The sequence below is a fragment of the Dromiciops gliroides genome, chromosome 2 (assembly GCF_019393635.1).
Source record: "Dromiciops gliroides isolate mDroGli1 chromosome 2, mDroGli1.pri, whole genome shotgun sequence".
NCBI classification, from domain to species: domain Eukaryota; kingdom Metazoa; phylum Chordata; class Mammalia; order Microbiotheria; family Microbiotheriidae; genus Dromiciops; species Dromiciops gliroides.
This window is the reverse complement of record NC_057862.1, coordinates 523,733,163-523,805,251: the sequence shown is the minus strand read 5'-3', so window position 1 is coordinate 523,805,251 and position 72,089 is coordinate 523,733,163.

Below are 72,089 nucleotides of genomic sequence, written 5' to 3'. Positions count from 1 at the left end.
CCCCTCTCTCTTTATTCCCTTCCCCTCTTATTTTCCTCAAGGGTTAGATAGATTACTCCACCCAATTGAGTGTGTATGTTATTCCCTCCTTGAGCCAATTCTGATGAGTGTTAGGCTCATTTACTGCCCAGATTAAATAGATTACTCCACCCAATTGTGTGTGTGTGTGTGTGTGTGTGTATATATATGTGTGTGTGTGTGTTAATCCCTCCTTTAGCCCACTCTGAGGAGATTAAGGTCTTTGAGCATATTCTGATGAGTGTAAAGTTCATTTACAGCCCTGCTCATCCCTCATCTCTTCCCCCACTCCATAAGCCCTTTCCTGTTTCTTTCATGTGGGATTTCACCCCATGCTACCTCTGCCCTTCTTCCTCCCCCAGTACATTCCTCTCACCCCTCAATTTTACCCTAAAGATGTCATCATGGGGCAGCTAAGTGACACAGTGGACAAAATATCCACCCTGGACCCAGGAAGACCCCAGCCAAAACCTGGCCTGAGACATAAGACACTCATCAAATGCACAACCCCAGGTATGTCACCCAACTCCAATTTTTTAATGGTTCTCTAGGGTCTTGTATTTGAAAGTCAAATTTTCCATTCAGTTCAGGTCTTTTCATCACAAATACCTGAAAGTCCTGTTTTTCATTGAAGTCCCATTTTTCCCTCTGAAAGATTATACTCAGGTATATGAATACAATGGAATACTATTGTGCTATAAGAAACGATGAGCAGGAGGAGTTCAGAGAAACCTGGAGCGTCTTGCATGGGCTGATGATGAGTGAGATGAGCAGAACTAGAAGAATATTGTACACAGTAACATCAACATTGAGTGTTGATCTACTGTGATGGACTATATTCTTCTCACCAATGCAATGGCACAAAAGAGTTCCAGGGAACTCGTGATGGAAGAGGATCTCCAAATCCAGGGAAAAAAAAAAACAACTGCGGAGTATAGATGCTAAATGAACCATACTATTTCTTTTGCTTTTGATGCTGTTGTTTTTTTTCTATTTTGAGGTTTTCCATCATTGCTCTGATTTTTTTTCTCTTATAACATGACTAATGCAGAAATAGGATTAATGTTATTATGTGTGTGTGTGTGTGTGTGTGTGTGTGTGTGTGTGTGTGTATAACCTATATCAGATTGCCTGCTGTCTAGGAGAGGGGGGAGGGAGGGGAGAGAGGGAGAAAAATCTGAAATTGTAAAGCTTGTATAAACAAAGGTTGAGAACTATCTTTACATGTAATGGAAAAAAAATAAAATACTTTATTAATTAAAAAAAAGATTATACTCAGTTTTGTTGGATACATAATTCTTGGTTATAATCCCAATTCCTTTGCCCTCTGGAATATCATATTCCATGCCCTCCAATCCTTTAATTTAGAAGCTGCTAGGTCTTGTGATATCCTGACTGGTGCTCCACAGTATTTGAATTCTTTCTTTTTTGCCCCTTGCAATATTTTCTTCTTGACCTGGGAGCTCTGGAATTTGGTTATAATATTCCTTGGAGTTTTCCTTTTGGGATCTCTTTCAGGAGGTGATTGGTGGATTCTTTCAATTTCTTTTTTACCTTCTGCTTCTAGAATATCAGGGCAATTTCCCCTGACAATTTCTTGGAAGATGATGCCTAAGCTCTTTCTTGGTCAAGGTTTTCAGGTAAACCAATTATTTTCAAATTATCTCTCCTGGATCTATTTTACAGGTCAGCAGTTTTTTTTCCAAGAAGATATTTCACATTGCTCTCTATTTTTATATTCATTTGGATTTGCTTTATTGTGTCTTGGTTTCTCATAAAGTCATTAGCTTCCATTTTTTTCTATTCTAATTCTTAGGCAATTATTTTCATCAGAGAGATTTTGTATCTCCTTTTCCATTTGGCTTTTCAAGCTGTTGACTTTTTTCTCATGTTTCCCCTGAATCACCCTCATTTCTCATTCCATTTTTTCCTCTGACTCTCTAACTTTATCTCCAAAGTCCTTTTTGAGAACCTCTATGGCCTGAGACCAATTTGTATTTTTCTTGGGAGCTTTAGATATAGGGGCCCTGATGTTGACATCTTCCTTTGAAGTTGCACCTCAATCTTCCTTGTCACTAAAGGAATTTTCTATGGTACTCACCTTTCTCTGTCTGCTCATCTTGCCTTCCTTTAAAAAAAAAAGTTAATTAATTAATTTATTTTAGTTTTCAACATTTGCTTAGATAAGATTTCCAATTTCAAATTTTTCTCCCTCCCTACCCTTCCTCTCCCCTCCCCTAGACAGCAGGTAATCTGATATAGGTTATATATGTATATGTATATATATGTATGTGTATATATGTATATGTGTGTGTATATGTATATATGTATGTACATGTATATATATGTAATATTAAACATAATTGTGCATTAGTCATGTTATAAGACAAGAATCAGAACAAAAAGGAAAAACCTCAAAAAAACCCCAACAGCCCCCAAACCAAAAGAAAAAGTATGCTCCAATCAGCATCCATATTCTACAGTTTTGTTTTGTTTTTCTGGATTTGGAGAGCCTTTTCCATCACGAGTCCTTTGGAACTTTCTTGTACTCTTGGATTGGAGAGAAGAATCTAGTCTATCACAGTTGATCCACAGATAATGTTGATGATACTGTGTACAATGTTCTTCTGATTCTGCTCATCTCACTCATCATCATTTCATGTAAGTCCTTCCAGGTTTCTCTGAACTCCTCCTGTTCATCGTTTCTTAAAACACAATAGAACTCCATTACATTCATATACTACAACTTGTTCAGCCATTCCCCAATTGATGGGTATCCCCTCAATTTCCAATTCCTTGCCACCACAAAAAGAGCAGCTATAAATATTTTTGTACATGTGGGTCCTTTCCCCCTTTTATGATCTCCTTGGGAAAAAGACCCAAAAGTGGTATTGCTGGGTCAAAGGGTATGCACAACTTTATATCCCTTTGCATCTTGCCTTTCTTTTACTTGACTTTTAGCTCCTTAAAGTGGGGCACTGTTTGCAGGCTGCACTATCCCAAGCCTCAGGAGGTGCCAGGTGATATGATTTAAGGAGGATCAGGTTCTTCCCTTGCCTGGCCTGTTCCCTGGTCCGTAGATGACTCCAGACCAACTTGCTAATCAACCAGATTTGTGTATTGTGGTTGTCAGCTCCAAGTATACTGTCTCTCTCCTCCACCTAGACCCCTGCTACTCAAGCCTACCTCCTGGTTCCCAGCAGGGGTGAAAAACCCAAGTTCTGCCTCAGCATCAGCAGAGATCCCTGTAAGGGGTCAGCCCTCTCATCAGACTGTGAGCTTAGTTCTGGACAACACTGGCACTGTAGCTGATTCAGAGTCTCTGTGGGGTCTCTTTCTCTGGTGAGGCCTTCCTGGGACTGGATCTGTGTCAGGGTGACTGTCAGGTTGGACTCCACTTCTGTCTCAGCACAGCAGCTCCCTCCTTCTGACCTTCCAAGCCATTCTTGGCTGGAAAATGATCTCCACTTGTATCCAATTTAAATATTTTTCTTTTGAGACTTTGCTTATTAGCTATTTTGATATTATTATCTTTCTTTGGCCTTTGAGATTACTTTTCCTGAGGAGATGTTTCTCTAAAACTTTCAGTAATCATCTTCATCTTTTTCCTCCACCTTGCTCATTCTGTGCTACTCTTTTCCTTTAAAAAATATATGTGTGTGTCTATATATATATATAGACACACACACATACACATATATACATATATATTTCAAGTTTATTCTAAAATGAAGCACACATAAATAATTTTCATATCAATAAATATATATGGAAGTTTCTCAGCATGGATTAGAATGTAAAGGATGCAACTTTTATCATTGAAAGGAATACCCACATTGGTGACATTACAGATACATTTAAAGTTTTAGAGTATGAGTCAATTAAACAAGTAATCAACAAGTTTTTATTCAGTGCCAGCATCTGACTATGCTAGGTTATAGAGATACAAAGGCAAAAATTAAATGGTTACTTTGGTACTTTGTGGAATCTCCTTATCTACTTATAACCTGCTGTGCATCATTTGAGTACCTTTTATAGTTTTTGCATGGCCATCTTGGCATCTCTCCTGGCATAGATATTCTCCCCCTACCTTCCTGTTCCATTATGCATTTCTGAACCAGAGCACCACAAAAATGCACCCAGTTCATGAAAGAAGCAATCCACTTAGCTCTTCAGCTCTTGCACTGAGTCTAGGCTGTTTTGATTGATGAGTCGACTCAACTGGCCCACCATACGTAGCTGGCCACAAAGTACTTAACTAGGTTATGCTTCATATTGTGTCCAGTTTACCATCCCAGACATATTAACATTGCAAATACCCCCCACACCCAGACTTTTCATTGCTCACTCTGGGCTCAATAATCAAATCAATTCTACCACTCTTTAATTATTCTCAGAAAAGGAAATTGACTGTTCTATGAATCAATTTACCATCACTGTGACTCCTCAGATACTTCTTACTCCAGCCAACCCTCCCATGTATATGTTATCTTTCCCTATTAAAATATAAGCTCCTTATAGGCAAAGATTATGTTCTCTAATCCTTGGTCCAACTCCTTATTTCAGGTTTATCTATCTTATAAACTGGGGTGGGAGTGGTGCCCTATTGCTATTGTTTGTCCTTAGTTCTCGAAGAGGACCGTGACATTGGGAGTTGATGTCATGACTTTCAGTGAATTGGATTTAAGTGAAGGAGGGCTGTTCAAAGTCACCAGGCTCACTACTTTCTCCAGAGCCATCTGGATCTATTAGCAAGTTATATACTGGAGATGGCCCTGGGAGTGGAGCCTTGGAACTATGGGGGGAAAGATCCCCTTTCACCACTCACTTCTCCAGAAAGGGAGAGTCCATTGGGTTTTCCAGGGAAGGGTCGGTTTCAAGGATGTGTTGAGGATCCTTCAAGCACGATGTACTTGCTTCTCTTGTACTAGTTGACATCCTGACCATTCAACACATTAAGCATGAGAGGCAGTGGGGAAGCTATGGCTATGTCTACTGTCAGAGGAGACAAATGAATCTAAAACAGTGTCTTTGGAACTGCAATCATCTTCATAGGCTGCAATCAGGTTTTATCGAAGCTAGATTAGTGAGGAACGTTCAGCCTACATACAAACTGCTATAATAAATATTTATGTCTCTTTAACTAAATAGTAAGTGGGAAAAGGATGGTACAGAAGCTCAATTTTTCAGCCAAGTAGATTTTTTTCTGGACAGCCTAATGTTATTTAAAAGGGTGCCTGGCATTTAGAATAATTACACTTATTACCTGGAAGGGATCTTAGAGGCCATCTAGTTCAGAGTTTTCAGAACAGTAGTGGTTCAGGTTAAATTTTTGCCAGTCTGCAAAATATTTCCTGCCACAGTTAAGTTACCTAAAATCTAATCAGCAAGCATTTATTACACATAAGGCACTAAGGTAAGCATGTAACCAGGAAAAAAAGACAAAATTGAAATTTGTCCCACCTTCGATGATCTTAGTTTTCTAAAGATACAATGTAGGCAATATAGTTTGGTAATCTTTCAGCAACTTCTTCTCTCACATCCTCAAGTGTACCTCTTCCACCCACATTCAATTGATGCTTATGAAAGAACATGAGGTAGTTCTGGGGAAGCTTGGTGTTGTCCTTATATAAAAAGACTTTGATTATTTTGTAAACTATGGCCACTGATTTTTGGCATGAAACAGAAATCTCCTTCCAATCAAATGTTATTATCTCTATTTTATAATTGAATAAACCTAATCCCTATTTAAACCACACCTGTGCTTTCAGCACCGAGGCTCAGTGATGGAAAAAAATGCTCATTTGCCCACACTTTGACAGCATTAGATGGTAGCTGTTGGAGGGTTAATGTAGCATAGTTCTAAGAAGTTATATTTCTCACCAGCGCAGGTGGTTTGGAAAAGAATGGTGATGAATGCTCCCTTTTATTATAGAGTCCCTCCTTTGTGTGCTTTTGTTCTACAATGAATGGATGTCATCTTGAGGAATTTCAGAATGGAACGTCCCCCTCACCCATATTGGGCAGAAAGCCCAAGAATATCTGCCCATGTAGGGGTCCAGATGAAATACTCAAGGACTCTGATTAATGCTATAATGTCAGAATTTAATGGAGCATTAGAGATAATCTAATTCAGCCCCATCATTTTACAAATGAGGAAACTGATGATGAAGGGATTGGAAGGCACCTAGGTGGTATGTATATAGAGCCTTGAGCCTTAAGTCAGGAAGAACTGAATTCAAATCTAGTCTCAGACACTTACTGGTTATTTGACCCTGATCAAGTTACTCAACCTTTGTTTGCCTCAGTTTGCTATGGAGTTAATAACAGCACCTACCTTGAAGGGTTGTCGTAAGGATCAAATGAGATGGTATTTGAAAAATTGCTTAGCACAGTGCCTGGCACATTGTAGGTACTATGGAAATGTTCCCTTCCTCTCTGGAAATCATGGCACATGAAATTAATTGAAGAAACTGGGGATGTTTAGCTTGGGGAAGAGAAGGTTGGAGAACAGAAGAGGAGAATATAATAGCTCACTTGATTTTTTGACAGTCAGTCGTGAAAAGAATAATTGGATTGTGTCTGCTTGGCTCCAGAGGTCACAATTAGTAAAAACGAGTAGAAGTCACAGAGCAGAAGATTTCAGTTTGATATCAGGAAAAGATATAGTCTGCATAAACCAAAAAAGCTCTTGGGGAGTCCTCAATAATTTTCAAGAGCAGAAGGGAGTCCAGAGACAAAAAAAGTTTGAAAATTACTGATCTAGTCCAACATCCTCATTTTACTAATGAGGAAACACAAGACCCCAAAAGTTACATGACTTATTTAGCTTACATAGGTATTATATAAGTGCTTGGATATAAACCCAGGTACTCTGACTTTAAACCCAGTGCTCTTTTTGCTCTCATATGCCAACTGTTTCTCTGAAGACAATCTCCCTTAAGTCTGTTATTTGGAATAAATGTCCTTAATTCCTTTGGTTGTTTCTATTATAATAAATTCAACTCCTCTTACCATTCTGGTAGAAACTGGAAAAAGCCTCATCTAACATGTAGACATAGATGCCCGCCCATTTGTTCCTTCCACTCTTCTCAGAGTAGACTCTGCAAAAAGAAAAACTAACCAGACACTTTTCCTTATTTCAAGGATTAAAATTCTATTTCTGATACATACATATATATATATAATATTTATGGTAGAAATATATTATATTGTTATATTTCTGATAGAAAAGTTTGAGAGGAATGGGATGATTCTTAAAATGGAGATTCCCATGTTCTGGAGACTGGATGACTATTTTTAGGTATTATTAGATACAAATTGAAATACATAACATCTACAGTGCCTTCCAGCTCAAAAAGTCTTGGTAATCTAGAACCCAAGATGAATTTTATAGAAATAAACATAAAGTCTTATATGGGTTTAATAAAATCAGCTTTATAAGTAGCAGATGAAGGAAGTATGCTTGGTCAGAAATTAGTCTGAAAAAGATATGGGGGTTTTAGTGGAATACATGCTAAATATCAGTCAATAGTGAGATATCACATCCCGAAAGTTAATAGTGAAAGACATAGTGTCCAGAAGTAGGGAAATGATAGTTCTACTGTACTCTGTCATAGTTAGACCACATCTGGCAAATTGTGTCTAGTTCTGGGGACTACATCTTAGGAGAGACCTTGATATGCTAAAGAGTGTTCAGAGTAGGGTAACCAGGATGGTAAATGATCTTAGTGCTTTGCTATGTGAGGATTATTCGAAGGAACTGGAGGTGTTTAGAGTGAAGAAGAGATTTAGAAAGAATATGATAACCGTCTTCAAGTATTTAAAGGTCTGGCTGTCACATGGATGGAATGATGGCACCTTATGGGAGAACCAGCAACAATAAATGGGTAGAAGTTGCAAAGAGGTAGATTTAGGATTAATGTAATCAATAAATTAATCAATAAGTTATTAAATGCTTCCTATGTGCACTATTCTAAGCTCTGAGGATTCAAATGTAAAAATGAAATAGTCCCTTCACTCTAATATTGTATCAGGAAAAGAAAACTTGTTAACAATTAGAGACATCCAAAAGTAGAATAGGTTGTCTCCAGATGTAGTAGGTTCTCCCTCCCAGAAGATATAGAAGGGATTAATTTTGGGAAAAAATATCATTTTTTGCCTTTATATCATCTACATTTTAATACATCACTTTGGCTCCCAGTCCCAGAGAGCCTTACCATATAACAAGGAATAAAGGAGAGAAAATATAATTCAGTAAAACTAACTGACACATTCCCCAAGTCAAACATTATAATTAATATTCCATATCCTCAATCTTATACCTCTGCAAAGAAGAGAGGGAGATACATCTTCACATTTCTTTTTTTGTGGAGTCAAGTTCAATTAGAATTTTACAGCACTTTTTTTGTGTGCTGGACAATGAGGGTTAAGTGACTTGCCCAGGGTCACACAGCTAGTAAGTGTCAAGTGTCTGAGGCCAGATTTGAATTCAGGTCCTCCTGAATCCAGGGCTAGTGCTTTATCCACTGCACCACCTATCTGTACCCACAGCACTCATTTTGATAGTTAATAATAACTAACATTTACATAGCACTTACAATGTACCAGACACTGTGCTAAGCACTTTACAATTATTATTACTTTTATCTCCACCACAAACCTGGGAGGCAGGCATTATTATTATACCCATTTCACAGATGAAGAAACTGAGGCAAACAGAGGTTAAATGACTTGACTAGGGTCACACAGCTAGTAAATGTCTGAGGCCAGAGTTGAACTCAAGGTCTTTCTAATTCCAGGTTCAGCAGTCTACCTATTGTGTCACCATCTGGCCCATTTTAATTATTTGATTATTGTTGTTCTTCCCATTAACATCATGGTAGTCATTGGGTAGATTGTTTTCCTTATTCTGCTTATTTTATTTCATATTAGTTCATATGAGTCTTCCCAAGATTCTTTACATGCATATCATGCTCATTATTCCTTACTATGTAATAATATTCCATTACATTCATGTGAACCAAAATTTGTTTATTTCTTTGAATCCCTCAATTCGTGCTTTTTTTTTTTTGGCTAGTTCTTTGCTACTTCAAAAAGTGCTGCTCTCAATAATTTATATGGGACCTTTCTTTTCATTTACCTACTTGGAGGATATGCCTAATAGAAGGATCTCTGAGTCAAAAGGTATGGACTTTTTATTTTCTTGAGGTAGCTAGGTTGCTCTGTTGGACAGAGTACTGAGCCTTGAGTCAGGAAGAGCTGACAATTAGTAGCTGTGTGACCCTGGGCAAGTCACTTAAGCTGTCTGCCTCAGTTTTATCAACTATAAAATGGGGAGAATAATAGCATCTACCCATGAGGCAGATGCTATTTTGAGGATCAAATTGAATAACATTTGCAACATGCTTAGTATTAATACCTAACACATAGTAGGCACTTGACCAATGTTTTTTCCCTCCAATAAAATTCCATAATGCTTGAATCGATTCACAGCTATACCAATAATGTATTATTTTGTTTATCTTTCCACTAGTTATTGAGATGATTCCTGTTTAGGTATGAGTAGGATACCTCTGCAAACCCATCTAATTATGAGATTCTGTGCTTTCTCTCTACCTGCTTTATGTACTAGCCAAACTGAAATACTCACTAAATTATACACACACATACATCCCCCCCACCACACACACACCATTTTCCTGCCTTCAAAAAGTTGCTCACACTATTATGTGTCTGGAATGTCTCTTTCTTTCCTCCCTCTCACTATTGAACCCTTAGCTCTTCTTCATTATCCAACTGCACTTCACTTGGACTTATGTGAAGCCTTCCCCAATTAATGACTCCCTCCAACCCCCCCTCTCCCCCCCACCCCGCCCATATCCTACATTGTACCTTATTTACATTTATCTTGGGCAATTATCATATAGTATTTTGGACTACTCCAAGGTCTCATTATAGCCAGGATTCTCAAAGACATCTGGTTAAGACCAGCAGAGTTTGGAGCTGCTTCTTAGCAGTTTGTTTGTAGATGAAGGAATGACATGTTTAATCACAGCAATGCTCAAAGACCAACTATCAGAGGAGTTGTAGAGGGGTCATAAATTAGTAACAGGAATGTTTGCTCTTATGATGAAATCTCAGGTCCTTAAAGTAATGAAGGAAGTTCTACTAGTTATTTGTTTTTGTTGTATACCTCTCCTAAAAGTAAACTCCATGTAGGCAAGGACTGTGTCTCATTTAACTTTATGTCTCTTCCAGCACCTAACAGTTTTCTGTTCATAATGTAGATGCTCAGTAATGGGTGAAACAAACATAATCTCTTGAATCCCCAGGAAGTTTTTGGATTTAGGTTTTGGCATGACATTTGGGCAAATATCTCCTCCCCAACACATTCCACTTTAAGTTGGAGTCTGAGATCCTGGAGGAGCAATAGATAGTACTCAAAGGAAGCTGGGTCCCACCAGATAGGCCTCAGAAAGCAGCTAATGCTCTGTGTACTAGGCTTAAGGCTACTTTTAATGAAACCTGCTAGGTGGCATTGAGAAATGACATGTTTAATCAGTCCAGCTGAGAATAAGTATCAATATCCCATTCTCCAGGGGCCTTATAATTCAGACATTTATTGAAGGGGTTGATTCTCAGAATCCCCAAAGTGAAGCCAGGATCCTACAGATTCTAAGACTGATCCCTGTGGTGATCAGAGACCACAGAGGTGTTCATATGAAAAGGTTTTCTTTGGAAATCTTGGGTTCAAAATCCACAAACGAGACACAATGTGCAAATTATTAAGTTATAAGTCACACCAAAGACTGCCAAGAGACACTGGGTAAATTTACCCAACACTGGGTGCCTTGTTAATTCCCTGAATAAATTCCACAGCTCATGGCTTTATCATTTATTCAGAATATGCAATCCACTTTTTAGTGCTTACCCCCGCCAGAAAAATCCATTAAATATTAATTTCTTGGTCGCTGAATATACATCATAGGAAATCAAGAAGAGAGTGAATGTCCTAGAAAAGTGAAACTATATAGCATGAGAAATATATTGGAGGGAGGGAATCCTCTTTTCATTTCTTCTATAAGTGAAAAAGTAACCTTCCCTTTTCAGATCTCTGAACTATTAAAGACATCCTGCTGTTTAACAGAATTAGCATGCCTGGTACATTTCCTTGTTTATCTCCTTGATCATGAACTTCCTTTTACCTTTGGAATATTCTTTGGCCTCTAGAATATTCTTGCCTTATATGACTCTCTGTGATTGAGTGACAGATTAGTCATGTAAAATTTGAGCCTCAATTTTCTTATCTGTAAAAACTACTACTACTACTACTACTACTGCTGCTGCTGCTGCTGCTGCTGCTACTACTACTAATACTGCTACTGCTACTAAAGTGATGACTTTGAAATTACAACTACTAAGATCACTATTAAGGGCAGCTAAGTGGCACAGTGGATAGAGTGCTGGTTTTGGAATCAGAAAGACTCATCTTCCCAAGTTCAAATCTGACCTCAGATACTGAATAGCTGTGTGACCCTGGGCAAGTCACTTACCCCTCTTTGCTTTAGTTCCTCATCTGTAAAAAGATCTGGAGAAGAAAATTGAAAACACTGCAGTATCTTTGTCAATAGAACCGCAAATGGGATCACAAAGAGTTAGACATGACTGAAAAATGACTGAACAACAATAAAAAAGATAACTACTCCAGTAACTATACCAATCAAGTACAAGGTAGGAGTACTTACACATACATAAAGTACATGAGAACACATAGTGGTCTAATTCTTTGACTCATACTGAGTTTCTGTTGTAGTCTCGTATAGGACCTCTTCTCTTTTCTGATACTGCCACAACTATAGGCTCTCATTGCCTCTTGTCTGGATTATTTAAACAGTCTGCTAGGTGATCTTCATGTCTGAAGTTTCTTCTCACTATAGACCATACTCTCCTTAGCTGGCAAATTGATCTTACAGTGCAAGTGTGACCATGGCATCTCCCCACTCTCTGCTATTCAACAAATTCCACTGGTTCCCTTAATTGCTTCCTGTATCAAAACCAAAATCTTCAGGCTCCCTTTAAAGCCCCTCTTTTTTTTTTTTTGTTTTTAGTGAGGCAATTGGGGTTAAATGACTTGCCCAGGGTCACACAGCTAGTAAGTGTTAAGTGTCTGAGGCCGGATTTGAACTCAGGTCCTCCTGACTCTAGGGCCGGTGCTCTATCCACTGTGCCACCTAGCTGCCCCTAAAGCCCCTCTTAACTCCCTTCTGCCTTTCCAATCTTCTTATACCTTACTTCCCCTCATGTAGTGTATAATAGAGGCCTCTTTCTCTCCAGGTTTTTGGGACACCACTCTCTCCTGTCTCTCTTCCTAACTGACGGTTCCATCTCACTCTTTGCTGAATCTTCACCCAGGTCATGCCCTCTGAAAATAAGTGTCTCACAAGTTTCTGTCCTGGGCCCTCTTCTCTTCTGCCTCTACGCTATTTCACTTAGTGATCTCATCAGCTCCTGTGGATTTAATTATCATTTCTCTGCTAATGATTCTCCAATCTACCTATCCTGCTTTAACCTCTCTGCTGACCTCCAGTTTTGCTTCTCCAACTGGATGTTCCCTAGGCATCTTAAATTCGGAACATCCAAAACTGAACTTAATATCTTTCCCTCTAAATCCTGTCTACTTACAAACATCTCTATTATTCTCAAGAGCACCTCCATCCTCCCAGTCCCCAGGCTCAAAACCTGAAGTTGCATCCACAACTGTTCACTTTCACCCCGCTCCCCACCTCTCCCCATGTTCAGTCTCTTACCAAGGCCTGTTGATTTCACCTTTGGAACATCTCCTAGATATACACCCTTATCTCTTCTTACCATCACCCTCTGGTGTAGGCCCTCATCACCTCATTCTTGGACTATTGCAATAACTTGCTAGTGGGTCTGCTGACTTTGAATCTCTCCCCACTCCAGTCTATGTGCCATTCATCAGGCACAATTATTTTCCTAAAGTTCAGGTTTGACCATGTTACCATTCCTCCCTCACCCCATTCAATAAACTTCAGTGGCTGTTGATAATCTCTAAGTTCAAATATAATGCTCTGTTTGGCATTTGGAACCTTTTATAACCTAATACTTTCCATGTTTTTCAGTCTTATGACACCTTATTCCCTACAAATGCTCTTCAGTCTAGTGACATTGGCCTTTTGGTTGTTCCGCAAGCAAGACACTCCATCTTTTAGCTCTGGGCACTTTCTAGGGCTATTCCTCATGCTTGGAATATTCTCCTTCCTCATCTTTTCCTTCTAGCTTCTCTGGCTTCCTTCAAGTCTCAACTAAAATTCCCCCATTAGATTGTGAACTTCTTGAAGGCAGGGCCTATCATTTGCCTCTTTTTATATTACTAGGACTTAGCACAGTGCCTGATACATAGTAAATTCCTAATAACTTTATTGACTATTTCTTTTTTTTTTTGATTGACTATTTCTTAAAGAAGATACTCCATCTCCTAATTTTAAGCATTTTCACTAGCTGTCTCCCATGCTTAGAACTCTTTCCTTCTTCATCTCTGTCTCCAAGTTACCCTGGCTTCTTTCTTTCTTTCTTTCTTAATTTTTTTTGCAGGGCAATGAGGGTTAAGTGACTTGCTCAGGGTCACACAGCTAGTAAGTGTCAAGTGTCGAAGGCCGGATTTGAACTTAGGTCCTCCAGAATCCAGGGTCAGTGCTTTATCCACTGTAACACCTAGCTGCCCCCTGGCTTCTTTCAAATCCTACCTTCTGTAAAAAGTCTTTCCTAGTCCCCTTTACTCTTACTGCTTTCCCTCTGAGATTATTTCCAATTTATTCTGCATATATCTTGTGTGCACATAGTGGTTTTTATTCTCATCCATTAGACTGTAAGCTCTTTGAGGCAGGGACAGCTATTGTCTTTTCTTTGGATTTCCAGGCCTTAGATCCCTGCCTAGCACTTAATAAGCAAAGCCTGATGCCCCAGATGGCCGAGGCATGTGAGATACAGATTGTATACTGAGGTAAACAAATGGAGCCTGGTGAGTGACCAAAATATAGCAGTCTGAAGCAACAGTCATGTGCCTCCATTAACATTACCATTACATTCCAGTTAGGGAAAAGGCACAATCAGGTGGGTACAGACTCTTTGGGCTTAATTACTCAGCCCAGGGTAAGCAACAACCATAGCTGGCTACCATGATGCTACATTTCTCTCTGCCTTCTCTTCACACAGATTGGGGGAGAGGGCTGAACTTAGACAACATACATATGTATGTGTATACACACACACATATACATACATATATACATAATATATGTATATTTATACATACATATATAAAGAGAGTCTTAAGTTTTGCAAAGTGGTTTTCTCACAACAGTTCTGTGAAGTAGATGATACAAGCATAATCACATCTCATTAAAATAAACAGCTTTAGATAATTAAGAAAATCGTTGGTGGTGTATGGGAAAGCATGGTGATCTTGAAATCAATCAAATGATCAACAAACATTTGTTCTAGAAGCTAACACTTTTGGGGAGAGAATAAACATGTACATATGAAGAGGCAGCTGGATGGTAGTAGAGCATTGGATCTGGAGTCAGGAAGACCTGTGTGACTCTGGACATGTCACTTAACCTTTGTTTGCCTCAATTTCCTCATCTGTAAAATGGGGGAGAATAATAGCATCTATCTCCTAGGGCTATTGTGAAGAGAAAAATGAGATACTATTTGTAAAGTGTTTTGCCAACCTTAAATGACTATATAAATGCATGCTATTATATGTACAGTGCAGGTGCCAGCTAACCTTAGAGGTTGAGGAATAGGGAAGGAGACATTTAGAGCTAGGCTAACCAATTGGCACTTGAACTCAGTCTTGAAGGAAACCAGAAACTCGGGATTCCAGGAAGCAGATATTAGGAGAGAGAATATTTCAGGCATGGGAGTAAGCCATTACAAAGACACAGAGATGTTAGATGGACCCTCATGTGTAAAAATCCCCAGCAAATTGGTCAGTATGACTGGACCATAGAATAAGTAGGAAAGAATACTGTGTGGGGAGACTGGAAAAGGTCCAGGTCTCTTAGGACAAACTATAGTTGGAATGCTCCATCTGACCACTCAGAGACACGTGTGATGATATATTCTCTCTTCATACACACACACACATACATACATATATATATGTGTGTGTGTGTATATATATATATATGTGTGTGTGTGTGTGTGTGTGTGTGTGGCTCCTGATTATTGGTTCTCATCCTGATTCTCTACTTCATCTTGCCAGAAATTCTGGGTATTTATCTTATACTTACCTGATACTTTACTACTATCATAACCTCAGCACTCCAGATTCCTTCATTCATTTTAGAACTCCTCAGTTATTGGATGAAGCATTTTGACCCCAACCTACTCCAGGTTACAACTGAGGGTCCTTTGTTTTTCACTTCCCTAAGGTTGTGTGTTCTAGATCACAACTGATTCAGGTTCAGGTTCTATATTGAAACAAAATGGCATGCTTCTAGACAGTATAACATTTAATCAAAACATTTCCTTAACAACAGCAAGGAAGAAAACATTCAGCAAGGATACAGTATTTATTTCATTGAGTGCAATTCTCCCACCTTCACATTTGCCAACATGGTGCTCCCAGTAAGAGGAGCATCATACCAAGCCTGAGGAACTTTTATTTCTGTGCTGGGCTTTTAATCTCATAATTAAGAGGAAAACTATGTTAATGCTTTGAGCCTTAGTCTACAGTCAGTTCCATTGTATCATTAGCAAAAAACTAATCTAGCCTATATGGCAGGCATGTTGTTCTTGACATATTGGTTATAACAACCAACTGGCTTGATAGAGAAGGCTCCAGTTGGAAAACTACACGTCCCTGTTAGAATTCTTATTATAGATGGAGATATTTGGCCATGGACCAAATCTTTTAGCATGGCAGCTGTTTGGTGTAGCACTTTGTCCAATGATATCACAATTTAATCCTTACATTTCATTAACACTCTTGGGTGAATGCCATCTAGAACTCATTTATCTACATCTGCTTTAGTAAAAACTAAAATCCTACTCTAAAGTTTTCACTGAGTTGGGGAAGCAATGCTGAGTTCTCATAGGCTATGCTGGTAAGACGCAAGCCTAATCGGATTCAATCACAATGGAAGTCTTCAGGTATTGAACCAGCAATAGAACATGTGTCTGCTGTTCAAGAAATAGGCAAGTTAAGCACAAAGAGTTTCAGCATCATGGAGTGACATCTTTGCTTTATTACAGCAACTCATGAAGACCTATCTGCAAAGCCATGGCTGGATTGTGCTCTATATTTGTAGAAAGACTACCCCCCCAACATGAAATTACCTTTAAAGTACTAATAGTAACAATAGTTTTTATATAACTCTTTAAGGTTTGCAAAGCACTTTACAAATGTTAACTCATTTGATCCTTACAACAATCCTCTGAGGTAGGTGCTAAAGTTATCCTCATTTTACAGATAAGGAAACTGAGAAAGAGAGATGGAAAGATTAAGTGACTTGCCCAGGGTCACATAGCTAGTAAGTGTATGACATAGAATTTGAACTCAGGTCTTCTGACTCCATATCCCAGTCTGTATCCATTGTGCCACCTAGCTTGGCTACTAGTAATCAGGTATGTGTATTTATGTGTGTTTAATAGTTCAAATACAACTTACACATTTGTGGGTTTTATTTAGAACCACTATTCCTGTCAAAAGATAATTTGGGAATTTTGTTAACATCTTGCTCAGCTAAGACTGAGGGAAAATGTTCTCTCAGTGTCTCTGATACCCTTTTTTCATACCCTGAGCTTTTTTTTTTTCTGCCATGAATCACTGAGCAGGCCTGCTGACTTTCTGCCTGGCTTCCTGTCTTTGCTATATTGAGATTATTGGATGAACATGCCCTGAATAGTGTCAGTCTGAATCAAAAATATGCTGCCTTTATTAACAATCATTACAACAGATTGCTTAATTAGCCTGCTGATACTGCCAATAACAGAAGTCATTGTTTTCTTAGAAAAGCATTTTATGAGCACTTCTAATAGCATTTGAGAGAATCGCCTGAATAACCACACTAATAAGTATTATACTAATCTAGATTGTTAGTTGGGGGTGGGGAGAGAAAAGGGTAATGGTGGGTTCATATTGCAAAGAGACATACTATTGGCAGCCTGCCTGCTATATGTCTAGTGAGGCCAAGAATGAACCTCTTCACATTTCAGCTGCTGGAGGTGGGAGAGCAGGAAAGGAGGGGAGACTAAAGCAGAGTGGAAATCTCAGGGATTGGGGACCTCCTTTTGGATTTTAAAACATAAGGAGGACCTGGGTTCAAATCTCTGCTTTGATATCTAGTACCTCTGTGACCTTGAGCATTTCTAAAATGAGAGGTTTGAGCTAAACTACTTTTTGAGTAACTATCAGGTTAAGAGGAAAAAAAGGAAAGAAAGGGGAAAAAATAGACCAATGAAAGAGAATTAAGATGCTAAAGAATATTGAATGTATACAAAAGATTCTTTGCTAAACCTATGGAAAACAATTTTTGAAAAAAGTATTCATTAATAAAATATTAAGAAAACTGGATAGCACTATAGCAGAAAATAAATTTAGACGCTGAACTCAGACCAACATTGTATATCATAATAAATTCCATCTGTATTATAGACTTAAAAATAAAATAAAATCATTAAAAAGTTATAAGAAGATTTAATCATCTGTGGAGAGGTTTTTTTAAAAAATGTATTAGAAAAATAGGAGAAAGAGGAAACAAGGTAAATAGATTCAAGTATATAAATATTTTAAAATCTACACAACATGAGTCAATATATCCAAGTTGAAACAAAATTCGAGAGATTTAGAAAATGTGGGAAATAGTCCAAACTTTACCTTGTAAAATATAGAAACTGCCTGTAAATACTCAAAGCAAAGATCCGTTTAAAACAGGCAAATTAAGCTAAATTCAAATAAATTTTATTACATTTAAAAACATTTATTAAGCATCTCTTGGAAGTCCTTATCATTCATAGAGACTCTCTCTTTGCCTTGAACTTTGAGCTGGATCTCTTCTCCCACAATGGTTCAAACACATCTCATTGTTTTATGTCTCTCTGGGTGTTTATAATCAGTCAGTCAGTCAGCAAGCATTTACTAAGTTCTTACTTTGTGCCAGACATTTTGCTAAGTGCTAGGGATGCAAAGAAAGACAAGGATAGTCTGCTATCAAGAGGGGTGTGTGTGTGTGTGTGTGTGTGTGTGTGTGTGTGTGTGTGTATTCCAGTGAGGGAGATAACATAAATAATTAGGTATATGCAAGATATTTGCAGAATACATGAAAGTAACAGGAAAGAATAAGATATTAGTTTACTAGGAGGACTGGAAAAGGCCTCATGGAGGAGGTGTAGTTTTACCTGAGGCTTAAAGGAAACCATGGAAATTAAGAGTCAGAAATGAGAAGATAGCATTCTAGACACAAGGAATAGTTAGTGAAAAGGCACAGAGATGAGAGATGGTGCGTTGGGACTGAGTAATTACAAATAGGTCAGTGTAAGCAAATTGTATGTAGAGTTTGTGCCTTATAAGTAAAAGGAAAGTTTAGAAGAGGAGAAGGTTATAAGGGAAAGATAATGAGTTCTGTTTGGACATATTGGATTGAAGATGTCTATGGAATATCCAGTTGGATGTGGCAAAGAGGCAGGTAGAGATGTGTGCCTATAGTAGAAAGATTAGGTTTGAATATATGGATCTAGCAATCATCTGCATAGACATAATAACAGATGTCACTAGAGCTGAACAAATCACCAACTTAGACTCTACAGAGTAAAAAGAGAACATGGTCTCTTGGAGAATACTTATGCTTAGTAGATGTGACATGGATAAAGAACCCAAGAAAAAGATTAAAAAGAACCAGTCATAAAGATAGCCAGGATAGCCAGGAGACATCAATGTCATGAAAACCTACAGAGGGGAAGTATCCAGAGCGATAAGGTGACTGACAGTGTCAAGTGCTTCAGAGATGTCATGGAAGATCAAGATGGAGAAAAGGACATTAGACTTGATAAATCAAGAGAGGTCAATTTAATAAGCATTTATTAGGTACCTGCTATGGGACTGGAACTGGACTCGAGTGCTGGGGGAAGCAGGGAATACAAAAAAAGTGACAAAACCTAGTCCCTACTCTCAAGGATCTTGCAGTCTAACATGGGAAACAACATGTAAATAACTTTGCACGTACAAGATATATGCAAATTAAATTGGAAATAAAGTTAGAGGGAAGAAGTAGCATTAAAAATTAGTTAGGGGGCACCTAGGAGGCACAGCGGATAAAGCACCGGTCCTGGATTCAGGAGGACCTGAATTCAAATTTGACCTCAGACACTTGACACTTACTAGCTGTGTGATCCTGGACAAGTCACTTAACCCTGATTGCCCTGCAAAAACAAACAAACAAACAAACAAACAAACAAAAACTTAGGAAAAGATTCTTGCAGAAAGGGGGATTTTAGCTGGGACTTGAAGGAAGCCAGAGAAGCCAGGAGGGCGGTAGAGAGTTTGAGGCATGAAGGCTGTTAAAATGAAGGCAGGAAATGGAGTATTTTATGGGAAGCCTAGCAAGGAGGTGAGTGTCTGAATCATTGGCATGGAGGGGAGAAGTCTGAGAAGATTGGAAAGGTAGGTAGAGGGCGAGTTATAGAGGGTTTTTTACAAGTCAAACAAGAATTTTATATTTGATCCTGAAGTAAGAGGGTATTAAGAGGCCTTTGGTAACTCTGGAGAGGGCAGCTTCAGTTGAATGACGAGTTCCAAAGAAAGAGGATTTAGAAGGCTGGAAGGAAGGCTGGAAGCCTCATAATCACAGAATCATTGGATTCTGCTGTTACATCTCTCCAAGCATCTTGAATGGTTTTTATCTCTCATCTCTCTGCCTTCCACAGGCAAAACTTTCCTAGAAAGCACTACTTTCTTATCTCTGCCTCTTAGAGTCCCATGCTTCCTTCAAAGCTCAGTATCAAATGTCACTCTGTATGGGATCTTTCCTGATCCCCTCTTTTTTGGAGGAGGTGGGGCAATGAGGGTTAAGTGACTTGCCCAGGGTCACACAGCTAGTAAGTGTCAAGGGTCTGAGGCCAGATTTGAACTCAGGTCCTCTTGAATCCAGGGCCAGTGCTCTATCCACTATGGCACCTTGCTGCCCTCTCTGATCCCCTCTTAAAGTTTCCTTTGTACATATTTTGTTTATACTTCCATCAGGACATGTTGTTTCCCTCTACAGAATGTAAGCTCTTTGAGAGAAAGGACTTTTTTATTTCTATGTTTGTACCCCAGCTCCCAATACATTGCTTGGCACGTTATAAGCCCTTAATAAGTACTTGTTGATTGCTTGAAGCACCTTGTTAGAAGAAAAGCTTTCATGTGGTACTTTGCTCTACTGAATGATTTCTTAAAATACTCAACAACAACAACAAAAGCACAATGGGATTTTTTCGTGTTCCCCATCATTCTGTCATCCACTGTGCCAAGGATTTATTCAGATTAGGGCTGAGATATTGGGAGCAGATGATTTCAAGAGATGTCTATTGGCCAAGAACTAAGTCTACAATGATGCCAAACAATGGAGGAGACCCACAGCCAGTGCATTTTAATGATGCCCTGTGTGAACATGCTGGGGACCCTGAGACCTGAGCAGAAGGCTTCATGGAATTACATATGGCCTTTCTATGCAACCTACAGTGTCAAGAGGAATAGCACCAGAGGCCTTTCTCAATACATATTAATGTTTTGGGGACAGCCTTGGCTTTCTATTAACCTGAGCTATAGAGACACATAACCAGCTAAGAAGAAAGGAATTTTGGTAACCAGGTATTGAACTTGTTGAAGAAGAAAGGGGAATGTCTTGGAGGTCTGTAGACAACAACCACCAGGATTTTGATTGGGTTGAAAATGTAGATTGTATGCACCTCAAAGGATGAGAGTTAATATCCTATTTTCTGGAAGAAGTCCTCTTTAATCAATGCCTGACCTATGAGACCTCCCTCAACTTATTTTTTATATATTTTGTCTGTACATAGTTGATTATCTGTTATCTATTCCATTAGATTGTGAACTCCTTAGGAGCAGGAACTATTTGAGTTTTGTGCCTTTCTTTGTATCCCTACATCTTAGCAGAGTGTCTGACACATAGTAGGTGCCTAATAAATGCTAGTTCAGTGACTGATGAGTGGGAGAGAACATCTGTTTACCACCTAAAGAAGATATGAATGTTAAGTGAACAGAACTGGCTGAAATTCACTCTAGAGTTGTCTGTACACTTTGTCCAGTGACTCAGCTGATATATACTCTTCTAGAGGTGATACTTACTACCTGTGTAACCTTGGACAACTCACTTTCCCTTTTGGGCCTCAATATCCTCATTTTTTTTTTGCAGGCAATGGGAGTTAAGTGACTTGCCCAGGGTCACACAGCTAGTAAGGGTCAAGTGTCTGAGGCCGGATTTGAACTCAGGTACTCCTGAATCCAGGGCTGGTGCTTCATCCACTGTGCCACCTAGCTGCCCCCAATATCCTCATTTTTAAAATGAGAGGGTTGTGATTGAATACCTTTAAGTTCCATTCTTTCTCTTGATCTAAGAGCCTATGATCCCATGATCAGCAAGGATGTTGGCCTTATAATTTGCTTGTGTTTACTGGTATGGGGCAAAATAATGCTTTGGGGAGATTAGGGCATAGTAGTATAATTTGAAGAGACTTTAATTTTTAATTGGGGGAAAAAGGCTGTGAGGATAAAGATAAGCCTTTCCTTCCTTTTTACCAGGGACACTTTGGGACTTTGCCTTTTCAAGTACTAGAAAGATCTACACAATGGGGACCCATATATGCTGTGGAGCAATGAGTCAGAGTTGCTACAGGGATAAGTGAACACATGGACCTTGCCCTTGCCTGTGCTAGAGGGATCAGAGCAGTAGTGAACACCATGTACCGTGAGTCATGTGGACTATATGGGTCTAGACAGAAGCTGTACTCTATCAGAGAGGAGAGTTTCCTGATACCTTAAAGAAAATGAAGGAAGACTTTTTAATAATTTCTGTCGGTTTAACTAAAACCTATCCTATATTTAGTGTCATGGGAAGCTGAGAACTTAGGGAGATGAGGGATCTTTTGGAGAGAGCAAAATGAGACAAAAATTGCTATTCCAAGAGTCTTCCTATAATGAGCTGGGGAGATTTTATAAGAGACCCCCAAAAGACCATGAAGTAGTTAAAAATATCAATTACTGGAGGGTGGTCTTTAGAGGAAACGGGAGAGAAAGGGGGTCATATTAAAATATTCTCACAGTTTCAGTGATTGCTATAAATGGCATTCTAATTAGCACAATAGCACCATCTCTACAAATATCCTTTCTCATTAACCCCTTAAAATATGCTAATAACCTGAGTCATTCTGCCTCCTTCACAATCCCTGGGGTTGGCTTGGCAATCGGTTGGCAACAAGAAACCCTGCCATAATCAGCCTATGTCTCCAGGAGTGATCTGTGCATCTGCTGATCTGCAACACATTTCACAAACCCAGGGGAGAACAGCAGGCAGCATAGAAAAGCTAGCCAAAGCAGGTGCTCACTCAGAGAGTGGAAGGCGGTGGGGGCAGAAAGAAGGAGCAATAAGACAGTAAGGATGAGAAGAAAGGGCGGAAGGAGCAGGAAGAGAAGAAAGAAGAAAGGGAGAGAGAGGCAGGAGACAATGCTTCAGAATAGAGGATACTATTTTCAGGGCCAGGTTCTTCACTTGTTTCTATAAAATATTCAGTGTGTAAGACAAGGCATTATTGAAACAAGTGGGGCATCACTTCATCTGGGCATTCAAAGTTATTCAGTAAAAAATAGGTGACATTTATTTGGTGATATAATTTTTGCAAATTGCCTTACATATGTTATTATCTTAGTTGAGTCAAGTAAGAACTCTTTGAAGAAGGTACTAAGGGAATTGTTTTCCTCATTTTATAGAGGAGAAAATGAAGTTTTAGAGATATCATATGACTTATCCAGGTTCACAAAGCTATGTGTAATGGGTGCTCCCCAACCAATGTAATGAGGGGGTGCAGTACAAGGCAAACTCTGTGAGATTATTGATGTCTTAAACTATAGAGACAGATATATAGATCAAATTGTTCTATAGTTTAAGAAATTTCTAGCCTCGTAGAGAGTTTGCATTGTGTTCGATTCTGTGAAATACTGATTATCAGAACTCTTCTGATCTAAGAATAGAGCTATGACCAGGATGACGTAAAAGTAACTTTTATCCAGGGCACTGAATTTTAGAGGATGCAAGGAATAAATATACATACTCCTTCAAAGTTTAGAGACCACTAGAGTAATTCATTTCCCTGCCAACCCTACTGAATTTGTCTAAATTACTTGTAATTTAGCACCATGACCCACAACATCCTGATGTAAATAGCATAACATCATACTCCCAACTACTGGTACCCTACTCCTATAATCACCTTAAATATTTTTGTAATTATTTTATATATCTATGTATATGTACACACATATATGCATGTACACATACATATACATGTACACACACATATGTACATACACATACACAGGTGTGTGTGTATGTGTATATATATATATATGTACACATTTTATCCCTCAACAAAATGTAAGCTCATTAGATCAGGATTTTTTTTTTTTACTTTTGACTTTGTATCCCTAGACCTAGCACAGAGTAGGCACTTAATAAATACTGATTGATTCATAGTCTAATGTGTTGTTGTTGTTTTTGTTACTGTTAGGAACTGGTATGCTAAATTATCTTTTCAGTAAGATAACCTGGATTTCAGTACTTCCTCTGATACTTACCTGTGTGACCTTGGACAAGTCCTTTCATTCTGAGCCTCATTTTCTGATCTGTAAACTGAGAGCATTGGAATAGATGCCCCCTTATTAGAACAATACTTTAAAATATATAAAATGAAAAATAAGATTAACAAGGAAAAATATATTGAAATAAAAATATAATTATTTTCCCATTCAAGTTCATAGATCCCCTCAAATCTTTCTGCATACACCTTGGTGGCAAATGGTCCCCAAGAAAAGACTACTGTTCTTTTTGCACTGATTTATTTGTGCAAAAGCTTTTCAGTTTCATTTAATCAAAATTATCCTTTTAATCTTTTGTTATTGCCTCTATCCTTTGTTTGCTTAAGAATTCATTCCCCTCCCCGCTCCAATGAAATGTGTATAATCTGTTTCTCATCTTTTTTTGGTAGCATGATCTTTAATATTTTGAATTTATTATAGAATATGCTATTAGATATTTTTCTAAGCCTTATTTCTAAGAGACTTGTGTGTTGTTTTCAATGATTTCACATTGTTCCCTGACATAAAACCTTGCACTTAAAAAATATTGGATATATTTTAAAATATAAGAACATATTAAAAATATTCTTTCAGTGAGGTTATGTAACTAAGAAATATGGAATACTACAACTTCTGAACAATCAAAATTGAGTGAAATGGAGGTCAATGGAGAGATTTATGGTAGGTCTAAATGGGATACAGAATATTACTGATGATTAAAATGCATTAAAGAAATGGGATGAAAGCTATGATATAGGAAGTATATGATCAAGAAAGGAGATTGACCAATAATATAATGAAAACAAAGGATAGAAGAGAAAGTCTGAATGCTGCACTGGTACATGTGGAATAAGAAGACCTAGAGGAAGATCTCCAATAAATAGGATGCATTTATGAGAGGATATGGACAAGAGGCACCGAGGATGAGAAGATATTGATGGGTTATAATCTGGTTTTACATTGATGAGATGGGAGATCCATTGATATTTTGAAGTATTGTTCCTCAATACTAATTCTCTGCCCTACTAAAACCACTCTTATTACCTCACAAACATACTATGCTCATTTCTACTCAGATGCTTCTTGTGCCATATTCCCTAGCTGGTGGACAACGACCTGACGATGAGTTTTCAGTGCCCTCTTCTCTAATCATATCCAGCCTATCAAAACTTGGTCTCTGGCCCTTGGGGCCCCCAGGTCAGACAGATGAACAAAATTTTGCCATATATAACTGGGGCCCAGGCCTCGGTGCTACTATATGGAAGTTTCTTCACCATGGTCCTATTCCCCAATGATATTCACCCCATCAGGCACTTAGAATCCATCCTTAAGTTCCTCTTTTCTGATGGGTGAGTTTTGGTCTTATCTTACTGGGGTCCATGCCTCTCTATGCCACATTGCTTCCCACACTCCCTTCCCCTACCTTCCAGCTCCCCTTTTATGTGTTGTCTTACCCCATTAGAATGTAAGTTTCTTGAGGGGAGGTACTGTTTTGCTTGTTTATTTGTATCCTCAGCACCTTTAAAGACAGTAAGTTGTTTTGTTTTGTTTTGTTTATTTTTTGTTTTGGTGGGGCAATAAGGGTTAAGTGACTTGCCCAGGGTCACACAGCTAGTAAGTGTCAAGTGTCTGAGGTCGGATTTGAACTCAGGTCCTCCTGAACCCAGGGCTGGTGCTTTATCCACTGTGCCACCTAGTTGCCCCCCAAAAGTAAGTTCTTTATTTCTTTTTTTTTTTAACATGACTTTTTTTGTTTGTTTTTGTTGGGCAATGAGGGTTTAGTGACTTGCCCAGGGTCACACAGCTAGTAAGTGTCAAGTGTCTGAGGCCGGATTTGAACTCAGGTCCTCCTGAATCTAGGGCCTGTGCTCTATCCACTGCGCCACCTAGCTGCCCACCAACAGTAAGTTCTTAATAAATATTCTCTCTCTCTCTTTTCCTCTCTTTCTTCATCTATCTGTCATACATATTTTTTACAAACTTCACTAGTTCTCAGTTAACAGATTCATAGTCCATCCCTGAGTCTATATCTGACATTTTTTTCAGTTTGGGGACCTGCCAGAACTTGCCCTTCACTGGCATAGATTTTAAGAATGCAGGGCCACCTTTTTTGCCACAATGAAGCACGGGGGTAAGACTACGATGAAAGATTAGAATATCTGTGTAATAACAATAGATCCCATTTCTATTGAACCCTTCACAATACTTTCTACATAACAGCTCTATGAAGTAGGTATTGTAAATATTAGAACCCTCATTTTGCAGATAAAGAACCTGAAGCTCAAAGAGGTTGAATGACTTGCCTAAAGTTGCAAAGCTAGTCTAAATCATATCTTTGGGGCAGCTAGGTGGCACAGTGATAGAGCACCAGTCCTGGATTCAGGAGGACCTGAGTTCAAATCAGCCCGCAGACACTTAACGTTTACTAGCTGTGTGACCCTGGGCAAATCACTTAACCCCAACTGCATCACTAAAAACCAAAACAAAACAAAACAAAAAACAATAAATCATATCTTTACCTTAAAACTAGCTCTTCTGACCCCAAGTCCAAAGATGTATGTATAAGAGCTAGAAATCCAAGCAGGTCTTCTCAGTAGACTATGATGGTTCTTTCTAAAATGGCTTTTTATGGATAGATAAGCATTGGCAAGTTGATCAAATAGATGGCATATTTCCTAGAACCCTGCATGAGGTCCAGGAACTTGGCTCAGTCAAGGTATGGTTAACATCTGCCTCTCCTGGCCCACAAATTTCCAAAATGTGCTCTCAGGCTGGTTTGGAGAGTAGGGCCTTGGCCTGGAAGACTGAGCTCAAACCCATTTGCCTTGCCAATAGATAACTGCAAGCTACATGAAATAACCAGGTGAAAAAGCCAGATCTTACTTAAAGAATGTCTGCATAGAAAGTCTGATTAGAAGAGTTCCCTAAGGGGGACAGCTAGGTGGTACAGTGTCTAAAGCATGGCCCTGGATTCAGGAGGACCTGAGTTCAAATCCAGCCTCAGACACTTGACACTTACTAGCTGTGTGACCCTGGGCAAGTCACTTAACCCTCATTGCCACGCAAAAAAAAGAAGAAGAAGAAGAGTTCCCTAAATCTTCAGTAACTTCTGATGGGTCCACAGCTTTGTTTATGCTACACAGTTTAAGTCAGAGATAATTTGACATTTGCATTATTAATAGCTGTTTTTCTCTACTCGTTAATACCAGGACTGCTTCTTGTAAACAGTGAATGGTTCTCTTAATCTAGTTATACAGTTCCTTGAGTGTAGTGGGCATACAATCAGTCTTTCTTGAATACAAATAAATTGCCATCCTCACTTTTCTGAGCCCCTGCTTCTGATTAAAATTCAACTTATGCCTTTCACAGAAGAAACCTCAGAGACCACTTAGTCCAGCCTCTACCTGAAAAGAATTCCCTTGATAACATACACAAAGTGTCGGCTTTTCCTTAAACACTTCTAGTGAGTAGAATCTCATTATTTTACAAGGAAGTCTTTTCACTTTCAGATAGCAGCTAAGTAGGACAGTGAATTGAGTGCCTGCCCTGGAATCAGGAGGACCCTAGTTAAAATCTGACCTCAGACACTTATTAGCTGTGTAACTCTGGGAAAGTCACCTAACACTGTTGGCCTCAGTTCCTCAACTGTAAAATGAGCTAGAGAAGGAAATGGCAAACCACTGCAGTATCTCCCCAAACCAAATGGGGTCACTGTGAGCTGAAAAGACTCAACAACAATAACAACAATAGGATTTACTTCTCAGCGTTGTGAAGATCAAATTCTTCCCTTCCCTACCCTTCCCTCTGCTTTGGTGCTGGACCCAGTACAAGGGGGACTCTAATCGGACCCTTTCCTTTTCATCCCTCACTCTCCCTTTATGCTCTCTTGGGTATCTTCAGTTGAGTTATGTGCAGTTCCTTTAAATACTTCATATGAAAGGTCTATTTAACTAGCTTGTCTGATTCTTCCACAAATAGTCAAGTTTACAGCCTGCCACATGCTCCAGCAAGCCTGTTGTCTGTAACTGACATTACACATTTGGAACAAGAGTTTCACAGTTTCATCCTTGATTTCCTTCAGACTCCATGATTTCCCTACTTCAAATTGTATCAGTATAAGGTCTAGAACATTCTGTGCCAGTATTTGGTTTCTTACCTCTACTGAGTGTGTTTGAAGAGCAGGAATATCCACAGCCAAGCCCTAGGCAAAGAACACATCCAGTCTTTTGTTATCTGTTTTGATAGCTAAATTCATTGTTCTGAACTGTGATCAGCTAAGTGTTCTTGTATATTTTCTTGGTCCTGTATGTCTGAACCTTTTGATACTTACTTTGGAGTCCTTTGAAAGGTGCTCCTCTGATTCTTCTGTAGCTGCCTTATTCATAATCTGTATTTGACTTGACACGTGTTACTTTCATAAATGGGAAAATATTTCTTTTCTTTAATAGACTGCCAAAGTGAGTGGGGAGGAGGTTCAAGAAAACCTGAATTTTCTCAGCTCTGTGCCTCAGGGGATTGGGAAGGGTGTTAGGTCATTTACTTTTTTGGGGGGGGGGTGGCAATGAGGGTTAAGTGACTTACCCAAGGTCATACAGCTAGTAAGTGTCAAGTGTCTGAGGCCAGATTTGAACTCAGGTCCTTCTGCATCCAGGGCCTGTGCTTTATCCACTGCACCACCTAGCTGCCACTAGACCATTTACTTTATAAATGGCATTTGGGAGGCATTTGGGATCCACAGCAGCTTCCTGAGCAGGGAAGTGGAATGACCAAGAGCTATGTTATAGTAATATTAATTCAGCAACTGCATGGAAAGAGAGAATGAATTTCACTCCCTTCCTCCTAATTTTCAAATTGAAAATAAATTGGAAAAATCAAACCCTTCCTAGGATTATGTACAGTGGGAAGGGATTGTAGACATCATCTAGCTTACCCCTGTCATTTTACAGATAAGTAAACAGAGGCCCAGATACATAAAGCAACTTTCCTGGAAGCTTTAGATAAAGGGGCTCTGACATTGACATCTTCCTCTGAGGTTGCACCTTGATCTTCCTTGTCACTAAAGAGACTTTCTATGGTCCTCACCTTTCTCTGTCTGCTCGTCTTGCCTTTCTTTTACTTGGCTTTTAGCTCCTTAAAGTGGGGCACTGTTTGCAAGCTGCAGTAGCCCAAGCTTCAGAAGTCCCAGGTGGTATGATTTAAGGAGGATCAGGTTCTTCACTGGCCTGGCCTGTTCCCTGGTCTATAGATGACCCCAGACCAACTTGCTAGTCAACCAGCTTTGTGTGTTGTGGTTGTCAGCTCCAAGGATCCTGTGCCCCTCCCCACCTGGGCCACTGCTATTCAAGCCCTCCTGGTTCCCATCAGGGGTGAAAAACCCAAGTTCTGCCTCAGCACCAGCAGAGACCCCTGTAATCTTCCCCCTCCCTGCCAAGGGCTCAGCCCTCTCACCAGACTGTGAGCTTAGTTCCAGATGACACTGGCCCTGCAGCTGATTCAGAGGCTCTGGGGGTCTCTTTCTCTGGTGAGGCCTTCCTGGGACTGGATCTGTGTCAGGGTGACTGTGGGGTTGGACTCCACTCCTGTCTCAGCACAGCAGCTCCCTCCTTCTGACCTTCCAATATGTCCTTGTTTGGAGGATAATTTTAGCACATTCTTCTGTGGATTTTGCTGCCTCAGGAATTGTCCTATGGCATTTGGATATTTTTTGGAGCAATCATGTCATGAGTTCCAGAGCTCACTGCCTTTCCTCTGCTATCTTGGCTCCAGCCTGGAAGTCCCCCATTAAGCAACTTTCCAAGACCACTCAAAGAGTAGTATTCAGCCTTTAAAGCAAATCATCTTCAGACTTCAGGTTATTTTTCCAGGTTGATTACACATTACTTCACATACTCTTTTCTCCATCCTCCCTGTGCAGTCTTCCATATCCAGCTTTTGTCCAGGCTGGCCCCTATGCCAGGAATGCTCTGCCTCCTCAGCTCTATTTTTTGGAACTTCCACCAAGGCTCACTTCAAGGGTCAGCTCCTTCAAGAAACTCATCCTGAATCTCTCAGTTTTTTTAAGTTTCAAGGCCCCCCATTACTTTGTATATATCTTGTATTAATTATCCCTGAACAAGTTGTGGCCCCCTAGTAGAATGTAGGGTCTTCAAGGGCAGAAATTGCCTCTATTTAGTTTCTGGGCCCTCAGCAGCTGTCAGAATATTATTTATGTTTACTGGAAAATAAACATTGTCGAACTGAACAGTGATAGAAGGACCAGGATACCAAACCAGGTCTCCTAATTCTAAATTAGCTGAATGGCTTGCAATATGGACATATGGATTGAAATAGGAGATGTCTGAAGATAATGCCTAAAACCAAAGGAATGAATGAATGGATAGATGGATGGATGAATGAAAAAACATTTATTAAGAACTTAATATGTGCCAGACACTGTACTAAGTTCTGGGGATATAAATGTAGCAATATTATACTTGCCCTCAAAGAACTTATATTCTAACCTGTGCCCTCCTGACTTCTTTCTAGTCTTTTTATACCTTGCACATGTACCTTCCCTACCATATTCTACAATCCAGTGACACTGACCTCTTTTCTGTTCCTTGAACAAGACACTCCATCTTCAACCTACAAAAAGATGGAGTGAAACAATCTTTCAGCTTAAAATAACCTAGATATTGAGGAGAGGTCTATCTCACTTGGGTAAAAGGGGAGCACAGCTCAGTGCAGAGGTTGTCTGGGCAAGTCAGCAAAAGGCTCTTAGCAATAGCACAGATCAGCAGCTGTGCCCCCAAGGTTCTAGCTCAGCAAGTTAGTGGCAGAGCAGGCCAGTTGTGAGGCCTCCAGTCACAATGCAAAAGGCAATCTGCCAGTGGGGATATCTGCTACCCAACAGGCTCAATAGACTGGACCACCCCTGTTCAGTGCGCAAACTGCAAGCTGCTAACGCCTTAGAAAAGAAAGCCAGTGGCTGGGCCTCTGGCTCCTAGCAAAAGAAGCTTGGGATAGTGCACACTGCATACCAGGAGCAGAACTCAACTTTAAAAGTCACAAAATAGGCTAAAATATGAATAAGAAACAGAAAAGAACCCTCACCATAGAAAATTACTATGTCAACAGGGAGGATCAAAACATAAACTCAGAGGAGGACAACAATGATAAAACTCCTATGTGTGAAGCCTTAAAGGGGAAGAAGAATTGGTCTTGAGATCAAAAGGCCCTCCTGGAAGAGCTCAAAAGGGATTTTATAAACCAAATAAGAGAGGCAGAAGAAAAATTGGGGGGGAAATGAGAGTTATACAAGAGAAAGTCAATAGCTTTGAAAAGGAAAATGCCTTAAAAATAAAAATACAGTTGGGGAGCAGCTAGGTGGTACAGTGGATAAAGCATCAGCCCTGGATTCAGGAGGACCTGAGTTCAAATTTGGCTTCAGACACTTGACATTTTCTAGCTGGGCGACCCTGGACAAGTCATTTAACCCTTATTGCCTCACAAAACAAAACAAAACAAAAATACGATTGGACAAATGGAAAAGGAGGGACGAAAGCTATTTATTTATTTAGGGAAAATAATTCCTTAAGAATCAGAACTGGGCAGATGGAAGCTAATGACTCAATGGGATGATAGAAAGAATTAAAGCAGAATCAAAAGAATGTAAAAGTAGAAGGAACTGTAAAATACTTCTTCAGAAAAACAACAGACCTTGGAAATAGATCCAGAAGGGACAATTTAAGAATAATTGGACTACCTGAGGGCCGTGATCAAAAAAAGAGACTGGAGAGCATATTTCATGACATCATCAAGGAGAACTGCCCCAGTGGCTTAGAATCAGAAGCAAAATGTTTAACTATCCCAGGACTATCACAGGGTTTTGCTTCCTATAGTTTCTTTATAACTGTTTCTTGGCCTGAACTTGTTTCTTAGGAAAATCAAAGTTTGTTTACAAATCTATTTTATCTGGGATGCAGATGCAGAAAAAGAGTTATTTTGTTTAACCAAGATTTAAAAAGTAATTTTTTCTTGGACAATCTTCATTTAGAAGAGAACTAATATATCCAATATATCTTGGAATTTTGGCTTAGAGCTGTCAGTTGACATCCTATTTCCTGCTGCACATGCTGTTTTGGGGAATCTTTTTGTCTCTTCCCCTTAGCCAATTGCCTGATAAATGTATTTTCTTTTTAACTTTTCTTTAACCCTGTGTGAAAAACTATATAGAGTCTTCCTGAGTCTCTTGTAGCTCTTGCGAAATTGGATCTTGATTCGGTTTGGGTCAAGGGACCCAAGTGTCTACTTATCCAAACTGTTGATCATGTTGATCAGCTACCCTCACCCTGTACCACCTATTAGCTTTTTCTGTACCACAAACTTCATCTCCTACACAAATGCTCCAAACTCTGCATACACATCTACTTCTCACTATTCAATACTATACCAACTAACATTTCAGTAAATGTTGTTTATTTGCAAGGGAGAATGTTTAAATCAAAATATGCAAAAGGATAGGTTTTAGGAGAAATAGTAATATTTGATAAGGACTACTATAACATTTTCTGTAAATAAGAATTGGGGCCACTGATCAAAAACCAAAACCAAATGAGAAATTTAATGGGAACCCAAATTACAGTTGATAACATAAATTTGTAGTGGAACCAGTTGGCATGGCTGTATTACTTTTTTTATAATAAACATTTTAATTTAAAGTTTTGATTTTAAAATTCTATCCCTATTTCCGTTTCTCCCTTCCCTCTTCTCTGATGTGATAAGCAACTCAAAAGGAAAAAAGTGGAAAATAGTATGCTTTAGTCTGTGTTCAATTCAAATAAGTTCTTCCTTTTGAGGTGGATAATATGCTTCATCATTAGTTCTTTGGGATTGTCTTAGATCATTGTATTGCTGAGAATAGTTGTCATTCACAGTTCTTCATCAAACAATATTGCTGTCACTGTGCACAAAAATTCTCCTGGTTCTGCTCACTTCACTATACATCAGTACATACAAGTCTTTCCAGGCCTTTCTGAAGTCATCCTGATTGTCATTTCTTACAGCACAATAATATTCCTTTACAATCATGTACAACTCATTTATCCATTTCCCAATATATGGGCGTTCCTTTGATTTATAGTTTTTAGTCTCCACAAAAAAAAAAACTGCTATAAATATTTTTGTACAAATGGTCTTTTTCTCTTTCGGGGGATGTCTTTGGGATATAAACCTAGCAGTGGTATTGGTAGATCAAGGGGTATGCAGAGTTTTATAGCCATTGGAGCATGGTTCCAAAGTGCTCTCCAGAATGGTTGGATCAATTCACAACTCCACCATCAGTGGATTAGTGTTCCAGTTTTCCCACATGCCTTCCCACATCCAACAATTTCTTTTTTTGTTATATTTGCCACTCTGACAGGTATGAGATGGTGCCTCAGAGTTGTTTTAATTTGCATCTCTCTAATCAATAGCAATTTAGAGCACTTTTTCATGACTATGGATAACTTTAATTTCTTTGTCTAAAAACTGCCTGTTCACATCCTTCAACCATTTATGGCCACTACTTTCTGACTGAAGGATAATAACCCTTAAAGGCAATATAATAGATAGATAGACCATTGGACTTGGAATCAAGAAGATTTAGACTTTAATGTCATCTTAGTACTTTACTAACTATGTTACTCTCGGCGAGTTAAATAAATTTGCTGAGACAGTTTCCTAATCTATAAAATGAATATCATAATAGAATTGGAATCACGAAGTCGTGAGGAGCAAATGAGTTGTGGATTTTCAAACCTTAGCGTATTATACAAATGTGAGCCATTGTTACTGTCTCAGAGGGTTGTTGTAAGAAAATATTTCTATAAATCTAAAAGTTCTATGTAGCATCACATGATCAGCAAGATGGTTAAAATAAAACTTCAGAAATGGGAATTTTGTGCCAAATAGAAACCAAAGCTGATTCCACAGGATAAGCCAGCATTACCACAAAAGGTAAAAACATCATGAAATGACATTTGAGAACTGAAATACTTAGCCTTCCTCTCCTAAACCAAACCACATAATGGGCATAAGAAGTAACAGCAACTTACCAAGCTTATGCTTTAGAATATATCTTTGGTGGGAGGGTCTCATTTCTGACCTCTCCCCACCCTCATCCCTGGCAATGACTCAGTGTGATATCCTCATATCCCATAGGAAACAGCAGATGCTGATTCTGCACAGTCACTCAAGAAAAGAGACCAGTAAGGGTTGAAAGGGGGTGGGGGCAGGGTGCCTAGTACACATAGTCCCATCTTTTCAGTTAGAGAGAAGAGAGCTTCCATGCTCAAGGGATAGGGGACTGGACACTGAGTTGACCCTAGGCCTCTGTACCCTAAGTTTATTCTGTACAGGGCTCTCAGCTGGGCTTTTACCCCACAGTATGAGGAGACAGAGAACACCGAGCCTTGAAGTCCACATGGCAATAAAATGGAAAGGGATTAAAGGGTAAGGAGGGGAAATGGAGTCAAGAAATTTGGAATCAAGGAGAAAGACTGGAAGATCAAAAGTCCAAGGAAAAAAGCCTTATCACATAGTAGAGGCTATGAGAGAATAATAAATTTTGGGAAAATAGACAAAAAAGGAAGAAAATTTGGTATAAGAAAAATGACAGACAATTTAAAAAATTATGATCTAGGAGCCAAGGTGACCGATTTTGATGAGACAAAGAGAAATAATGTAAAGATTGTAGGTCTCCCAGAAAAATGAAAATGAACAAAATACCCTTTTATATCAAGAATGTAAATACCATATGGAAGGAAATAGTATAAAACTACTCACAACTTCTGAATTCAAAAAATATATTTATTAATTTAATTTATAAATCACCACCAGGGAAAAATCTGCTCTATAAAATTTTGAGGCAGAGAATGGTTAAATTTCACCAGTTCCATAACAAACAACAATCTTTGCAAGGAAACAGGAAAGATACCTTCAACTATGAAGCAACACTAATACAAATATCACAGGATAACTTCAGTCTTTTTTAAAAAATTGTTTTTATTTTAAATTTATGGAATAAAACAAGCATTTCCATAATTATAATATGATAAAAAGATGATTGCACATGAAACTGCAAATCTATTATGCACAACCAGCTATTCCTTTTAAATATATAGTAAAATTATCACATAAATTTCTTTTTTTTCCTTTTTCTTTCCTTCCACAAACTGGAGATGAGAGTAGAATAATTCATTTTTTTTTAATTTTTTTTTTTTGCGGGGCAATGGGGGTTAAGTGACTTGCCCAGGGTCACACAGCTAGTAAGTGTCAAGTGTCTGAGGCCGGATTTGAACTCAGGTACTCCTGAATCCATGGCCGGTGCTTTATCCACTGCGCCACCTAGCCGCCCAATAATTCATTTTATAAAGCAAAGGACTCAAGGTATAACCCCAAATAACATTCTGCTAAGTTGATCTTAATTCCCTGGGAAAAAAATTGGGTTTTCCACTAAATATTGGCATTGGGAGCATACTCCACTGCCTCCCCCCACCCCACCCCCATCTGCCCACCCAAAAAATGAAAAAAAAAAGATTTACAAACATTGCATATGAGAGAAACATAAACATGCAATTAATTCTCTCATATTTTTAAAACATTTAAATAAGAACAAGGAATTGAACTGAAGGGTAAAAGAAGTTACAAAGAAGGATCATCATGGGCCATAAAGGACCTAAGTGACTTAAGATTTAAGGGAAACTTAAAGAATCAGGAAGAGAGAAGGGAAAACTGAGTTGATATTCCATGGAATAAATCTTGTGATGCTTTGAAAAGATACTTTATTGGAGGCATAATATTGTGAGATGCTGCATGAATAGGAGCAGGAAGGTAAGAAACAGGGAGGAGGTGAAGAAGCAACATCGAGAAGTTCATAGGTGAGTAGAGAAAGGATGGTAATTTCATCAGTCACTTAACAGGATTGATGGTTGTAGAAGTATAGGATAGAAGAAGTAGAAGGGAGAGACTGGGACTGAGGGGTTGGGGGTGGGGGTTACCCCTTGAAGGGGAAAGGAAAAGGTGCCACTGGAGAATATTTCCATGTTAGTAAGAGATGTTAGTAAGAGATCTGTGGTAAGAGACAGTGACCTTTTAATGAATCTTATCTTCAGGGATTTTAACATTAAAAGAGCATTTCTTTGAGAAAGGGTTGTACCTTCTGAGACTACATCTCCTCTCATAAGGAAATATTTATGAATCTCCAAGGATCACTAGAGAACAGAGTGGTAGGGGAACATATCAGAGATAGAATAACTTGGCCTTAGAAGTGGTAGGTGTGGGGCGGCTAGGTGGCGCAGTGGATAAAGCACCAGCCCTGGATTCAGGAGTACCTGAGTTCAAATCAGGCCTCAGTCACTTGACACTTAATAGCTGTGTGACCCTGGGCAAGTCATTTAACCCCCATTGCCCTGCAAAAAAGAAAGAAAGAAAGAAAGGGTAGGTGAGCATGGTGAGGGATAGAAGTGGGCATCACAACTTGGGACACACCAAGATTCCTACCACATGAAAAAGCTTCCACATAAGATGTTGTTTTCTTCTTGAATTGATATTTATAAGAGTGAGGTATAGGAGGAAAAGAGGGAGAACAATAATATATACAAATGTAATTATATAGAAATGGGATAGAATCGAGAGCTCCAATATAGTGCTCCAGAAGCTATTGGTTGGCTTTGCTGAACTGCTTCTTTTTCTTTTAAAATCTTTGTTATAAGACTAGGTTTAATGGAAAAGGGAGGTGGGAGGCATATATTTGAAAATGAATGTAATGTGAAAACAAATGGAAGGGTTTTTTATCTAACTACATTTATTTAAATAAAAAACATTATGTAAATATGAGTTGTTCATCATCATCTTCTTCTTCTTCTTTAGTCTTCATCCTTGTTGCTCTCCCCTGGACAATTCCCATCTTCTCAATGTCTTTCCTAAAAATTAGTATCCAGAATTAAATATAGTATGCCAGATATAGTCTGACCAAGGCACAGGACTCTGAGGCTAACATTCCTTTATTCCTGGATGCTAAGCATCTCTCTCTCACTCTTTTTAATCTTAATTTGACTTTATTGATTTTATTATTGTTGTTGTTACTGTTTTATATCAGTCATTTCCCTTTAGCCCTTCCTACCAGATGAAGCCTTTGTTGTTATAAGCATTTAGATCAAAACCTTAACAAACTGCATTAGCATGTGCCATGTGTCACAACCATAATCCTTTGCATTTCTTATCAAAAAATAATTCCCTGAGCTTGAAACAACACAAAACAATTAAAATGTATGTATGATCACTAGTTATTTAATACATTAAAAATCAATACACGGAAAATCAATAACATCTTAGTTAATTTTCTCACTATGTTCCTTTCCATTTCTAAATCAACATTTTTTTTTGGCAGGCAATGGGGGTTAAGTGACTTGCCCAGGGTCACACAGCTAGTAAGTGTCAAGTGTCTAAGGCCAGATTTGAACTCAGGTACTCCTGAATCCAGGGCCGGTGCTTTAACCACTGTGCCATCTAGCTGCCCCCTAAATCAACATTTTTGATAGGGGGAATTGTATAGTTGCAGCCAATCTAAAGTCATCAAAAAAATTTATCTATGTTGAATTTTTTTAAACTAAGCATCTATTAATAGAACCCAACAAAGACAACATTTCTCAAGTTATTCCTGTGTAAAAGATAAGACAATTATATGAATTCAGAGCTAGAGGAATGATGAGATTCAAGTCATAGGCATTAATAATGATAATATACAGCCATTTTGGAAAGAAGTAATGAACAAAGCATCCAAAAAATCTGTCCATGGCTCTGTGTAGGGAGCATCAAGAGGAGGATTGTAATATTGGTAAAGTACCTAAATTTCATGTTATATGATTATCAGTTGAAGAATCTAGAAAAAAAGAATTCTTATTGGAGGTTAGAGGTAGATTTATAACTGTCTTCAAGTATTTCAAGAATCATAATATAGAAGACAGATTAGATTTGTTCCATTTGGTTCCAGAAGGAAGAACAAAGGGCAATGGGTAAAAGTTTAAAAGAGGTGAATTTTAGCTTAATATTAGAAAAAAATTTTTAATAGTTAGAGCTACCGAAAAGTAGAATGGACCATCCTGGAAGGAAGTGGGTCCCCACTCTTTAGGGGGTGTCCAAGTGAAGGCTATTTGATTACTGTTTAGTTGTTGTAACCATTATCTTCTTTTTAGGTATGAGTCATTGATTTCCCTTTCAATACTTAAATTCCATGATTACTTGATTTCATTTTTGTAAGTTGGCAATAATAATAGTTCATATTTCCATGAGATTTAAAAGTTTACAATGATTTTCCTTGCAATAACCCGGTGAGACACAAAATGCTAACATTATTATTTTAATGGGACTGGTGATTTCCCAATATAGGGAGCTTTCTAACAAGGAACTTCCAATACAGCTTGCATCACTTAGCACCGTCTGACAATTTATAGTTTTAGAGAGTTGCTTAAGGGCACTGAGAAGTTAAATGACAGGGTTACATAGTCAATGTGTATCAGAAATTTGAACCTAGGTCTTCCTGACTCTGTGGCCAACTCCCTATCCACTACTAACATAATTTACAGGTTCAATTCAAATCAATAAACACTTATTGCACATAGGATTATTTAGTGATCATGTCTGGACTGTGCCAATATAATAAAATTATGATAGTTCTAAAGTTAATTTGCAATTGTAATGTTACACTAATCAACCTAAGAAAGGAATACTTTATAGAGCTAAGTAAAATAAAAACAAAAAAAATCATTTTGAAGAACAAAGGATCTAGAATATTCAGGAAAATTAAAAAAAAAAACAGGAAAGGGGGAAATAGCCCTCACAGATTTCAGACGATATTGTAAAGAAACAATCATCAAAACCATTGTTACTGGTTAAAAAATGGAAAAGCACACCAACAGAATATACTAGGCAAGGGAGAATCAGAAGTAATAGAACTCAATAACTCAATGTTCAACCAATCTGAAAACATAAATTACTTGAGGAAGAACTCCCTATTTAATTAGAGCAGCTGGGGAAACTGTAAAGCAGTCTGGAAGAAATCAGACTTAGACCAACACCTTTTACTATATTCTGCAATAAATACAAAATAGATACATGACCTGAATATTAAAGATAACATTATAAAAATATTTGAAGATAAGCAAATCTTTCACAGCTATGGGTAGGAGTTATATTCTTAAACAAAAAAGTATAGAGGCAATAACAAAAGACAAAATAGATAATTTTGATTACATGAAATTATAAAGCTGTTGTGTTAATAAAATTATTTAATCTAGCATAAGAAGAGAAGTTGTCTGTTCAGTTGTTTCAGTCATGTTCAATTCTTCATGATCCCATTTGGGATTTTCTTGACAAAGACACTGGAGTGGTTTGCCATTTCCTTGTCCAGCTCATTTTACAGATGAGGAACAGAGGCAAACAGGGTTAAGGGACTTTCCCACAGCCACACAGCTGGTATCTGAGGTCAAATTTGAAGTCAGGTCCAGGCTCTATCCACTAATTTCAGTTCTGGTGCTCTATCCACTGCACAGCCTAGCTACCCTTTAAAAAGGGAAGTAGTCAACTACAAACAAAAACAAAACAAAAAACTATCCTTTTTATCAAATGTCTCAGGTGTTTGGTATCCAAGATATATTGACAACTAAAAGATATAAAAGTCTAGAAGTCATTGTCATGAGTTGTAAAAGGATATGAACAGGGGCGGCTAGGTGGCACAGTGGTAAAGCACCAGCCCTGGATTCAGGAGTACCTGAGTTCAAATCCGGCCTCAGACACTTGACACTTACTAGCTGTGTGACCCTGGGAAGGTCACTTGACCCCTATTGCCCCGCAAAAAAAAAAAAAAAAAAAAAAAAGCATATGAACAGGGGGCAGCTAGGTGGCGCAGTGGGTAAAGCACCAGCCCTGGATTCAGGAGTACCTGAGTTCAAATGTGGCCTCAGACACTTGACACTTTCTAGCTGTGTGACCCTGGGCAAGTCACTTAACCTCCATTGCCCTGCCAAAAAAAAGGATATGAACAAAAATTTCCTAACAGGCATATGAAAGAATGATCCAAATAGCTAATAAGATAAATATATACTCCTAAGAAAACTGAGGTTTCACCTCACACCCAGAAAATTGGCAAAGAAAAAAGATGAGAATAATTAACATTGAAGAAGTTGTGGAAAGAACAGGCACACCAATTTAACACACTGTTATTGGAACTGTGAATTAGTACAAACATTCTAGAAAGCAATTTGGAATTATACAAATAAAAGAATGATGATATCTATAGCCTTTGACCCACAGATTCCACGAGTAGTCATATACCTTAAGGAAGTCACTGACAAAAAGAAAACTACATGTTTTCCAAAATAATCACAATAATACTTTTTTGGTAGTAAAAAATTGTAAACAAACTGATATCTATAGATTGGAGAATGGCTAAACATGTTCGATAAATTTTAGAGAATGGCCAAAAAATTGGATTACATGAATGTGATGGAATATGATTACTGTACTATAAAAAATGACAAACCTGATTTAGAGAAACATGGAGAAACATACATGACCTGATAGAAAATGAAGCAAGCTTAGCCAAGAAAATGACATTATGACTACGATAACCATAGTATATTTGATCATGAATGTTGGAAAATTACAAAGAACAAGGTTGGCTTCAAAGAAAAAATGTAAGAAGAGAGATGTCTTGACTCCTTTGTCTAGGTGGGGGTCACACAAATGTGAAGACAGATTGTGGAGGATTTTAAATGATGGAATTAAGAATTTTTTATCCTGGAGGCAATGGGGAGCCACTTAAGATTTTTGAACAGTGAAGTGACATAGTAGAACCTGTGTCTTAGGATTCCTATTTTATTAGCTATGGGGTGGACAGGTTGGAGAGAAGAAAGACTGTAAGAAGGCAAACCAGTTATAAGGCTATTATAAGAATCCAGACAAGAAATGATAAAGATTCTAATTAAGGTGGGGACAGTGTCAGTTGACAGAGGAGGATGGATCAACAGGTCTGGGCAACTGATTGGATGTAGATGAGATGAAAGAGTCAAGGATGATTCTCTGGTTATGCACCAGCATGATGAAGAGAGGGACTGTGCCCTCAGCAGATGGAATTTTGAAGAAGGAAATTAAACCTCAGAGAAACTATTACAAGTACTACCCCAGCTTCTCATCCTGAACTACTATGAGCATCCTCCCCCCCCTTTTTTTACAACTGTATAGAGATTGATAAAGAGTGAAGTGAGAAGAAACAGGGGAAAAAACCTTCACAATGACTATAATAATGTAAATGAAGGTACTGCTGAACTCTAATTAATTGTTGTGACCAATCTTGGTCCCAGAGAACACATGTTATTTCTCAGATAAATAAGGGTGGGAAACTGCAGGTACAGAATGTTGCATGCCCTGTTAGAGTCTGCCACTGTGTAGTTTGATTTTACTTAATTTTTTTTTTGTGGGGCACTAAGGGTTAAGTGACTTTCCCAGGGTCACACAGCTAGTAAGTGCCAAATGTCTGAGGTTGGATTTGAACTCAGGTCCTCCTAAATCCAGGGCCAGTGCTTTATCCACTGTACCACCTAAGTGCCCCAGAACCAAAGAACCACTTTTTTCACTTAAATGTTTTGAAACTATGGTGGATTCATTGAGCAGAGCAATACGTTGCGATATGACTATGGTACAAAAACAAAAATCATCAATAGAACTTAAAGAAATCTTCTATGGCAACGTTTCTCCACCAACTCTGAAATGTGAGAGTGCTTTTTTTTAACCTATGGATCTTTTAAGGCACTGGACAATAGGTTGCTTGCAGGCTGAACTCTACTGAATAAACAGACAGCTTTGCTCTACAGAGAGGAAGAGATATTTAATGAGGACAAACAAGTACATGGGATTCAGGGGAAATTTCTAGTCAAATACAGACATACCAATCCATCAAAAATGACTGCTATAAACTGAGAATAAAATTCATAACAGTAACTCTAAGAAGACAAAACACATAAGCTTTCCCGTAAATAAGATGGAATTAGATTATCTCTCTTGGGCTCAATTGGATCTGCCTTAATACAGGACAATGCAGGCTGCTTAAGTTTAGACCAAAGCAGGCAGAAGATGTGAAAGGAGGAGGAGGAACAGGAGAGAGGAGAGAAAGAAAGACAGAGACACAGAGAGGGGAGAGAGAGGGAGACACATACACACAGATGTCCATCTTTCTGAGGAATCAAAGATCTGAATCAAAGATCAAGGGGACCTTGCTAACAATAAAAAACTGCTTCTGCCTCAGCCAAGTCACATTAGGATTCACTCTCTGAATTCTACTGTTCTACTTGGATCTGAGTGGTGAGAATATAATTATAACCCCTCCTTCACCACCACCCCCATTCTAATTAGGTGTCAGTTGTAATTATGATATTGGCAAGGATAGCTAGTTAGAAAGACTACTAACTGATAAAGGAACCCACTTAAGTCACACAATTAGTAAATTATGTCAGAACCAGACATCATGAGCATGATGTTTTGACTTGCACATGAATTGGATTTGAATGAGGCATTGCTGCACAAAGTCTTCAGCCTTGCTCACTCCTCCAGAGTCATCAGAGTCCAGTGGCAAGAAAAAGGTCAAGACAACTCATGAAGGTCCAGGAAGCAGTGGGTGATCTTGGCCTTCCTAAATTAAGGTCTTTTCCAGGCCTCAGTTTGCCTGAGGCCACATTCCTTCAATGACTTGTTGTTGTTGTTGTTGTTTGTCCTTCATTCTTGAAGAGGCCCATGACAGATATCATGACTTGCAATTAATTGGGATTAATTGAGGAAGGGCAGTGCATATTCACCTGCCTTACTTTCTCCTCCAGAGCCATCTGAGTCCAGTTGAAAGATATATTATCAGGACTCCTAGAGATGGTCCTGGATGTTTAAGGCAATTGGGGTTAAGTGACTTGCCCAGGTCACACAGTGAGATTTGAACTCAGGTCCTTCCAGCTTGAAGGCCGGTGATCTATTCATGGTGCCACCTAGCTGCCCCATTTTATGACTAGGGTTAGGTAAGAACTGAGACAAAAGATGGCCTACTTTACCATCCCAGAGGTATCATTGGGGGAGGGGAAGATCCTTATAGTTGCTAGAACTTAAATCAAGCTGTATACCCTAAGATCAAAGGAGCATTGATTTAGAGCTGGACGGGACTTTAGTGATCATCTAATTCAAGCCCTCAATGCAGAGGAGCTACTGAGGCTCAGAGAGGCAGCTTGCTCCAAGTCACACAGCTAAAATATAGGAGAGCTGGGATCAGAAAACAGATCTCCTAGTTCCAAGTTTAGGGCTCCTTTTATTTACTTTGCTTCCAAGATCAGCTTTTTTTTTTCTTTTTTCTTTTCTATCACACTATACTGTCTTTCCCCAGAAGTTCCTGTAATTCCATTTGGTCACCCATGAATTTACATTTGGAATTTATTTTTGTCTATAGTTTGAATCACCTCTTGGTTTAATGAATTCCATTAGTTTACTCCCTGCTGAGTAAAGTAGCACTTGGTATTTGTTCTAAAGTAACATCTTTTGGGACTATAATCCTTCCAATTATCTCAAGGGGCACTGAAAAAATCTCAAAATAAATTTATTTTTATTTACTTTCAAATAAACCCTATATAGAGTCATCAGACTATTTTGGAGACTATATTTTGGACCTAGTCTGATCAGTCAGGCTATGAGGAAGGAGAGAAGGAGAGAAGAAATGAGAAAAAGACAGGGAAAGGAAGAGGAAAGGGGAGAGGGAGTGAGGAAAGGGACAGAATGGGGGAGGGAAATGCCTAGAAATAATAAGAGGAGGAATAGGAGGGGGAAAGGGAAAGAAAAGGGAGTAGACAAACCAGAGTTATAGAATAAGAGAATATTAGAACTTCTCTGGGGAGCAGGAGATCTGTGTTTTAGGACTTACTACTTATATGATCAAGGACATTTTCTCTCTCTGGGTCTCTTTTCTCATCTGTAAAATGAGTAAATCATCCTAGATTGTCTGGTCAGGCCCCATAAAGGAAGCATTTAGGGGGTTACTTGTTGGGGGGCAAGGGAGAAGAAATTCTATCTTGTCAAAATTTCCACCCAAGGAGATCTTTGCTGGGCGAACCCTTGCCTACCTTTCCTCCCCGCCCCCCCCCCCCCACACTCTCCAGCAATATAATGAAACCTACTTTCTATTTGCTGTCTATGCTCTATCATTAATGAAAGTTTACTGGATTAAAAAGATTTAAAAAAGACAGAAATCCTGAATGAGCCGCCATCAAAACTAAAGATCCCTTGAGTTCAAATCTGCAATTTCTGATGGCAAATATTGTCTCCCCTGCCTGGAAAGCCCATGAAGTTCTTGTTCCCCATGTCCATATTCTTTCACTGAGTTTTTGACTGTAAGTCACGACATCACCTCCTGATGTCACGGTCCTCTTTGAGAACAAAGGACAAACAACAACAACAACAATCAATATTCTGACTTGGTGGGAGTAAGAATGGCCAGGGTAGCACAGGGGGCAGTTAGTTCTGTGGGCTAGTTCTACTCCTGATATTGCCCTCTGCTGCCCCCAGCTGACCAACACTTGGCATTGTTCTACTAGTCTTAGCAAGGTAAGTGCTTTCTATTGGTTACCTCACTGCCAAAAAAGCAGGGAAAAGAAAACTTGAGTTCTCTCTTTGCCTGATGGGAACTATAGCTGTCCTTGATGAATGTCACACCTCAAAAGACATGGTCCCAGATCCAGAGATATCCTCTTCCTGAAGCCTTCATAAATTACCCTTGCTTCTACCAGTTTTTGGTAAGCACTTAACCTTGAATCGGGTAGGCTGCTGAGCTCTAGCTTAATGAGTCTGTGAAAAGTGACCCAAAATTCTTGAGACCTTCATCCCCCAATGCACTCTGAGAACCAGAATGGAGATCTGCATGAAGGCACCCAAAGAATAGTTATCATAATAGCTAACTTTCACGTAGCTTTTTAAGGTTTGCAAAACATTATACATAGGTTATCTCATTCAGGCCTCACAACAATCCTAGACAGGAGGTGCTATTATTATCCTCATTTTACAGATGAGGAAACTGAGGCTGAGAGAGGGTAAGTGACTTGGCTAGGGTTACATAGCTATTAAGTGTCTGAGATGGAATTTTATTGACAGTTTTCTTGTCTCCAAGTCCAGTTCCTCATCTATAAAATGAGCTGGAGAAGGAAATGGCGAACCACTCCACTATCTCTGCCAAGAAAACCCCAAATGGGGTCACAAAGAGTTGAACTCAACTGAAAGCAGCAACAAAAACAACAACAACATTCTATCTATCTATCGACCTATTGACCTATCAATCTATCTATCTATCTATCTATCTATCTATCTATCTATCTATCTATCTATCTATCTATCTATCTAGATATCTGTATATATGCTTGTGAATGTCTATATATATGCATATATGTGGGTTGTTTTTTTTTTCGGGGCAGTGGGGGTTAAGTGTCTAGCCCAGGGTCACACAGCTAGTAAGTATCAAGTGTCTGAGGCCGGATTTGAACTCAGGTACTCCTGAATCCAGGGCCTGTGCTTTATCCACTGCATTACCTAGCTGCCCCCATATATGTGTTGTTGTTTTTGTTTGTTTGTTTTTTGTGGGGCAATGGGGGTTAAGTGACTTGCCCAGGGTCACACAGCTAATAAGTGTCAAGTGTCTGAGGCTGGATTTGAACTCAGGTCCTTCTGAATCCAGGGCCAGTGCTTTATCCACTGCGCCACCTAGCTGCCCCATATATGTGTTTTTTAAAGTTCAAGGTTAAGAATTTCAGACCCGGGGCAGCTAGGTGGCACAGTGGATAGAGCACTGGCCCTGGAGTCAGGAGTACCTGAGTTCAAATCCGGCCTCAGACACTTAACACTTACTAGCTGTGTGACCCCGAGCAAGTCACTTAACCCCAATTGCCTCACCAAAAAAAAAAAAAAAAAAAAGAATTTCAGACCCAGTCCAATCCTCTTATTTTATAGATGAGGAAATTGAGGCCTAAAGAGATATAATGAGTTGCCTGGAGTCATACAGAGGCTAAGCAGCAGAGCTGATATTCAGACCCAAGTCTTATGATTCTAAATCCAGTGTGTCTTCTTTCTATTGTAAATATATATTTAAAAAATTATAAACTTAATTATCCACAAGCATGAACATGTCAGTATATAGTGAAGAACAAAAAAGTGGACTGTATATGTAACTATAAATGTTAGTTATGTAGATTGGATGTTTTAGGCATATATTACATTTAATATGATAGTAACTAAGTCACTTTCTTTGTGTCCCTTCTGCTCTTCCTTTTTTTCTATGTATTTTTGTTTGTTTGTTTTGGCAGGGCAATGAGGGTTAAGTGATTTGCCCAAGGTCACACAACTAATAAGTGTCAAGTGTCTGAGGTCAGATTTGAACTCAGGTCCTCCTGAATCCAGGGCCAGTGCTTTATCCACTGTACCACCTAGCTGCCCCCTTTCTATGCATTTTTAATGTTTTATTGATGTTCTTGTCTTTCTTAATTTTGTATCTCTATCACTCCTCACTAACTCACTCTACCACCAACCCTGCAATCAAATCAGATGAATGGAATGGTCATATCTACAAATGCATCTTCTTCTGCACCTCTATCTCTGAGTCAAGAGGAAGGCAGCATGACCATCAGTCTTTTTGAGGTCATGATTGCTCACTGCATTTATAGGACCATTGGTCCTTGGAGGCTTATCTAATCTACCTCCCTCATTTTCCAGACAAGGAAACAAGAGACCCAATGAAGTGAAGTGAATTTCTCAGACCTGTAGTAATTAACCAGAGACTTCTAAAGCTTTTCAAAGTTGTTTCCATTATTTTGATCATCTTAAAATGGTTCTCTTGGTTCTGTTCAATTTCCTCACTTCCTACAAGTTTTTCTAGGATTTTCTGAAGTTGTAATATTTAACATTTATTACAGTGCCATAATATTCCATTGCATTCCCATACACTTTACTGAGTCATTCACCAATTGATGGATACCTCTTGTGTTTCCAGTTCTTTGCTTTAACAAAAATTGTGGCTATAAATATTTCCACTGTATTTCCATTCTGCCATATTGTTCCTTTTCCCAATTCACCCAAGGATATTGATAGCCTCTGTTAGTTCTTGGTGCCCTAATTCTGCTCAAATACTTCACAGTGGGAGTGGAAGACAAGAGTAGCTAAATTCAGAAAAGCTGATCCCTAAGCTAGATGCAAGGTGATGGATTTTTTGGTCATAACAACTTCAGAAGATAGTAAGAGAGGTCACACATGCAGAAAATTACAGGAATAAAGTTAGTTGCTTACCCCAAACAGGACTTATGTCTTTATTATACATGCTTTCAGGCTCATGCCATTCTCTTGAATTATCTCAAGGCAACAAAGAGGAGATTGTTAAGGTCCAAATGTCAGTTCCATTAGTTATACAACTTTAATTTGGTTGCTTTGTCACTGAGTGTTCTAAGATGAATTCTTCCTTATTGCCTTCTCTCTACTCACCAGCTGCAAACAAGTAAAAAGATGCTTTCTGATTCCTGCCTCCAGTAGGGAAGTACCTGGTTCTAGGGAGGCTGTATTCCGAGATGACTGGTCTCTTAGTGTACAGTAGCAACTATTTTCAAATTTCATCAGTAGAGATTAACTGCCATGCTCCAGAGATACTAAGGCCTGGGGATGGCAAATGGTTTGTGTCATCATGGACTCCCTCAGGGATTCATTACAGGGTTTTGGTTTCAAAATGGCTTTAACCTATAATTTATTAATTGATTTGTATAAGCTTGTATCTGTATGGTTTATTGTCATAAATAATTCATGTTATGGGCTAGTGTGGTTTCATTTGCATACACACTCTGCAGTTAGTCCTCTGCAGCTCTGTGGAACAAAATATTACTCAAAAATACAGGAAGAAAGGAGGGGCAGGCATGAAAATATGGGACAATCCAGTATAGACAGTACTTCTTATAGCCCAAATTGTATATCATACTGTAATTTGTGGGTGTGAAGGGAGGAATGACGGGTAAGCAGAGAAGGAGTAGGAGAGAAGACTCCCAATATCAAATAAACAACAATGGCATTGAAACTCTATAGTAATTTGCAATTACTCTTGGACCCAAACCTCATTTGCCTGCTAAATATTTCCCTGGGGATATGAGTGTATGACTGATCCAGACTTGGAGGTGATCAAGAAAGCCAGAAGCTAGGCTCATTTTTAATTATAATCTCACCATTTTTATCCACAGGAACCAAATCTAAATTAGCATTTGTGCCATGGTGGGATCATGACCTGTTGCTCACAGGCCTAGGCCCATAGGTTTATTTTTTAGAAGAAGCAAGACATTTCTTTTTTTCTTCCCCACATCCTCTCCATTCCCTCCCCCACCTACTTTATGAAATGTTCAATTTCCTTACTCCCCTGAAGAAAACCATCTGAACTATAACTTCATGGCAACCTGAATATTTTGCCAGCTTGAAGGGGTTTCATTGTTTTCATTCATGGTGTTTCCATTCTCTACTAAAGGCCCTGCCCAATAATGAATTCTGATGTGATATTCAGGTGACCCTGAACTCTAGGCAAGGGGTTCTGAACTGTTTTTGTGTCAGGGACCTAACTGCCATTCTTGGTGAAGCCAATGGACCTCTTCACAGAATAATGTTTTAAACATATAAGATAAACTACATAGGATTACAAAGGAAACTAATCATATTAAAATACAATGATCACTATAGATGTATGACTATATATATGTATATATATTCTGCATACATCTATATCTATCTTTACGTATGGAGACAGATCTAGATATACATATAGATCTTGACAAATTCACTGACCCTAGCTTCAGAACCCTTACTCTGTATGGTTGTCCAACACAGGCTCTGATTGATGCACCAAATATAGAAAGACAAGTCAATAGGTATTAAGTACCTACTATGTGCCAGATATTGCACTATGCATTATGTCTACAGTCTAAAGGCAAGGTATAGAGAATAGAAACTATAGACCTAGGTTTAAATCAGGCCTCAGACAACCACCAGCCATGTGACTCTGAGCAAGGCACTCAATTCCTGTCTACCTCAGTTTCCTCATCTGTGAAATGGGGATAATAATGGCATCTACCTCCCAGGTTTGCAAGGATCAAATGAAATAATAATTGTAAAGCACTTAGCAGAGTATTTGGTGCAGAGTAGACATTATGTAAATGTTAGTTATTATTATTATTGCTATTGATAAAACAGAATTTAAAAGATTATATCGAACTTTTCCTGAAGCTCATAAGATTATAGGATCACAGATTAGAACTGGAAAGGTACTTTAGAGGTCATCTAGTTCATAAGCTTCATTTTACAGATGAGAAACTGAGGCCCCAGAGAAATAGAAGTGATATGTTCATGATCACACAACTACTATGTATGTGGCAGAGTCAAGACTTGAACACAGATCCTCCGAATCCAGAGCCAGAAATCTTTCCAATATGTCAGTTGGCTCCTCGAGGAAAATGAAACACTTGGAACCATTCATTATGTCATCTGTGTTTGAGGTTCTCCCTTAACTGAAGCTGATGACTTCCCTCCTTTAGTAGGTGATTTAATGAGTTTCTTTGACCACAAATTTTCACCATCCAGTGACCAACCTGCTGATTAGATTCTCCAAACTTAGGCTGGCCTTCCAAAAACGGACAAAGACATTGTTTATGTCCATTGCTTAGGGAAGGACTGAACAAACTGCTGCATATAAACATAAATGAATATTATTATGCTGTAAGAAATGATCGATATGACATCCTTGGGCCTGTGTTCAAGGCCTTTCCAAGTTGGAGAAGTTTCCAGAGCTTGCATTCCACTGGCATTGCCTTAGAGAACCCAGGGTCAGTCGCACACCACAATGAGGCATTGATCAAACAGGCATCTAATAGGCACTTAAAATGTGACTTTTGAGTGCTGTCCAAGGTTCTGAAGGAACAAAACTGAAATCGGGCAGTTCCCACCCCAAAGGAGCTTGCTTTCTATACTGGAGATGGCATGTATACATACATGTAGATATGCAAAATACCTAAAAGTTAACTTTTTGGAGAAGGGAAGTGCTAGTAGCTTCAGGGATCCAGAAAGGTCTCACGTTAGGAGGTGATGTTAGGTTGAACTTTGAAAGAAAATTTTGGAAAGTCAGGGGAGAATGGAAGTTCTATCCCCCTCCCCATCTAAAACAGGGAAAAAGGCATTATATAAAGGTTATGCCCGAGGCACTTAGGCAATACATGATTCATTGCCTTTGATTGGGATGGGGGAAATTCCTACCTTGATCTGCTTCATACTTCAGTTTCTCCTCCTAATTCCAAATGCCCTGACTTGAAATGTCCCTCTGATCTCTTCATTTTAAAGTATTAAGACTTGGAGCTTTCTGGAACTTCAGGGATCATCTATTCCAGCCCTTTCATTTTGTAGGTAAGGAAAACAAGACACAGAGGGGTGCAGTGACTTATTTAAACTTATTTAAACTTATGCAGGTTCTATATAGAGTTCAGAAGAATCTCCAACTCCATTACTTTCCCTTATTTTACACAACTTCTTGGACCTTGTAGGCACTGGTAAAACCCTCTATTGCTTGTTGATTGTCCTACTATTTTCTGTCTGTCTGTCTGTCTGTCTTTGTCTTTCTGCTTCTGTTTCTCTGTGTTTCTATCTGCTTTTCCCCACCCCCTTTTCTCTTTTGACTGTAGTCATGCAACTTACTGGGACTTTTTTTGGCCTCTGGAATCAGGAACTCAGTCAGACATGCTCAAGACAGACACCCTTAACCTAAAGGTCATTGTTGGGAATGCCAGGCTAATGACAATTCCTTCAGCTGTCTGTCTTCCACACTAGGGACCTGTCTCATCACCTAATTAGGTTAACTGTTTCAGGAATTAATTAGTTGTGCAAACAGAGGCTGTCCTTGGGAACTAATGAATCAGTATGCTCTAGCCCATCAACAAGGTGGGGGGGGGGGTGCAGAGGAAGCAACAAGCTGTGCTGCTGTCCTTGGTTTTGCGGTCTTCATATCTGGGAGTGACTGGTGTCAGAGGAAAACTACAGTCTTTCCTTTCATGATCTCTAAGACACTTTGTGACTTGGCCACAATTTGTAAATAGGGAAGGTAAGGGAAGAGGAAAAGATTAATTGCAGCTCAATATTTAAATAAGAGAACCATAATGCATTGAATAAAATGATTTTGAAAATGAATCTTAATTTTTTGACTGGGAAATCAAACTCTAGAATTCCATAGGCAGAAAAGATTTTATAACATATACACCTAGGCAAAGCCTTATAATAAGAAAGCTAGAGATGGGGGAGACTTTAAAGATTATCTAGTCCAACCTCTCCTTTCAGACAAGAAGAAACTGAGCTACAGATTGTCAAAGCGATTTGTTCAAGGGCACATATCTGATTAATGCCTGAGCTGGGACTAGAATTCAGGTCTAAGGACTCAATCTAAAATGATTTAAATTTCTTTTTATTATGAACTTAATCATTAACAAAGACTTCAATATATAAAGGAAAGCAACAAAGAGGATTGTATCAGAAACCATCAATTTATCTGATACATATAGATTTAAAAATATTGTACATACATATGTTGTTGTTGTTGTTGTTGTTGTTGTTATATCTGATTCTTAGTGGCCCCATGGACCATACATGCCAATATTCTCCATGGGGTTTCCTTGGCAAAGATGCTGGAGGGCTTTGCCATTTCCTTCTCTAGCAGATTAAGGCAAACAGAGGTTAAGTGATTTTCCCAGGGTCATACAGCTAGTAAGCATCTGAGATCACATTTGAACTAGGGCCTTCCCAACTCCAGAATCTGCACATTATCCACTGAGACATCTAGCTGCCTCTGTATATATAATTTAACAAGGTAGTAACAAAGTTGCTCTATTTGTTTGTATCCCCTTCTATACCTTTGTTTTCTTTTGTGCTTTTAACAACTATTTTAGTGGTGCTTAAAATAATCTCTCACTAACCACTCTCTCACCACCACCCCACCTCATCCAAATAGAAATCCTCCCTTGAAACAAATATGTTTAGTATAATGTAGCAAAACCAATCAATATATTGGCCTTGTCTGAAAATACATACCTCATTCTTCATTTCTAGTCCGTTGGTGCTATTTTCAAAGAGCCAATGTCTATGGGTAACATTGTGCAGTAAAAAAGAAAAGTGGATCAGGAGTTAGAAAATATGGCGTCTAGTCTTAATTATCCCACTAATTTAGTGCTCTGTCCTGAGCAAGTCATTTCCTCTCTTTGAAGCTCAGTTTCCTCATCTCTGAAATGAGGTAGTAGAAGTAGATAATTTCTCAGGACTCTTCTTTCATTGTCTTATGTCTTCCCATGATCTCCTTAGTGGCCTACCATGCCCAATATACCAATCCTCTACCACTCTGCTATTCATTTCTGCTTCCTAGGCCAGGTTGAAGATTGAAGAAAACCAGATGACCAAGCTAAGCTGGTTCACCATAACTTCATTCTATCCAACATTACCTGGGACCTTACTCTTGCTCGGTGATTCTTTTCTTTTCTTTTCTTTTCTTTTCTTTTCTTTTCTTTTCTTTTCTTTTCTTTTCTTTTCTTTTCTTTTCTTTTCTTTTCTTTTCTTTTCTTTTCTTTTCTTTTCTTTTCTTTTCTTTTCCTTCCTTCCTTCCTTCCTTCCTTCCTTCCTTCCTTTCTCTCTATCTTTCTTTCTTTTTTGCAGGGCAATGAGGATTAAGTAACTTTCCCAGGGTCACACAGCTAGTTAAGTGTCAAGTGTCTGAGGCTGGATTTGAACTCAGGTCCTCCTAAATCCAAGGCCAGTGCTTTATCCACAGCACCACCTAGCTGCCCCCTCTTTTGTTTATTTCTAATGATTTTCCTCCCCACAGTGAATATCCCAACACTTTTCTGCTGTTGTCAGACCTCCTAATCCCATGCATGCTCTCTTCAGTCATGCTAGATTACCTTTCCTCCTACCTTACTGAAAAAGATGGAGGACTTGTAATGTGAACTCCTCCACCTTTCCCTTATTTAAATACCTTTGGCACTCTACCTGTCCTCCCTTCTGTCTGAGAGGCCATGATCCTCCTTTCTAAAGCTAAACACCCCACTTGTGTTTCCTTGCCCTTTTACCTCTTATTAATTATTTCAATTATCTCTTGATGAATCTTACATTTCTGTCCAGGATGCTTCTTCCCCTTTGTCTTCAAATATGCCCTGGATTACTTCACCTTAAAGATACATTCACTTTATTCTGCTGCCCTTTCTAGCTACAGCCATATTTTTAGCCTTCCTTTCCCCAAAATATCTGTCTTCTTTCTTTCACCACTAAGTTTCTCAGTCCAAATTTGTCACCCCTACTTGGAATCAGACTATCATTTTGATAGGGATCGCAAAGGTAAGAAAGTCAAACCTGTCATTGTAATATCCCCATCAAGTGCTCATCTGCTCCTACTTTGAAAACCTTCAGTGATGGATGAAGAAATTGGTACCAAGGCAGTGGATTCCATTTTTGGGGGTAGTAATAGCTATTAGGAAGCTTTCCCTATGCCAACCTTTCCTATAGTTTCCTTTTCTTATGCTGCTTCTATAACCATCAAATTTAGAGCTAAGAGGTACTTTTTGGAGCATGTTATCTAACCCTCTCATTTTGCAGGTGTGTGGAAACTGAGACCCAGAAAGGTTAAGTACCTGCTGACCAGGGTCCCATAGGATATGAGGCTGAAGACAGGATTTGAATTTTGATCTTCAGAAACAAATTCAGTACTCTTTCCACTACAGTACAGTCAATTGTGCTCATAATATCATACTCTTTTCCTCTGAAACCAAGGGAGAAAAGAATAATCATTATTCCAAACGACAGAACCACAAATATTTAATGACACATGCTTACTTCTTAACTTCTGGAAATCTGACTTTTACCCCTCTACTCTCCTGAAATTTCATTCTAAAAGGTCACTAATGACCTCATAATCATTAAATCCAATTATCTTCCCCTCAGTTCTCATCCTTCCAGTTCTCTTTGTGGCACTTGCCATCATTGATTACCTCCTTCTTATGGGATTCTGAGATCCTGTTTTTCTGCCTACCTCTTTGACTGATCTTTCTGTGTATCCTTTTATATCTCATATTCTTCTTCCCACCTCTTAAATATGAACATTCTTCTATGCTCCCATATGTGGTCTCTCTCCTTCTAAGTACTCTTCTATCCCATATTTCATCTATCAACATTATATCTTTAGGTACCAGGGCAGAGTAGAGCCATAGTAAGGTTGTCTCAATGTAGACCCACTGACCTACTGATCTGGGGGATTCTTATGTCATGGCTACTTAGGAGCAGAACTGTTTTCAGAACTTGAGAAAGGACAGATCCTACTAGTAAGAAAAAATGTTCCTGGCTTCTTGTGTTGGAGAGAGGATGGAGTCAAGCAGATGCCATAGGCTGCCTCTAAATTTCTTTTTTTTAATTTATTTTATTCTGAACTTAAGAAATAAAACAAGCATTTCCATAACATAGTAGAGTAGAAAAAAGATAATTGAATCTATTATGTACAACTTGCTATTCCTTTTAAATAAATAATAAAATTATCATATAACTTTCTTTTTTCCCCTTTTTTCTTCCTTCTCCATTTTTCTCCTCTACCCTTGAGATAGCTATCATTAGGTACAAATATGTATGTATGTATGTGTGTGTGTGTGTGTGTATATATATGTGTGTGTGTATGTGTGAATGTATGTATGTATATATGTATATATGTGTAGAACCATTCTATACATCTATTTATCAGTTCTTTCTCTAGATGTAGATAGCATCTTCCTTCATATGTCCTTTGTAGTTAGTTTAGGTATTTGTAATAGTCAAAATTAGTTATTCACTCAAAGTTTTTCTTAAAACAATATTGCTGGGGCAGCTAGGTGGTGCAGTGGATAAAGCACTGGCTCTGGATTCAGGAGGACCTGAGTTCAAATCCATCCTCAGACACTTGACACTTACTAGCTGTGTGACCCTGGGCAAGTCACTTAACCCTCATTACCCTGCAAAAAGGAAAACAAAACAAAACAAAAAACAAAACCAATATTACTATTACCGTATAGAAGATTCTCTTGGTTCTGCTCATTTCACTTGTTTGTATTTTGTGCAAGTCTATCCATGTTTTTCTTAGAGCATCAAGCTCATCATTTCTTATAGTACAGTAGTATTTCATTACAATCATATACCACAACTTGTTTGAGCTATTTGAATTTCTATAGCACCTGCTGTCTATATTACTCATCTATTAACTTGTACCATCTCTTGAATTATTATTGCAATATTGATATTTAAGACAAGTGACATCTATGAGAAAATGTGGTAGAATGCTCCATTATGAGTTTATTGACCATTCATTTGATGGCTGTTGTACTCAGTCTAGTTGTATAATCAAAATTTAGGTAAGACCTATCCCTATCCACACTGAGCTCACTTTCTAGTAGGAAAATAAATCACAAACCCAGATAACCTTAATACTCAATATTAAGTACATTTGAAAGATAGCAAATGCTTAATAATTTTTTGATTGATTGAGTCACAGGTAAGGTTTGAGGGAAAGCATATCTTTTTGCATTCCCCATAGGTACCATATTCACTGGGTACTATACTTGGATGCATTCTTACATTGTGTCATTGGGTTCTGTTTTCTATCCTGTTAGTGATTCCTTCTAGATTTACATCAACTGCAGATTTAAACATCCATCTATATCATGCTTTTATCCACCTCATTGATTAAAAAAAGGTTCAGTAGAACAGAAACAAGGGTAGAGGCTTACATATCTCCACTGCAGACTTCTCATGTGATCGTCACAGCAAACCTGTGAGGTAGGTGCTATTCCTCCCATTTTATAGCTGAGAAAAATGAAGCAGATAAAGGTTAAGTGATTTCCTCAGTTAGTAAGTCTGAGGTTGGCCTTGAATTCAAGGTTTCCTGACCCCAGGGAAGGCATTCTGGGCGGTTGGGCACAAAGGAACTTTCCAAACAATTAAGTTCCCTGATCCCCAATTTCTTCATTTGTAAAATGAGGTGGTTGGTCTCTGGAGTCCCTTCTTGTTCTAGATCAGTAATCCTACGGGAAAAGCCACTTTCAAGTAGGGTTTGGATTTGGGAAGCAGAGAAAGCTTCATAGAAGAGGGAGTGCCTGAGGCTGGGCTGAAAATAACCAAAGGGTTTTAATAGGGGAATTTGAGGAGTGAGTGCATGCCAGGAATGGAGGGTGGCCTTTGTGAATGCATGAAGGCACGAGAGGGCAAGAGTAAATAGTGAGGAGTCCAGCCTGGCTGGAAGATAGATTTAGTGAAGGAAAATAGCATGAGATAAGGCTGGAGAAGCAAACAAATGCTAAGTTTGTGGAGGGTCTTGAATTCCAGGCAAAGATGTTTGGATTTTTTGTATAGACCATTAAGAATCACTAATAGCTTTTGAACAGGGTGTTGTTATTTAGATGTGACCAATTCTTTGTGACTCCATTTGGGGTTTTCTTGGCAAATATAATAGAGCAGTTTGCCCTTCTCCAGCTCATTTCACAGATGAGGAAACTGAGGCAAACAACATTAAGTGACTTATCCAGGGTCCCACAGCTAGTAAGGGTTTGAGGCCAAATTTGAACTTAGGAATATGAGTCTTCCAGACTTAGGCTTCACCCTCTATCGACTGCACCACCTAGTTGACCTATTAACAATGAACATAATAATAATATAAGAGGAAAAAACTGAAATTTGTAATTGAATGAAAATGTTGGGATACAAACTCAGGCCTGGAATGCTCTTCCTCATCAACCTTGATTTCTGCTTCCAGAGCTTTCTTCAGGACTGAGCTCTTAATTCCACTTCTGCTGGAGGCCTTTCCCAGAAACCTCCACCCACTCCCATCTCTTAGTGCCTTCAAACTATCTCCCTCATTAAAATGTATGTGCTCCTTGAATGTAGGCACCCTGTTTCAGCCTTTCTTTGGATTCCCTGTGCTTAGCACAGTGCCTGCCACATAGTAATTCATTAATGCTTATTGATCGACTTCCTATCCCCATGTGGCTTTGCCTTCTTCCACTAGATTTCCATATATTGAGAGCTTTTTGCTCCACACAGTCTGAAGGTTGGGAGTATTTGACATGGCAACATCTATTAAAAGTATTTTGGGGGCAGCCAGGTGGCACAGTGGATAAAGCACTGGCCCTGGATTCAGGAGGATCTGAGTTCAAATCCGGCCTTAGACACTTGACTTGATGCTAGCTGTGTGACCCTTGGCAAGTCCCTTAACCCTCATTGCCCTGAAAAAAAAGAAAAAAGAAAAAAGTATTCTTAAATTGTTATGGATCATTGTTATATCTGGAAAATTGTGGGGGTTGTTTTTTGTCTGCAACCATGTCCAATTCTAGTACTGCTAATTTGTTTAATTCTCAAAGATATTTTGAGATTTCTGTAGCATAGGAAACTAGGTGGTACATTTTAAAATGCTAGACTTGGAGTCAGAAAGAGAAGGGTTCAAATCCTGCCTCAGACACTTAACCTCTGTGTGCCTCAGCTTCTTTCTCCATAAAATGGGAATACTAATAACACCCATCTTAAAGGGTTGTTGTGAAGATAAATACTTGTAAAATCAATTTGTAAATCTTAAATAGTTACACAAATAGGAACTATTGTAATTAGTGCTGGTATGGACTGAACCTCATAGAGCTCAGTTTTTTAGGGAGATAAGACTCAAAAACAGATGATAGCTGTAATACTAATGTATGACAAGTGTTTTGTAAAGATTAAAAATGAAGTTCGAAGTGAGACACAAGGGGGTGGAGGTGGGGAGAGACAGCTAGTTGACAGAGTTGATAGAATGCTGGACTGGGAAAAAGAAAGATCCTATTTCAAATCTTCTTTCAGATAATCCTTAGCTGTGTGACCCTGGGTAAGTCACTTAACTAGTATCAGAAGTGAGACTTGAACCCAAATCTTATTAGATCCAGTCCAACCTCTTTCCTCTCCTCCATTTTAGCCGAATCTATAATGGGACTTCTTATCCCAGTATCCCTGAACTCTTAAAGAAATTCAATAATTATTTCAATATATTTTTCCTATGTAATCCCATGCATTTTATTTCATGCCCTTAGAAACATTATTTTGAGATCTGTCAGACTGCCAAATTCTCCATGACACAGAAAAGACAAAGAACCCTTTATCTAGAGCATATGAAATAAGGTTGGAAAGTAGGATGGTCCCCACTTAACCCCACTTTCTACGGGGACAACTATTCAGATACTTGAAAACAATTGTCATATCCTTTCTGAATTGTCTCTTCACCAAACTAAGTACCTTCAGCTCCTTCATTAAGATAAAGCTTTAGCTCTGTCTCAATGAAGTGGTTGCAAGGGTAGGGACTTCACTTGGCTCGCAGGAGCCTTCCCCAGCGCAGTAATAACATAGGTGAATAATTACAGCCATTAAATCAGAAGTGTACCTGCATCAACAAGCCACATGAAAGCTCAATTCCTTCTGATTGGCCTGTAAAGAGTAGTTTAGGAAAGGAAAGTATCATGCTGAGACCAGAAAGAGCTGGCTCCACAGTGGAATTTTTTTTTAATTTAAATTTCAAAGAAGTGTTTGGAAAAAATATAAAATCAAGAAGGTGTGTTAAGCCCTAAAGATCCAGTCGGTCTCATAAAACAGTTGTCATGAAAGTCCATGGAGTTAAATAGAAATTGGCATTTGTTATTATTACTAATGTACGGAAAGGGGCTGGACCTGTGGTTTCATTGGGCTAGAAAAGTCTTAGGTGAGAAAATTCCTGCCATCATGAATTTGGGCACCTTTTCTGCCACTTATAGTCTTAGAGAGTTGTCTAACATACTGAGACTGGGTCACACAGCAAATATATAGCAGAGGAAATATTTGAACCCAGGTCTTCGTAGTTGATTCTCTATTTGTTATATTTTACTTCCTTTCATTACTAATACAGACATTACTCTCTTTCCTTTTTTTTTTGGTGGGGCAATGGGGGTTAAGTGACTTGCCCAGGGTCACACAGCTAGTAAGTTTCAAGTATATGAGGTTCAATTTGAACTCAGGTCCTCTTGAATCCATTGCATCACTTAACTGCCTAGACATTTCTCTCTCTCTTTTTTAAAATTTTATTTTTTGCAGGGCAATTGGGGTTAAGTGACTTGCCCAAGGTCACACAGCTAGTAAGTGTCAAGTATCTGATGCCAGATTTGAACTCAGGTCCTCCTGACTCCAGGACCAGTGCTCTATCCACTGCGCCACGTAGCTGCCCCTTAGACATTTCTCTTAATACTGTTGTATAGCTTCAACAATAAAGTTTCATTTCCTTTAAGCTTCAATAACCATGATTCAAGTTTTGAGGTACTGAAGTGAGCATAGTGTTCATATCTTGAAACTCAAACCCTTTTTCAAATCGAGGTCAGATTTAGCTAAGAGCAATGTGAAATGTTTTGGAAATTTAGCTATATCCTACATCTGATCTCTCTTTTGCATTCCTCCTTCTGTTTCCTGCCAATTCCAGGCTCTCATCACCTCACATCTAGAACAGTAAAGGAGCCTCCCACTAGTTTTCCTTGCCTGCAGTCTCATCCTTTCTAATCCATCTTGAATTCTTTGGCTAAAAAGACTATTGGACTTCAAATCTGAAGACTTGGATCCAAGTCCCAGCTAATCCTGCATGATATTCTGTGAAAAATCCTGAAATGTCACTTTTATCTTGCCTTGCCCCATTATTCTCTCCACCAAACTTTTGCAAGCCAAAGTCATTTTCCAGGGGCCCATAGAATAAAGTCCAAAGGCTGAGTGGGAAGAGTGCTGACTTTTTGGTTCAGGGGACTTTGGTTAGAATCCCAGCCAGGGATGTTCTAGAACAGCTCAGATGGGCTTGAAAGCTGATTGTTAAATTTTCATTTGGGAACATTTACACCTCAGAACCAGGCAAATTATACAAAGCAGGGTTTGATTCAATGTTTTGTTGATTGTCTAGACATAAGAAAGTGATGAAGACAATAAGGCTTATGAAACTTGAAAGTGACAGGAAAAATATTAATAATGGAGATTCAATTTAAAAGTATGTCATGCTTTTGGGAGAGCCAGTTGTTAAATATTTACCAGCACATTGCTCCTTCCAGATCTATAATCTGCTGTAGCAAATAATACTCAATAATATATTGTTGTACCTGAATGACCTTTAGCAAGTAACTTAACTTCTCTGGTTGAAAGTTAATATATAAAATGACAGATTAGATGATCTCATCTCTAACATATCTTCCACCTCTGAGTCTATGATCTGGGAGAATCCTTACTACTTTGTTGTTGTTCAGTCATTTTAGTCACATTTAACTCTTTGTGACCCAGTTTGGGGTTCTCTTGGTAAACATATTGGAGCAGTTTGCCATTCATTACCTTCTCTAGATCCTTTTTTTAAATGAAGAAATAGGGTAAAATGACTTGTTATACAGCTATTAAATGTCTGAGGCCAGATTCTAACTAAGGAAGATGTGTTCCTCACTCCAGGTCCAGCACTCTATCCACTTTGCTACCTAACTATCCCGTTATACTTCCTAACAATACTATACCATTCCTATATCAGTTGGTACTTGTACGTGTCACTAATCTTCAACCTCTCCTTTTCTACTGGGTGCTTACCTGCTGTCTACAAACATTTCTTCCTCATCTTTTTTAGACAATTGGGGTTAAGTGACTTACCCAGAGTTACACAGAGTGTCTCAGGCCAGATTTGAACTCAGGTCCTCCTGACTCTAGAGCCAGTGCTTTATCCACTGCACCTTTCCCTCATTCTTAAAAAATTGTCACTTGATTTGCTGTTCCCCTCTAGCTACCATCCTAGATTTCTTCTCCCCTTCATGGTTAAAGTCCTTGAAAAAGGTGTTTACAGTAAATACCTCAATTTCCCTTCCTTTCCTTAGATTCTCAACCTTCAGTAGTCTTGTTTCTTACCTCATAATTCAACTGAAGTTTCCTGTTCCAAAGTTACCAATGATCTCTCTCTCTCTCTCTCTCTCTCTCTCTCTCTCTCTCTCTCTCTCTCTCTCTCTCTCTCTCTCTCTCTCTCTCTCTTTAGTGAGGCAATTGGGGTTAAGTGACTTGCCCAGGGTCACACAGCTAGTAAGTGTTAAGTGTCTGAGGCTGGATTTGAACTCAGGTACTCCTGACTCCAGGGCTGGCACTCTATCCACTGTGCCACCTAGCTGCCCCCTGATGTCTTAATCTAATGGACTTTTCTATCTTCTCATCCATTTTGCTCTCTCTGTTGCCTTTGATACTTTTAATCACCCTCTTCTCCTTGATACTCTTTCCTCTCTAGGTTTTTGTGACACTGCTCTCACCTAGTTCTCCTCCAACCTGACTGACCACTTCCTCTCATCCTCCTTTGCTAGAAATTTGCCCAGGTAATGCCCACTAACTATGGGTGCTATCCCCGCCCCTCTTCTCTTCTCCCTCTAGGCTGTGTCTCTTGGTGATTTCATTAGCTTCCCTGGGTTCAGTTGTCATCTTTAGGCCAATGACTCCACAGTCCTCTAATCTCTCTCCTGAGCTTCAATCTCACATCACCAGCTACCTCCTGGATATTACGAACTAGATGCCCTATAGACGTCTTGAACTAATACGTCCAAAATGGAACCCATAATGCTTTCCCCTAAACCTCCTCTTCTGAACTTCCCTACTAATGTCAGGGACACCACTACCATCCCAGCCACCCAGGCTCACAATTTTGGTGTCACCCTTGCTTCCTTACCTGCACACATACCCCATTATCCAGTCTGTTGCCATGTTTGGTTATTTCTGTCTTCACATCTTTTGTACATGTCCTCACATAGCTGCCACCATGGTACAGGCTCTTATCACCTTATTACTGTACTATTGCAGCAGCATGTTGCTTGGCCTTCCTGCCTCAATTCTCTCCCCAGTCCAATCCATCATTCTCTCATTCGCCAAAGGGATTATCCTAAAGCGCAGGTCTGGCCATGCCAATAAACTCTCCTGGCTCTCTATTACCTCTGGAATCAAATATAAAATCTACTTGTTGTCCTTTAAAGCTATTGACAAACTGGTCCTTTCTTACCTTTCCAATCTTCTTTCATTTACCCCCCCTCAACATACACTACAGTACAGCCGCACCAGCCTTCTTATTGCTTCCAGCAAACAATACTCTATCTCCAGACTCCATGCTTTTTTCATTGGCCTTATTCCATGTCATCTCCCTTCTCAGTGCCACCTTATGCCTTTCCTGGCTTCCTTCAAGATTCATCTCAAATCCCACTTTCTACAAGAAACCCCAGTTCTGCAAAGTAGGTAGTTTTGAAGGAGTCAAAAAAACCTGAGTTCAAATTCTGTCCCACCCATTTACTAGCCATGTAACCCAGGGCAAGTCATTTAAACTCCTTCAGCCTCAGTTTCTTCATCTGCAAAATGTGGGTGATATTAGCATCTCTACAAAGCTGTTGAAAGGATCAAATGAGATAATTTGTAAAGATCTTTGAAAAGCTTAAAGCACTATATAAAGTCTAGCTATTGTCATCATTAGTATTGCCTTTTATCAACTCTGTATATCTCTTGTATGTACATAATTATTTACATGTTTCAGCTCCTTGAGGGTAAGGACCTTAGTTTTGCCTTTATTTTTATCCCTAGCTCTTAGCATCACAATGTTTACACTATCAATTTTTTTTTTGTGGGGCAATTGGGGTTAAGTGACTTGTCCAGGGTCACGCAGCTAGTAAGTGTTAAGTGTCTGGGCTGGATTTGAACTCAGGTCCTCCTGAATCCAGGGCTGGTGCTCTATCCACTGCACCACCTAGCTGCCCCTCATCACAATGTTTAAATGAAAGAAAAGGTAATTGACATAATATGAGCATCAGGAAAAAACTGAAAGAAATCATTTTTAAAATTAATAACCCACAGGCAACCTAGAAGCTCTTTCAAAGCACTGTTTCTAATGCCCAGGGTAATTATATGTCATGAATAAAGGAGAACATGCATTTAGAAAAATCTAAGTAATTGAAAAATCTAAGTAATTGAAGAGGCCATATTATGGGGAGAGAAAAATGCCTCAATAAAAACTCACATCCACACAAGACCTTACAGTCAGTATCCTAGTGCTCCTAATCACCTGTGACCACATTGATGCATCAACATGTAGCCAGTACCCCTGCCTTTCCATCTGAACTTTCTGAATTACTATTTTGCCATGGGACTGGGAATAGTAATTAATAATTATGACAATTGAAATTATAGTAATTTTAAAAGATAAGAGTACAGGGCAGGGGCACCATTTAGAAAAGCAAGATAGTAGTGGGAGATGTGAGCAGCTAGGTAGAACAGTGCTGGACCTTAGTCAGGAAGACTCATCTTCCTGAGTTCAAATCTGGACACAGACACTTCCTAGCTGTGTGACCCTGGGCAAATCAATTAAACCTACTTACCTCACTTTGCTCATCTGTCAAATGAGCTGGAGAAGAAAATAGCCAACCACTCCAGCATCTTTACCAAGAAAACCCCAAATGGAATCATGAAGAGTTGGATACAGCTGAAACAACTGAACAACAAAACGTGGAAAATATTGGGCACCTCTAAGTAAGGGGGAATGATGAATACAAAGCCTCAGAAGAAAATACAGCATCAGACAATTCATCATTTAGTAGGTGCCCTGGTAGCTTAAACTTCCTGATTCTGTGCAGACTCCCTTGGCCTGAAATGATACTGATTCTGCTTCTGTCTCAGTTCTTTTGGACTCTGATGTTCATAAGAAACACTGGTTATCTTTTTGTTCTTGCCATCCATTCTGATTGCTTCTGCATTATTTGGACCATTGGGCATTACTCTCTGCCCTATATCCTACTGGGGGATTTAACCCTCTCAGCTTTGGAACCCCCAACATGGGATATCAAACTATCCTGATTGATAGGACAATTTGTCACCTGGCCTGAGCTGTTTCATATTTCATGCAAGGGTTTTATTTTTGCTGCAGCTCTGCCTGCCACTGTACCATCTAGATTCCCCTATCCCCCACCATATGCCCTGTCCATACCATGTTTTCTCCCTCATCCCCTTTCCATCTGTGGAAACAATCAAAGTAGTACTAACTGGAAAAGGCATGCCCATCAACTTCTCTATGCTTCTAGTCATCATTATTGTGACTTCCTAAACCAAAACACCCTTCTGGCCACTATTCCCCCCATATCTACTATTAGAATATTATTAGAATATAAACTCCTTGAGGACAGGACCTCTCTTTTGATTTGTTTTTGCAACACTTAGCACAGTCTTTTAATAATAGTAAGCATTTAGTAGATGCCTTTTCATTCATTTGCTTATTCATTCTTTATCCAGGCTAGCATCTATTCCCCCCCCCCTCTTGATTCTGTATTTTGGCCTGACTCCTCCTTTTCCCAGGAAAGGTTTCCCTTCAAGCTTGCTTTCATCATAGATTGACCTAACTGCCAACATGTGTTGACTAGAGAATCTAACATTTATGAAGTACTTTCCTCCCAGCAGTTCTGTGAAATTGGTAGTTCAAATATCTGTGGATCATAAAATCATAAGATCATGTATATTGTAACGATTGGAATGATGCCACCTGCTGGATACTTACTGTAGAAGAGTTCTGCCCATGAAGCGAAGGTCTTTGAGGGCAAGACCAGGAGTCTTTTCTTTGGCGGGAGGAAGTGACGCGGACTAGTGGGAGGAGGAAGGAAGAGACTGGCGCGGACTCTCGGGCTCTTTCCTGAGGACGCTGGTGGAGAAGGGAGCTAGAAATGTGCTCTCCCTTTAATAGATAGGAATCTAGGCCTTTCTCTCTCTTTACCAAATTCTTATTCTCCTTAATAGTATTTATTAAATTAGGCCCAGTCAAGTCAAAAATATTTCACATTTTAATGGTGACCACGAAGGGACTTACAGCCCAATTATAATTTTTCTAAATTTATAATTTTTCATATAATCATAATTTTTTATAAGTCCAGTTATTATAATTTTTCCAGGTTGGTTATAGTTATTAATAATTAATTTTTTGTACACAGTCATGGAAAATATTCTGTATCCTACTGGATAGGGAGAGAAATCCTTCTAAGTGCCCTTATTTCCTCCCCCAGCCACTGTGTTGCCTAGGAAAACAACTCTTTTGTTGTTACTGTTGTTCAGTTATTTCAGTCATGTCTTACTCTTCTTAACCCCATTTTCTGGGGTTTTCTTGGCAAAGATACTGCAGTGTTTTGCCATTTCCTTCTTCAGCTCATTTGACAGATGAGGAACTGAGGCAAACTGGGTTGTGACCTGCCCAGGGTAACTCAGCTAGCAAGTGCATGAGGCCAGATTTGTACTCAGGAAGATGAGTCTTCCTGACTCCAGGCACCCTATCCACTGCACTACCTATCTTTCCTTCAGTAAATGTTAGTGGCTCCCTATTGCCTGCAGTATGAAATCTAGGGGCAGCTAGGTGATGCAATGCATAGAGCATTGGCCCTGAAGTTGGGAGCACCTGGGTTGAAATCTGGCCTCAGACATTTACTAGTTCTGTGACCCTGGGCAAGTCACTTAACCCCAATTTCCTCAAACATCTGGGGCTATCTCCAGTCATCCTGATGTATATCTCCAGATGGCTCTGGAGTAGAGAGTGAGCTTGGTGACTTTGTACAGCCCTCCCTCACTTAAATCCAATTCACTGTAAGTCGTGACATCACTGATGTCATGGTTCTCTTCGAGAATGACAGACCAGCAGCAACAACAAGGATTAGATACAAAATCCTCTGGTATTTAATGTCATTTATAACCTACCCCCTCCTACTTTTTTAATCCTCTTATATCTTACTCTCTGCCACATTCTTCTCTTCAATTCAGTTACACTGACCTCCTTGCTATTCCATAAACAAAATACACCATCTCTCAGTTTTGGACATTTTCTTTGGTTATCCCTCATAACTGCAATGCTTTCCCTCTTCAAATTTGCCTACTGACATCTCTAGCTTCCTTTAAGTCCCAACCAAGTTCCCATATTTTACAGGAACCTTCCCTCTATTAATTATTTCTAATTTTTCCTAGATAGAGAAGCTAGGTAGTGCAGTGGATAGAGTGCCAGGATTGGAGTCAGTAAGACTCATCTTCCCCAAGTTCAAATCCAGCCTCAGACACTTACTAATTGTGTGACCCTGGGAAAGTCACTTAACCGTTTTCCTTAGTTCCTCATCTGTAAAATGAGCTGAAGATGGAAACGGCAAATCACTCCAGTATCTTAGACAAGAAAACCCAAAATGGGGTCACAAAACATCAAATAAGAACAAAAAATGACTTAACACCAACATTTATCTTGTACATAGATTGCTTTTGTATATATTTGTTTGTATGTTATCTTCCACATAAGATTGTAAGCTCCTTGAGGGAAGGGACTGTCGTTTGCCTCTTTCTGCATCCACAGAGCTTCACACAATGTCTGGAACATAGTATGTTCTTAATAGATGTTTACTGATTTGGTTGATATATAGTACTTCAAGAGTTTAATATTTACATATATTATCTCCTTTAATTTCCATGATAACCCTGTGAGGTATGTTTATGCCAGTATTGTTATTAATTAATGAGTTTTATTAATGAGGAGACTGGTATCCACAGAAGTCAAATGACTTGAATTCAGATGAAACTGAACTGGGTTGAACCAATGGGACAAAAGTAGATTAAAGTAACCTGAAAATTGAAGGACCCAGAAAAATTGACAGATAACCTTTGCTTTCAGAACTAGGGTCACTTAAAAGGTTTTATGAACAGGGGTGAGCAGATGGTTGATTGTTTGGAGATATTGGGAGGTGGATACTAGGGTTCCTGCCCTAAAGTCCAAGGCTGCTTTGAAGAATGGAAGGGCTTCTGTGTGCTTGATTCATGCTACCTACCCCTGAACACTCTTTCTCAGCAAAGTCATGCTTACCCCATAAGAGAAGGTATCCAGTATGAAAACCCTTGGTCTTTTCTCTTATTGCAGTGTCCTGTTATCTATCTATCTATCTATCTATCTATCTATCTATCTATCTATCTATCTATCTATCTATCTATCTATCTATGTTTTTTTGGCGAGGCATTTGGGGTTAAGTGACTTGCCCAGGGTCACACAGCTAGTAAGTGTCAAGTGTCTGAGGCCGGATTTGAACTCAGGTCCTCCTGACTCCAAGGCCAGTGATCTATACACTGTGCCACCTAGCTGCCCCCTTTGTTATTTGTTTTAATAGTTGTTAGGGTCTCACATCAAGAAAAGATATTAGGGCCCCAAGGAACTGAAATCATTCATGCTTCTTGTTCTGTGATCAGGAACATACTGTAAAACTCAGCCAGTGAACATGCTTGAAATAATCCTTAAGAAACTTTGCCCCTGGGATTCTTCCTTAAATGTATCTCCTGATTGCAGGACTCAGGGTGGAAACATGGGGCAGATGTGACATGTTCCAGGCGCTCGGAGGCAGCTTATTAAAGGGCATCTTGGTTCATCTGCCCAGGAAGGCAGGAAGTATGTACTTCAAAGAGACAGGAGGTATTCTCACTGCCAATCTGCATCATCATCTCATCATCATCAAGGCACCCCATAAATGTGAGCTTTTGTGGTAGCCATCATCCCCATAAACATGTTCTTAATTTGGAAGGCAACAAAAATTCAGGAAGGGGAAGGAGGATTACTGTTCATTGGTTTTTAGGGAAGGATTATGTATCTTCAAACTCATACTTTCTCCACATTTCACTTGCCATTTCTGCCTCTTTTGTTGAGTCAATTCAATTAAATACAGATTCACCTAGTACCTACTTTTTTTTTTTAAGTGAGGCAATTGGGGTTAAGTGACTTTTTCAGGGTCACACAGCTAGTAAGTGTGAAGTGTCTGAGGCCGGATTTGAACTCAGGTACTCCTGACTCCAGGGCCAGTGCTCTATCCACTGCGCCACCTAGCTGCCCCTTGATTCACCTAGTACCTACTTTTTGTGGTATACCATGCTAAGTGGTAGGAGGGAGCTGGTAATACAATGGATAGAGCAATGAGCCTGGAGTCTGGAAGACCTGAGTTCAAATCTGACCTCAGACACTAGCTGTGTGACCTGCCAAGTCAATTAATTTCTATTTGCCTCAGTTTCCTCAACTGTAAAATAGGAATAATTATAGCACTTCTCTCCCAGGGTTATTGTGAAGATAAAATGAGATATTTGTAGAAAAGCACTTAGAATAATGCCTGGCATATAGGAAACACTATATGAATTCTTATTCCCTTCTCTTGCCTTCCCTATATACTGGGGTGGTTAGAAAACCCATGTAAGATGCAGTTGCTGCCCTCATGGAGCACAGTGTTTGTTTCCTCTACTCTAGCAGACTAAAGAAGCAATCCTAACTTTAGGTATCTCAATGTGAAAATAATTGCTCCAATATAATCAAGGGCTATGTATGAAAAACAAGAGTTTACTTACTTGGTAAGGATACAGTTGTCGCACAAAAAGTAAGAATACAACATAAAAGATCAGAGCCAATTGTCTCCCCCTCAGTGAAACTTGCCCGTGGTCCTGATCTCACAAGAACCAGTAAAATGTAGTGAAGGTCTTGCCTAGTCAGAGAAATGATAATCCCTCTCCCTGCAATTGCTTTGATCTCCAAATGCTAAATGTGACCTTAGCCTAGGGGTTCAGGCAATAATTGAGACAGGGTCTATATGACTAGCATTACATCTATTTAAAATGTGCAAACCTTGTTTTTCTGACTTTTCCCCAATTCTTCTATTTTACAATCATATTTCCCCCTGCTTCTTCTTAGTTAAATTCTTAATATGCATCTTGCCCTTGGACCACTAATCTAAATACAAATATCAGGCCATGGGAATTGCAACAGGGCCTTGGGCCAAAACCCACCACACTCTCACTCCCTGCGCTGCCATCTACTTTCTCCTCCTAGTGCATAGCTGAGAAGGGAGAACAACTCTCAAACCACTTTTCAGAGATGCCCTCACCACTTGATGGCCACTCTTAGGCACGCTCTTCATTATGAGAAGTTGACAACAAATGTTGAACTCTCCCCAGTATGAATCAATGGATGGATGGATGTGAGGTATGCATTAAAAATTGTGACCAGTAAAATCTAATGTGTGGTCGCCTTTTTCCTGTCTCTAGTGTGAGAGAAAACTAGCTAGGGTTTACTTATAAATTAGAAGCATTAACACCAGTTTGGGGCATTAAGCATTTATTAGTGGACAAGAGAACACCTGGGTCAGGAAACCAAGGAAAAAGCCTATCTATCCCAGAGGAGAGATAAAGGTTCAGCCTGGTCTGCCACCACCAGCCTGTTATAAAATTGAACTGAGAGAGGAAACAGCACTTCCCACTTCCTGCCTCCCTCCCCTGGAAGAGGCCATTCTTCAAGCTGATTGGTCAGCATCATCCAAATCCTTTGGTTCACTGGACTTGAGGGTGGTCCCATTGTTGAGTTCAAAGTCCTTAACTTCTGAGAACAATACCCTATTAAGGGCTGGCCAGGTGTGTTTTCAATTTAATTAATTTTAAGTAGGTTAATCAGCAGTGTCAATCACTCTCAGTCAGTCTCACTTAACTCAATCAATCTAGATTAATCTCCTCTGGTTGGGGCCTTTGGGCATTGACAAAAGCCCATTATTTCTTACAAAACCAAACTCCTTCTTCCCAAGATGGCATCTTCATTTACATGCCGTATATTTCAAGAGAAATACACATATGTGTTATTCTCATGCTGTACTATGCACTATGCCAGGCACCATGGGGAAACACAAAAAAGTGAAATCTGGGGTTCATTAGGGAGGTAAGGCAGGTAGGGGACATAAGAGATCAAATGTCAGATGTGGGGTCAAGAAGAAATGAATTCAAATCTTGCCTTAGTCACTTGTTAGCTCTTTAATCCCTTCAGTTCTTTCAGTATCCTCATCCATAATAATAAAAGCAGCCACTTCACAGAGTTTCTGTGAGGATCAAATGAAATTACATATATACAGCATTTTGAAGACTTTCAAGCAGTATTCAAATGCTAGCTATTATTTATTATTGTTATTACAGTCTCTGGGGAGATGATATAAGAAATTGAATCAATTAAGAACAAGAGTAGGGAAGATAGTGTGGTGTACAGCAGAAAGATCCTTAACCAGTAATCAGGAGATCTGGGTTTAAATCCATTCTCCCTTCCTGCCATTTAATAGTTGTGTGACCTTGTGCCTCGATTGTGCTGTTGTTGTTCAGTCATTTCAGTTGTATCAAACTCTTTGTGATCCCATTTGGGGTTTTCTTGGAAAAGACACTGGAGTGGTTTGTCATTTCCTTCTCCAGTTTATTTGACAAATGAGGAAATTGAGGTAAACAAGTTTAAGTGACTTGTCCAGGGCCACACAGTAAGTGTCTGAGGCTGGATTTGAACACAAGTCTCCTGAGTGCCAGTGCTCTATCCACTGTGCCACCTAGCTGCCCTTATGCCTTAGTTACCTCATGTATAAAATGGAGATAATACATTGCCCATATGAAGGCAGATGGCTGTAACAGATGATATCTTAAGCTCCATTCAACTTTAAGGACTATGGTTCTAAAATACTATAGCTGTTACTATAAATCTATTACTAAAATGTGCTAATGCTTAAAACTACAGTAAGAATTCAGGACCACCCTGTTTGATGAAGCTCAAGTGTAACAAATTTTGCATAAATGGAACATATTTCAAATGTTCTGAGTCACTTATTGGAGGGCATCTTGGGTATATTCATGAGAGAGAGGGAGAGCGAGAGGAGAGCGGGAGGAGAGGGAGAGAGAGAGGAGAGGGGGAGGAGAGGGGAAGGGAGAGAGAGAAATAGATGTTGTCGGCATAGATGTACCATGGTCCTGCTTGTCATTTGTCTGTGATTTCTGAGTTATATCGATAGGGATAGATAAGTGGCAAGATGGATAAAGCACTGTGGGCCTGGAATCAGGAAGACTCATCTTCCTGAGTTCAAATCTGTCCTTAAACAGTTACTGTGTGACCCTTGGCAGGCACTTAATCCTGTTTGCCTCAGTTTCCTCATCTGTCAAATGAGTTGAAAAAGGAAATGTCAAATCTCTCCAGTATCTTTGCCAAGAAAATGCCAAATGGGGTCACAAAAAGTCAGATATGACTGAACAACAAGATGTCCTTTTCCAGAGGCAGCTAAAATTCATTACTAAGGGAAGGAATGTCTGTATGTAAGTAGTTTGTAAGGAATGGTAATTCTCCAGATTTAGTGTGACAGTGAGATGATATTATTCGACCAATATTATTCCTGCAGTAAGTGGATAATTGTCCATTTCTCTCTGCAATTTATTATCATAACCACTCTGGAATCATGTGCATGCGCCTGTCCCATAAATACTTTCATTTCCCATGGGACCAAGGATATAAGCCCATCTTTCATAGCTTGCTTCCAGTGCCCTCTCCTGATTGAGCTGAAACAGAAATAGGAAAGCAAAAGGTTGACATATTCCTTGTAGGATTGTTGAGTCCTGAATATTTGAGGGCATTTAGTGGGAGGGCTGACAGCAAGTGTGATATACAGTAATCATAGGATCATAGATTTAGAAAAGGAAGTGTCTTTAAAGACCATTGAGTCCAACATCCTCATTCAATGGATGAGGACACTGAAGCCCAAAAGAGGTTAAGGGACTTGCCCAGGGTCACATAGGCAGAAAGTGGTAGCAGTAGTTCCAGGGTGAGAACTCAGGTCCTATGATTCCAAATTTAGTAGTCTCTTCACTGTACCAATCTACTTTCCATCTCTTAAACTGGAAGACGTGGAAAGGAATATAATTCACTTTATAAAAGTGAATTATTCATATTTAATCTTCACAACAACTCCATGAGGCTGGTGATATTGCTATCTACATTTTATAGAATGGCATACTGAGGCTTAAAGAAGTTAAGCAACTTACCCAGAGTCCTACAGGTAGAAATTGTCTGGATTAGGATTTGAACTCAGGTCTTTTTGACATTTAGGCAACTAGGTGGTATAGTAGATAGAATACTGGTCTTGGTGTCAGGAAGACATGAGTCCAAATGCAGCCACAGACACTTACTACCTATGTGACCCTGGGCAAGCTCCTTAACCCTATTTGC